We start from the raw sequence: 72,089 nt of genomic DNA on the forward strand, positions 1-72,089 counted from the left end.
TTCTGAATGGTCAAGACCAGGCTTAACAGGACTGATGAAATTCGTGTTTGATTATACAATTCCTGGCCATCGAATTAAAACCATTCGATATTTTTCATTTTTCTAATAAAATTTCAAGATACAAGCGAATATATACATATATCAGTAGTATATACCTTATTACCTTACCTTTGCCTTGTTTATTGCTCGTATTTTTGTATGTAATATATTTTTAATGAAATTTAAAATAAATTGTATGACCATGAAACTGTCTTTGAGATCTAATAATATGAGATACTATTATTATATATTATTTATGACATAGTATTATTTCTATGTTATTATTACTATATATTAGATTAACTGCTATGTAAGTATACATGGTTATCTATTTACATATCTAATAACGTGACTAGCTATGAATAACTTGTCATTTGTGGCATATAGTGAGCACAAAGTGTATTTGCACATCATCGTAGTTATTACAGTATACTACAGTATCATGCAGTATAGTATAGTACATTTCGTATGCTGTAGCAGTAGTTTCATATGACTGCAAAAATCTAATATTATAGAAATGAAATATAGGATCCGATCAAAAAGCGCTTCATTGGAAAATAAGGATGTGTGCCGGGTGCCAGCACTTTTTTTAGCCACTGTAGCGTTATAGATAGAAAAGCGAAATATTTACATGAGAGTACAGAAATTTTCTTCGATGAGAAGAACAAAGAATAAAAATAACAAATTAATTCGGTTAATTCAACAACGAAATTCGATATAATTCTAGATCAACGAATCTTACAGATACGCAGTATTTGATTCGTAAATAACCATCTTGAAATTATATCTAGATCTTTATGAAATTATAGCTATCAGGGCTACGTAGAAATCTAAGATAAGCTGCTAACACATTTAGAATATTATACCAAGAAACAGTGAACTCTCTCTAATAACGTTAAAGTCTTCCGTATAACAATGTATTTTCACTTGCACGGAATATAATCTTGTTCGGATAATCTGATTTGGCTCTACATTTTCATACATAAATGTGCATATATCTGCCCACGCAAACACGTGTTTATATATATACCTATGCATACATACTTACGCACGTGATCTTGGGATATATGGTCACACAATCGGATCGTGAACAACAGGAATAGTTCCAAAATGATTTTACCCCCTTAACGTCGGTTTCACCACATAGCGCAAATCGCATGCTACTCCATATATTGCTATTATCGAACCTATGTATTTAGTATAGATCCCTAGAGATGCAACCGTGCCACTCTCCATTATGTACCGGGGCTTATCGCAGTTCCCACCAAATTCTTATTAATACTGGTAAAATATACGTAACCTTAATATATTGTCAGAAAATACGAAAAATATTTCACGTAATACTTCTGCGTTTTCAATGTCCTAGAAAGGATACAGTAGCTGACGAAAATGTGAATATAATAGGTTCATTCCTATTTTGTTAAACGTATATGATCAAATTTATCTAACTAAAGAGTAACTTATTTCGTTTTTTCATAAATACATCTATGAAAAGATTCAGAGAGACGTATTTTTATATTTTTCAAATAATTTCTATAATATTTTTCAAAATCCGTGGCCTAGTAAAAGACGAGCAAATTTATTATTCGTCCTGATATTATGTGTTATGCAGAATTCTTTGTATAACATAGGATATGATACAACTATTATAACCACATTGGTAAAATTTGAAATGAATCAATGAAAACGTGCCTATATATAATACAAGTCGCAATCTGTTTATTACAAACATTTAATAATTCAGAAAAATCACAAAATTATTTAAGCAGTTCAATTATCCATTATATCAATAGGCTTCAATATATAATGGGACTATCTTTAATATTAATTATTTGTTTATATAAAGCAATTTGTATTTTATACTATTTTTCGTTAAGAGTATGTTTGCAATAAACATTCACTCACTGGTATATATGATACATTTTCAGATTGGTTTCAGATTTCACGACTATAATCCTGATGATCGTGTCTCATTAGACTTCTAATGAAATTTCAAAAAGCATAAAGCACGTAATGTGTCCATAAAAGTTTCTACAACACATGTAATATATTCATACAAATTTCCTATGGCAGATGCTCAAATATTTTCGTGAGTCATAGCATATCGGAAACAACAATGTCCAATTTGCGTTCGATACAGATTAAATGAGAGTTTATGTAATTTGGGCGTTGCATATCGACGTACACAAGAACGATGGAATCCTATCATTAAATGAAAATTCACGCACGTACGGCAACAAAATGAAAGCAGTGATACCAATTATTCATTGAAATTGTGTTTTCGAAGGATTATGACTAAAAATTTGTAGATTGACGACGATCTCGGTAGCAGCCAGCTAATTTTCAGTTTGATATCCCAGCATTTTCAAATATCGAGTTCTTTCTTACTCTGATGAATATATCGTACAATACTAATTGTTTGAATGAATTTTTCTCGGCGAACTTTGTATCATAAGTTGATTGTGCTTTATGCGACACACAGATTTGCATAACAGTTAACAGTTGTCAGCAGGGGATGATTTTTGGAATTAGAATTTATCGCTGATGAAAATATCAGGAATGTTCGCCTTATTTTTTGGGAAGAAACGGATGTGATTAGTTTGATGAAACAGAGTCCATAGAATATAAATAAAAATAATTTTAAAACAAGTGATATAGTACTTTTTATCGGCAGCTTGAAGATACTTATACCTCCGCTACTATATTAAGACAATTGTAACTGTGAATATAAACAATTGGTTGGTCAAACCTTTTACACTTTTATTAAAAATAAAATCGTAGGAAATAATGGCTGTCGAGCTGTCAATATATCATCGCTAACAACCAGTCAAATAATTTATTTTCAAATACTGGTTGTTTGAAAATTGTTTGTAAGCAAATTTGGCTAGTTACAAGTCAAATTGCTTTATACGTAATTTGACTCAATTAAATCTATCTTACCCTAGTCTGTTACAGTTAATTTAGAATTTGTTAGTACACTAAGTTACATATTATATTTTTCAACACTCATCTATAGATCATATAATATATTATACTGAATTTTATATGTTTATATATATGTTATACGGAATGTTAATTACAAATTCAACTTCGACATTGACTTATATAATATTTCATTTTTTTAAACCCTCGAGAAGATGATACTGACATATTGTGAATGACGAACTTGAAGTAAAGAGGTTTCTCGTTAGGAATGACTGTGATGTTTAGAGAGTCAGGGTCCAAGGAACACGTGCACGTGTCAGAATGATTGACAACGAGCGTGTATACTTAGGTATCTAGAGAATATGAGAGAATAGTCTTAAGGATCCGATGCGTAGATTTAGTCGAGGTTTAAAGAGAATAACAGATATAAAATACTCTAGAGCTTTAAAGAGAATGACAAATAGATCGAGCTACTAAAGAACTTAAGAGCAGAATTTAAATTTGACGAGCCAATATCGCTTAAATTAAATTTCGATACACGTGTATCGACTGCAAACAAGTTTTTATTAAAGGAATAGGAATCACTCGTGTAATATTTTCATATGAATTTTAACTTGAAAAAAGTATTGCAAGAATCGTTGGAAAAATAAATCTGCCACTTGAAGAAGATTGTATAAATATTCTCGTTCAAAGTTAGTTCGTGGAACTCGAGGCTGATTAATTTTCGTTAAAAATGAACGAAAAAAAAGCTACTAAATGCCACGATGACAGAAAGAATTCTGAAAGATGCCATTGGAAATAATTTGATAATCCGTAAGAATGTAGCGTTCGAGTAATTTTCTTTATTTCAGAAATAACTACTTCTTTGAATCCGAAATCATGATATTGATCAATCGTTGAATCGTTGATCTGAAGAAATGCATAGTATCATACTGAAATTATTTTGATTAGATATTCGATATCTTTAAATAACGTGCACGAATACTATTTTAAAGATCAACGTTACATGTAAATCGGCCCAATATAAGAAATACTATCAACAGAAGAAGGATTATTTTGTTACTCTCACAAACGCATTCCATAATATTGGAACAATTATAAATAATTTTATCGGAGGGTGAAACATATTGTTCGTGTAATGGAATACTTCACCCAAGTGACGGGGAGTATTGTGCGAACTGATTTCGACACGTTATTGTTTCCACCACAATACGGATTCATGAATTAAATCAAAATAACGTGCGTCCACTTAATTGTCAGTAATTGCTACTTGTTCCAGACATTTCACACGGTATGTTTAACTAATGACGTGCCGACTTGAACCTGTAATACCCGCAATCGTCCGTTTTCAATTTTACCTTAACAATTTCGATGCGGATTGTAAAATGTCAGGTTGGCATACAATGCATTTCAGAATACCAAACCTCGATGATGAAACAATAAAAATAAAGGTGTGTGAAAGATACGTTTACCAGGTTCGCAGAGTTTATTTAATGTAAACGCGTGATTGTTACAATGCAGACAGGTCTGCTGGTTATTTTCAATCCACCGTCGTGCGACTGACTGTTCTGCGCATCGATCAATAATTTAGCAAAATCGACGTAATTGCGACGTGTGGACGTGCTAAAATTAGAACAAAAATGATAGGGTCGATGTGACGCTCTCTGGCAACGAATGACCAAAGCGTCTTCCTACCCTTCTTATAGACGGCAAGCTAAAACTTGAAGCGTAACTCGATTTACAAAACGCCTGAAACTATCATCTTTCACTCTGGCGAGCGTCCATCGATTGAACTTTCGAAACTCGCCTCCCCCTGTGCTTCTATCCCACGTTTTACGTAAAACGTATACATATATACCTATATACATATATCATTTTCCGTTCTTCATACGAAGCACGCCCCATCTTTACCATTCTTGACCCTATAGGAATGTAATAACAATAAACGTCGTAGAAGAACGCATTCCTCGCGGCAAGAATACGGCATCCTTATCTTAGGGCGAGTCGAATTCGCGTCGACTTTCGCGTTTCAATGAACCGCGAACATCGATACGCCGGTATGCCACAAAAGGGATTGAAAACTCGTAGCACGCACCGGTGCCAGCAAAACGAGGCTGTCCCGATAACGGCTAGTCGGTCACTGCAAACGTGGTCGTACACCACACACTGGGCAAACGGGCTTAATCTTTCACGATGTTTAAGTGCGGTCTATTCGGCCATCGGTTTCGTCGAGTTTTAACGACAAGCTAGCCAAGCCACGGCCTGTCTCCGGGACACGCCACGCTGTTCCGTCTGCATGCTCGAGAGCACGTGGCTATAACGAGAGGTTCGCGTGCCACGGTATAATTAAGCACCCACGTTGAATCCGCGCGTTCAACCCTGCCACGGGAACAACCGGAACGACAAACGAATCCGAAAAGTCGGAAAGCTCGGCGATCATCCCTGCCGACCGGCGCCCGTTACGCCGCGAAATGCCGCGATTAATCAACCGTGCCCGGCCTGACAGCACTGCGAAATTTATCACGACCCCGCGAGAAAGTTCGCCTCTTCAAATTTATCCCCTGCTCGTCTTTCACCCTTGTCTGACTCTCGTCAAACAGCCTGCATACACTGCCGGTGGAACGCGGGATCGTGTAAGTACCTTTGTAACGCGCCAGGGGGTTGAAGCAGAGACAGGAACGGAAAACGCGACAGAGATGATGGAAGATGAACGCGAATTCAGATAAATAGGAAAATAGTGTTTTATCCAAATGGGCCTCCTCTATGACGCGATCTGACAGTGAAAAAGCGACGATCTGATTGCCAGGCAGGGAATTTAAACGAACATGTACGACTTCATTGGAGTATCGTGCCGAGGAGGGATTTGCACGAGAGGAAGTTTTTGATGCTTGTGCCGGATAAAAGAATCCGTCTTGTACTGCCGTTATACGATGTACAACGCTGCGAGCTATTGTTCTCTTAACATTTTCTCTCTTTCTTCTTTTTCTTACTTCCATTTTCTTTCTTGTGTTTTATTCTCTGAGGCAGTATCGCGAGCAGTAAAGTTGGTCGCCGCAGTTGAAATATTTTTAGGCAAGATTGTTTTCTAGCATCTTCGGTAACGCGATAATTTCAGTTGCATTGTTCGAGTCGTTAAGCTGTATGTAATTAATATCTCTACCTATTTCTCTAAGCGACAGGTTATTACGTTTCATTCTAGAAACTGTTTTACTTTTCATTGTAGATAGGACCGGATTAAAGTTTTCAAGACCTGGCTATTGACCCAGGAGAGCTTCCGTTCATAGAAAAATGGAGGAGAAGGTTAAAATGAAACAAATTTATATAAATATGAAATAAGGCTTATTTTATAATAATAATTATATTCTATTTAATTTTTCTTTGGAAAATTCACTCTTATAGATACTTTTAAGATGATATGTATTTCTCTTCAATAGTTGTAATCCTAACTGGCGCCTAGGCATATATTTTATAAAATTTCTCTCTTTTCCTCCAACCACGAATTACCAAATAAAGGTCGTACGACAACTATGTCAGAGCTGTCTACAAAGTAGCAGTCTTGAAAAAGTCGACGCGTTTGCGTCGCCAAGGTTGCCATGGTTCTTGGTAAAAAAAAACCTGGATAAGTTCATCGTGTGAACGATTGTCTTTGAAGTCCTCGATGCATGTCGTTCGTCGCTTAGAGGGTTACGCGATAAAGAAAGTATGACAACATAGCAATCGTTCGATGTGGCTCGTGCATCGGACTAGGAAGACACTCATTAACGCGAACACGTGGAACACAGGGGGGAACTGGTTCAAGGATAAATTGTGTAAAGTCGCTCGGGGCGGTAATCGATATCGAGGAAAGTACACTGCAATCGCTTTCAATTACCGGCACTTGGCACTCGTGAAAAATAAAATCGCGACCGTTACCCCAAGGGATCGAGACAGGAGAGAGAATGGTTGCGGAGAAGCGATGGGGTGGGGTGAAACACGCAGAGGTCTCTAGAAAGAGGGGCGGATAGGGGGGAAACGTTGGGAAACGAGGAAAACGGGCGAAAAGACGGAAAACGGGAAAGAGGACAAACGGAATCGTAGGGCAAGCGTCGAGCTCTCGTTAATTACAGCGCGTATAATGTCGCGACTGTCTCTAAACGTGGTGTACACGCATACGCGGTTCCGCGTGTACACGCGCAAGCAAGCGTTAATGACGATGGCGTTGAGCCCTGTGAAAAAGAAACGCAAGCTCACCGGGCGTCTCGTTAAATCGCCAGGTATCACGACAGCGGCGCGCGTATACTGAAATTGTATTTTCTACGTAGGTCGAGAAGTTTCATCCATCAAAGGAGGCACAGCGAAGGTGGATAACGGAGGTAGAGAAAAAGAGAAAAGTGGGAGAGGAAGTGGTTGGTAGGGGTTGAGGGGGTGTGGAGATGGTGTCTTTCATTAATCATCCCCCTCGACGCAGCGTCGCGAGGCTTGCGACGTTGTTAGCGATATTTCTAATCGAATCGTATTATCCCGATGACAGATGGGCGCAACGACGAGACGGCGTCGACAACGACGTTAGCTCCGCTCGTCCGAGTTGCTTTCAGAGATCGGATGACACTTGTTGAAGTGCACCGTTTGTACGTCATCCAATTACCGGTGACTTTATCGGTCTATCACACGCACGGCTACCACGGATATTAACCAAACCGAGAGGAAGTTGTAAATTAATTTACGGTAATGCGGGACGGCCGCGAGGACAAATGCCGCTGCACGGTTTACGGCCTTGGATTCCGGTAATGCAGGTGTACGGAGGCCCCGAAGGGAATGCACGGTAATTTCGTTTCCGCTTACGGAAGATGATACACGATAGCCCCTAATACCGGTGCGGTTTGATGAATAGGTCTCCGGCACAAAAGATCGTCGATGGTGCGCATCCTCCTTCGACACCCCTCCCTGTCCGTCCCTAGACGAAAGAGAACGATCAGCACGAAAGTTCAATCGAATTTAAATTGCCCGGACCTCTCTTAATTTCGCCGGGGAATTAAAAAAAATTAGGATGGCGCGTGCCCCGGTGAATTCATTTCCTTCTCGAACGATCTATTCGTTTACCCCCGCAAATTCATTCGCGGATCAGGGAGGACGACGGGGAGGAGGAAATAAAAGAAGACGAAGAAGGAAGAGGAACTCGCATCGAAGGGAACAATAAAGACGATAACGCGAACGATGAAGAAGACAATGGTTAAGGGAGGACAGACGGCAGTGGCAGATAATGGGAAGATCATTATTTTCACGAACAAAGTCCCGTCCACATCGTCGCCGTCTCGTCGTCTTCGCCTAAGCGCGCCTTAATTAACATCTGCCCCAATTAGAATGGTTCTACCGTAGTAAGGCCGTGCTGCTTTGAATCTTTGCTCCTCTCGCTCTCTCGTTCTTCCTTTCCACCACCATGATTTCTCTTCTGTGTTCTCTTCTCTTTCGTTATTTCCCTTCCCGCGACCTTCTCTTTGCTCGCTTCCTGTGCATCGTTCTTTTTTTTCTTCCTTCCTCTCTTTTCTTTCCTTCTCGTCCCTTTCTTTTCCTTCTGTCTTTCCTTTTTTTTTTTTTTCGTTCCTACCACTTGTTCCTCGTCAACAAACGCGTCGTAACAGTGACCCGATTGTTTGCTTTACCGGCTATAATAGTGACATTTTCAGCGTTGAAAAAATAAGTACAATAGGGATAGGAATGTCTGCCGCTGGAATGTCGAGGAAAGAGTGAGCATAGAAAGTCGGATATCGAGGCCACGAACTGCTTTCTAACGACTGTGTTAATTGTCGTGCGGCGGCTACGAGGAGCCAGAGGCAAAGGGAATTCTGATGGAGTGCTTTTTGATTGAGCACCGAATGGGAAAATAGAGGAGAACCTGCTGTCCAATCCAGTCGAATTTGGATATTTACGCGTGACCTCTTGAATCCGTCCTGTCGAAAGTACGAAAGAGCGCAACTACCGAGAGAAATTCACTTGTTCAGGCTTAACGCCTTCTGACGCCATTCCCGAGACCTGCTAAAAGGCTCGCCTAAAAAATTGTTCGAACGTGAACTGCGATACACTTTAAACACGATGTATTCGAGTTTCAAAATTTACACAGCCTTTCAGAATGTTCAGCTGAAATAATCTTGATATAAATTTGTTAATCTTCTTAAAGCGAAACCGATGTATCCAATGTTTAATTCCAAACTGCACCAGAATATAATTTTGTTAAATTTAGTTTATTAATCAAACAAAATTTATACATACAGTTATAAACGTTATCTTTTGAAAAAAGCTTACTGAAAATCCCCAATTGCGAATTGCAATCGTTTCTATCAATATCTATAAATTACCGTTATTCTGGTAATTTATTAAACTCGCAAATATAGCTTTTAACAGAGGACTAGATTAATCAATGATACAGACTGTCGATACTAAACAATTATCTATCATATTAACGATGATCAAATTGAAGCAGAAACCTACATAAAAACCTAGCTCGTTAGAAAAACAAGCGGGCAAAAAACAAACATCCGATAGAACCATAGATTACCATTATCCGACTCGTGTAACAAGGAAACCTTGATGCTGATAATTACAAAATCAATAAACGAAGTACCATTCGAAACCCCGTGGATAATTCTTGGACGAAAGGAAATTTAATTCGCGTCATCAGCGAATATTTCGTTCGGGAATAATCGAACACGTCGAAAACGGAACAACAATCCGCACACTCGAATCCTCCTTCTCCCGATGGCCGTGTTCTTTTTTGCCTGCCGCCTCAATTTGTCGAGGGATATTAATCGCGAGCGCGATAACGTCGTTGCTGTTGCTTCGTGCATGACAAACGAGACTGATATAGCATGCCTGCACGAGCGGCACGTTAAACAGAGAGGCGTATTTATTCTATGTGTTTCACTGGCGTGTTTCTACAAATTAACTTTCCACGGAAATGGATAGGTAACCGGGGCGGGACGTTGCCAGTGATGGCGTGAAGACAAAGACAGAGACAAAGATAAAGAGAAAGAGACAGAAAGAAAGAGAGAAAAGAAACGAAGTGGAGAAAAGGATAGAGAACAACGAGGTTGTAACAGAAGAGTGTAAGGGGTTGAAAATGGGTAGCAAACGACTGCATCAAAACACTGTACCTGTCACACAGCATCCAATTATCTTCGAATCACGTACGTTACCGTAACGTTCTTAATTATCCATCGCAGAGACGGGAAAAGTTTCTCTCAGCGACGATCCATGGAAAAGTTAAAGCCGACCGTCGCGTCGACGTCTCGTGCAAACGAAAATTGCTCGTCGCGTCAAATTATCGAGTTTAACTCCCGGTAACCGGCGGCGGTTCCCAACGGTTCACTTTTACCGTAATGGTTTCACGTTTTTGCCAGATCACGGTCGCACGCCGCCGACGCTCTGCCGTATCGCCATCGTTTCTGTCCGTTCTTCCAACGATTCGGCCGTTGTAGTTTCCGCCCCGGTCCGATCCCCGATGGTGCGAGACCGGAAAACGTGGCTTCGGTGTTTCGACGTTGTTGCGATGCGGTGAAAATGGAACATTTTTTTTTTTTTTTTCTAAAAGCTTCGATGTCATATACGACTGATAGTTTCTTTCTCAACGCTGGCGTGAAAATGTTTTAAAGGGTGGCTATTTTTTTTTTACTCGCTCCCACTTCTTTTTTATATAAAGCAGAACGATAGTGTGGTTTTAGCTCGTTAGGCATTCAGAGTATTTGGTTCGACCAGCTGTAAATAAAATAACGTTGCGAAATCTTCCGTAGTGAGCAAAGCGATGTTACGAGAAAACGAAGCTATAAAATAATCGTGTTTCGATGATTTGTTCGAGGAATTTAAATCTAGTGATGCAACTACCAGAACGATATATTTATCATTTTTCATAGTGACTTTAAGGTATTAATATGATATATGTACATGAGCTCGCGTGTGTATTCGAACACTTGCAGACACCTTTCACGAATATATTCTTATTACAAATGTTATAGAGAACATTGTAACGGGACGCTGTACTTGCACTACATACAATAGATATCTCGTAGTAGACAAAATTTCAAGATGACATAAAAGTACTATTTCAAGTGCATTCGTAAGTTAGTTTATATTTCTATATTAACTGTTTAAATTTTACAGACCTGTGTCAGTGGATTTTGAAGAATTTGAGTAAAGTATACGAAGAGAGGTCTGTTTCTTCTCTTGCATTATGCAATTTTACATACGACCCTCGTTGTAATTTCTTGTTACTCCTGCTATTTCTTGTACCTCAGAGGTACAAGTTTTATACTTTGGAAGTTCTAGCATGGAATCCAGATGTATGAAGTTACATAAACTCGAGCGTTATTAAGTTAAACGTATTGCGGGGCTTATTTATATAAGTCTGATGAATCTATAGCGATGTTTTCTGCCGGGCTGCGATACCAGATAAAATGATTACCTAGGAATAATCTTTGAATTTCTCGTTCTCGGCAGCGACTCTACGCGAGGTAAAATATCTCTGTGGAAAAGCTTTTCACGATCACCTTATCGACTTCTCGTGGAACCAACAGATTTTCTATGAAAATTTTGATAAACGCTTAGTCATGCTGCTGATGGCGGCAATCTATCATCTCGTCTTTCATTTGATATCTTCTTCGATATTTGAATAATCACTCTGTTTATGAAATTGAATTTGTTTCTCGCGACTTTAAAAATACAGCTGAGCCAGGTTGAACGAAATCTTGAATAGATAGGTTGAAAAAATAAAACGCATATTATACAGCGTGTTCTAGATTTTTGTGATAGTTGAAATTAACGCGAAAATAGTATATGAACACCACTAGATCTATAAATATTCCATTAAAAATTGTAATAAGACAATGATACATGAAATTGGAATTTGAAAGAAATATGCACTTTGTACGCACGTGTAAGGACGAAGTAATTTTGTTATACTTTATATGTAAACAATTCTATGTACGTTTCGATCAAACACACAAATATTAAGGTGTCTCCATTCCACAGTAGCGTTTATTGACACCCAAATTTGCGACAGTACGCTCTTAACGTGACATTAACTCGAGCGCAGAGAATCCATTCGGCCCGACTAACACATTCGGCCCGTACAACTAAATGGCGTTATGTTATCTTGAAACGTCAGTCTTGTCGGATCGTAACGAGAAACATCGCGTGACAATGGTAAACTATATTTCTGTCCGTGTTCTCGTGCCATGATGAATCGCGAATCCATCGTTCCTATAATATGCATCGAAACAATTTATCTGTTTCCATCTACAGATGTAGTCTTTCGATATAGTCCGTTCTGGAAACCGTCCAACCGGTAATCACGTGGCAATAAAAGAACTCGTGCTCGCTATTTAGCGAATGTATCAAACCGCGTGATAGAAGCACTATTTTACGCGAAAATAAACAACGTCGGTGATAACTGCGTTGTCCACAACGATGAAACGACGAGTCATATCGATGTTCATCCTAGAATTAACATGGTCGGTAAAAGGAAAAAAGGACAGAAAGCAAAGAGAGAGAGAAAAAAAAAGGGGTACGATATACAGTTCGCTTATTCAGCAGCGAATTATCATAGAAGAGATACGGGTCGCAGAAGGTTAGCTAGGACGAGAAAGGAAAAAAGAAAGAAAAGGGGAACGAGAAAGTACAAGATCAGCTTTTTCCATCGTCCGAGCAATTTTACGATCTCGTAGGAAAATAGAAAAATTCTTACCATTCAAAATGCCTTATTTATGATGCAAATTCGGTACGCAGTCTGCAACTCTTCCGACAAGAGTATAACAGTAAAAACAAACGGACGGTTTTTACGGCGCGTATATTCCGTCTGGCATAGAATTAAGGAACGAACGCAGAGGAAAGGGCGAAGATAGTGCGGCGAGAAAGAGCAACGGTGGAATAAAACAGGGGGGTGAGAGGGTGCAGCGACATTGAAATTTTACATATGCATGAGCCATAAACGTACAAGAATATTTCCGTCGAGGGCGACGGTGTTATCAATCGACGAGACGTAGCAAGGAACGAAAGAAATTCAGCGAGACGAAGTGAAGGAGGCAGACGCGTGGAAAGCAACGGCGGAGCAACTCTCTCTCTTTCTCTCTTTCGGTCTCTTTCTTCGCTTCGAAGAGTGCGCGATGAGAAAGATGCAGAGAAGTCTGATGCAGCTGTAGCTGCGTGCGACGTTTATACTCGTATCGCGTGTATCCATTTTTCCCCTCTTCCTCTTTCACTCTTTCTTCTTCTTCCTCTGCTTTCTTCGTCTGGCTCGTTCTGGCTTCGCGTCCCCCTTTCCCGTCTCTCGCCTCGTTCAGGGGTAGTTTTCATCCGCACTTAAGAACTCTTAGGCTGAACGACGCGTTACGAGTATTCAAACAGAAGTTTCACTCTGTCGAAATAGTATATCCAAGTCATTGAGTGGCGACGGTGTTTTTTTCTCCTTCCCATCTGCATTGCGAGAGACGCGGAGTATAAACGCGTGGTCAAGAATTATTTAAATCCAGCTAGCTACTACCCTGCTGTGTAACGGTGTAAAACACGCGCGGAACAGTGTCGCCGGATATTGGCTTCCATCCACGGGGTCTGCTGTTTTCGAATCGAGTGACGCGCTCGTTGTTTCAACGGATGGAGTTTCAAGGTGGCTGTTTCGGTGCCGCTGATAGAAACACACAAAGTGGCAGGAATTTGTACACGAACATCGGTAGTTGAAAGGAAACGCGGAACATGTCATACTGTGATCTTCCTTTTGATCCACAATCGCTTTGTTGCACTTTACAGTTCTACCGAATATCTGTTTCTTTGTCTTTCTATCTCTGCTCTTCCTTTTTCTTCTTCCTTCCATTTCTTCTTTTCTCCCCCCCCCCCTTTTTTTTGTTTCCTCTTCCTTCTAGTCGGTGAAGCACCAAAGCGTAAACGTATCAAAGTAGCAGTTTGTTGCGTCGCCTGATGATAAATCTCAACGGAGGAGAGTAACAAACCACGGGTTCGTTACGGTTGCACCTGTTATATCATATTTCGTCGTGCGCTTATTATAACCCTTGAGAACCAAGTTGCAATTCAATTTGCGAATTTTCTTTAAGTAGATGAGTTTTTGGTCGTTTATAGTTGTTCGCGTAATTGGCTAATCTGTTTGCAGAATTTTAGTTAGCTGTTATATTAAACCTTCTTTGAATGCTCTTGACAATTAATTAGCTGCTTTGTAATCTTTCGATGTTTACGTAATATTCCTATTAACCGTTAATTGGCACAATATCATATAAAATTTAACATAGTAGAGTATCATACTTCAGATATTTTAGTAATATGCTATCTGATTATTCAATTTTGTAACTAAAGTTAGAATTCAAACTAGCGCTCGAATTCGTGGTAATCCATGTTAGAAGATAAGGGTACAAATCGAGAAATTGGTTAACAAACTTCTGTATGAATATGCAAGTTACATCCTATCATAATGATAACACACAATGTAATTCAAATTTCGATTATTTTCACGTGGTATTTCATCGTGATGGTATCGCATGAATTTGGAATATAGACGTGTAGCCGAGATTAACAATTAGTGCCGTAAAATAACCAATTCTACCAATTCCATTTGCCCAATATTACTAGATTAATGCACGCGAAATATTATTCCTACAAATAAACGCCTAATCACGAGTGAGTAGCTTCTCGAAAATGCCAAACATTTCATGAAAGTGATTACAAACTAGCTACATAGTTTCATTATCTTAGATTCACTAGATCAGTAAGTTGTAAAATTCAAAAATTCTTAAGACGTAGATGTAACAAAATTTCGTCTCTTGCAGCTGTTTTGGCCTCGTATAAATCACACGAATATTCTGATTATTCATGACAATCAATAACGACATTTTAATATCTTTGTTATAAATCTTCTTATCTTTGAATATATGTACGTGATTTACAGAAAATTTCTTCTTCCATGATAAACGCTTGATAATTCAAACTTCATGCATATGTAATAAATTTTTTAATTTATTGAAAGATACGATATTTCACATGCGCCAACTTGATATCTGTTTGATGATTTCACTCCATTTATAATCTTATTAGGCTTTTAACAATATGAACGAAGAAAGACTTTGACAAGTCATTAAATATCAACCAAGCTATAAATTTCACGTGTTAAATGTCATTATGCATAACGTGATTATTAATATTTATTCCGTAGAAAAGGATTGAAAGCGTATATTGTCAATATCGCTGTCAAAAATGAAGAAAATCTTGAAGATAAAGAGATAATCGGGAAGCTTTTTAAAAAAGCGGTCTGTAAGACAAAATGATGGATCGAGTTATTAATAACATGAGAAATTTCAGTTTTCTAATATTAGCTTTAATTGGTAGCTTTACTCTGAAAAATGCTTCGTTCTTTTCATATTTACGAAATAATTAAAAATTTCATAACGATTTAACTATAATATACGCTATGAAATATACTATACTATTTGATCACGATAAATAGTACACTCGAGCTTACATATTTATCACGAACTTACAGATCCGTTTACTTTTTAAATCGTTCATTCTCGCTTCTTTATCATTTCTTTATCATATTATTAAATTCTCCAAAAATTAGATTTTTCCCAAGAAAAATGACACATTACTTTTCCCTTCAAAATTATCAACAATTCGAATTATCCTCGGCGCTGACAATAACCAAAGCAGCATTTCCCCAAACCATACACGTCGAAATATACTCGACAGACACTCCACTAATTTCCACGGCGAGCTCGCAACCCCTTTTCTCATTCAAACGCCAGAGAACAGAAGAATCAACCGCGTCGATAACCCCGGTGTATTCCACGGCGCGGAGTGCGACGATATTAATATTTTTCAACGGCGCACCAGCGGCGAACGGGGGAGTGCAGCTCGCAACCCCAGCGCGTTAAAAAGCGCGCGACAACCCTCCAGGAAAATGAATAGCCAGCTACGGGGCGAGAGGGGTGTTTTTGCCGCGGACGGAACTTTATCGTCTGGCAAACTTTATCTTTATCGATGCGTCGCACGAATCTCGTCGCGAGACGGAATCCGAAGAGTCGTGTTCCCTCGACCGAGGATGTCGCTGAAAAGCGGCAGATTTTCCAGCGGACTGGCCACGCAACCGTGGAACGTCTGGAGGTGAAGAGGCGAGTCGATTTGAGCTCTGGTGAGCCAGTTTTTTTCTACACATCGCATCGTCTTGAAGAGAGAGCCTCTCGAAAGAGGAATCCGTGAACGACGTGCGCGATGTTTCCATAAAGTTAGCGATGTCGCGTTTCGGGGAATAAATCCCTGGCTGAGCGTAAGGTAAATTGTTCGAGCCACGAAGATTGGTAGAATGAGCGAGCGCGTGCGATGGCTGAAAAAAGCATGGAATAAAAATGAGAAATGGAAGTGGCGGATTGATAGACGCGGAGGGATAGAAAGTGGCGCTAAAAGGAGAAGACATCGAGGATGAAAGAACGAAGAGGAAAGAGATAAGAAACGCGAGGCACGTTGAGAGGTCTAACTTCGAAGATACGTACTGCTTCGCGGGTTTAAAAATTGAATTGAAACTCCTTCAGCGCGGGATGTTACGTAGTTGCTGTTTGAGTTTTATTTTCGACACGAATGATTCTGTTGGATTCGCGGTACAAGGCAGATCGAATGAATTTATAAAAGAAGTTGGTGAATGGAGAAACACGAGCGTAACAACGTCGATGTAAAAGAAGTTGTGCGGGGTTGTGAAAGTATCGGCAGCTTTTTTGTGTAGCGTACATGTGTATATTTACGAAGATCGTTGAAAGTATGGCAAGTGGGAGAAAAACTGCATACATCACCACGTCTAGAAGAACATCGTTCTAGACACACACTAATCAAACGTTCTTTCCTTCTCTTAGCCCGCATTACTGTTCTACCCGTGAATGTCTCAACGTTTCCTTTTTAACGCACTCTACCAAGGGAATGGACGAGGGAAGAATGAAAAACACAAGAGAAATGGATAAAAAAGGAGTGCGCGGCTAGAAAAAAAGTGAAAGAAACGGCTGGAAAATTAAAAGAACGACGTCGGATAAGTCTCCGTGGATGGGAGGGTGACGACGGGGAGCAAGACAGAAAGGGAAATAGATCGATAAAAAGGAAAGAACAAGGGAAAAGGTGGTGCGAGACAAAGATAACTATAGATCGTCTACAGAGAAAAGTTCCGTAATTTACTAAATGCCAGTCTACCGCACCATGCAAATTCCTTGACGTCGGAAACTTAACCGAGATTCGAAAACTTACTTCCGACGATGAAGGTTAATCTCGACGGGCCGCGTCGGAGGAAACGGGACGAAAGAGCTTACATATTCGGGACACCCGCTCTAAATTTCCCCGGCGAGCAGAGCAGGCCGTCCCTTCTGTCGTCGATTATTCGAAATTACGAATTCTGATCGAACGGTCTCCGCCGTATCTGGAAAGTTAATGTCTTCACGGTTACATTTTGTCGCGTGGCAGCCAAAAAGGTCGAAGGAGTCAAGTTGACCTGCCACCGAGAAACGGTACGAGAGTAAACGTTGGCTTCCAATTCATTTTTGCCGAAAACAGTCGCGGTCCTGATGTCAGACAAGGTCCCCTTATGTTCGGTCGCTCGTTCGATTCTCGCGTGTTTCACCGTGATCCAAGCGAATTCGCATATTATCGTGTAATCATCCGACGCGGTGAAAAATTACGCGGAGCGCGCTCCGAGACGCACGCTCAAACGAACAATTTCGCAAATAACCGATAATTTAAAGCAAACGATCACTGACTCTATCGCGTTGTTCGCGCGTAATATTTCTTCTCATTTAGTCAACAGCCAGCGTCCTTTTTCTTGCCTTTTTTCTTTTGCGTAGTTCGTACACGCTGAAAAGAACGCGTCGTATCGCTGCACGAAATGTTATATCAAACGAGAAAGTTTTACATAGTCGGCAGCGTACACCGGGATCCTGTATTCGTTTGAACGTGAATCATTGCATAGGCACAAAAAACGTGGAGTTAATCAACTATGCGGACGATAAGAATAAACCGTATAAAAGGCCGAGTGTCTTTTCTCGCCGAATAATTATAGCACACGGGCGTGGTGGATGAAAGAAGCGTAAAAATTTCAGCGGGCTACAAAAGATTGTGGAAAAGCGCAAGACGAACGGGATGAGAGTAGGGAAAAACGAAGGAAAAAAAGAACCAAGGAAAAAGATAAAAGAACGAAGGGGTGTTCGGGCAACGACAATGAAAGTGAGAAAGGAACGGGGTTGGTCGGCTCTTTTTTCGCAGGCCCTAATGGGACCCACGTTCCTGTCAGCCGGATTAACATCAACCGTGGGCACCTGTAACGTTTGCCACGCTAGCCCGCGGTAGATGTTTATCTCCGAGTAAACGAAGTTTGTCGAAGGGCCGGAGATTCGGAGGAGTTAAACAAACCTGGGTATATAGAATTAACTCGGTGGCAAAGAATAATTTCCAAGGGGGAGAAAATTTCCGGAAGAAACAGGCAGAAGCGAGTGTACGAAGTAAAAGTTGGGTGATTAAATTTTCATTGTATTCGTTTAAGCTGTCGCGATGAAGGCATCTAAAATGAAGTTGATGACGAACAATTAAAGCACTTCTGCGTTTCACGATGCAACGCGGTGGAATGTAATACACCGTTGCATATTTCATTCTCGCGGGAATACGCGACGGCGTTTCTTTAGGAAAGACATTTTTAAAATATGTTTCGTCGAGCAAAGGGCAGGAAGATGGAGGTGCTGGTGCTAGGGGCAGGAGAAAAAAAAGGAAGAGGAAGAAACGAAAGTACTTCTTTTACGAGAAAATATGTAGCATTTCGGTCTACCGGGAATAAGGTTAACGTCGTAAAGGACACACAATTTGTCCGCGACAAAAAAGAAAGTCGGGGCTTACAGGAGAAAAACCGGCAACGGAGAAACGCTCAAAATGCTGAACTCGAAGTAATGTTTGTCATAATTAAGCCGGGGACTAAATAAACCACCCGACCGAGCGGCGGAATGATCAGTCTACGCTGGCGAGGTCTCTCCGCGTTTGTTTTTGAGAAAAAACAGTCGGTGCAATCCAACTTGCACGGATAATGCACAATGAAGAGAGTCGACGCGAGAGCAGTAGCGGAGAAAGAATCGAAAGAAAAAGAAAAGAAGAAATATTGGAGAGAAGAGAGCGGCGAATAGGAGGAAAGAAAAGAAGAATCGAATAAGAGACTGAGCGTAATTGAAGATAGAAAGAATAGAGAATAGAGTCTGACTTTTATTAGAACGAAATTAATTCGAAATCCTCTCGTTGGGCCGAAAGACCGGTCATTAATCACGATCGACCTTAAACGTATGTACCCTCGAATTCTAGCCGATGAAGATCAATTAATTTCGCCGGCGAGGTATCTCTAATACCGTGGGCCGATCCGGTTTTCCCAATTGAATAAGATTAACGCGGCAAGAAGCTGGAGATCGGTATGGGCGGAGGAGCGAGAACTCGGAACAACGCGAGCCGAGCTACCGGAGAAAAATGCAATAATCCTAAGCGACCCGAAAACGACGGAGAGAGATAACAACGGCGAAACTAATGGTAATCACAGGGAGTCGAAGAGAAACGGAAGAAAAGAAGAAACGACAGCTCGACCGTGGGCGAAAAATAGGTCGAAAGAATTCTAAGGAGGATTCATTGTGCTTTTCATGGACGCCGTCTACCAGTTAATCTTCACCGGCGACAAAAAAAGAAATAGACGCGGCAAGCCGCGCGATATTTTCGATGAGATAAAATTCCATTGAATAAGAGGCAGGCTGACCGGCCGCAATTCCGCGGATCGTTTTCTCCAGTTGCTCCCTACTAAAGATGATACAAAGCGTGGAGAACTCATTGAGGATAAAACGACGCTAAGAAACTATGAACTTCCGCGGGAGGCTGATGCCACGTTAAAAAGGAACGAGAGGAAGCTACATGGAAACGGAGGTGGTATTAAAAGCGTCAGGGAACAGTAATCAGCCGGCTAAATTAAGAATCGTAAACACCGAAAGAGACCAGGCAAGCCAAAGCGAAAGCTGATTAAAAGACTGTCGTAGAGGACGAAGCAGGCCGAGTCGCTTCCAATCGGTCAGAATTTGTTTAAACTCGAAGCCGCTGACTAACGAAACCGCTCCTGGTCAATCGACGAACCGCAAATTTACAAATCTCCCCGAGACTTCGTAAAAGAAAGCCAACAAAAACTTTTCGGAGCCTGTTATTTTCAAGCTGGGTAATCCTGATCGGTCGAGCCGAGACGAGAATACGAAGGTTAACATTGTAAGAAGCGTAAAATTTGTTCAAAGGATGCACGAAAGACGTCGTAAAGGTTGGAAAGAGGAAGAAGCGTGGAAGATGACGAAGCAACGGGACAGCAACAGAAGTAGCAGAAGCAGCAAAAGCAGCAGTAGCAGGAGCCACGTTGATCAGTGGTAGTAGTACGGTGAGCAGCAGTAGCACTGTCGGTGGCAGTAGTGACGACGACACAACGGGAACAGCGAGGAGGAGGACGACGTCGACGACGACGACGACGACGACGACGACGACGAGGACGACGACGACGACAACGACGACGGCAACGACGGTAGTGGTAGTAGTAGCGGTAGTAGTAGTAATCAGAGAAGAAGATCGAGAAGGAGAATGGAGTAAGAAGAGACGAGGATGGGACGAGAGTAGGAGGCCTGGAGGAAGGAGGAGGCTGACTGATCGGCAGAGTAGAGGAGAAAGAGCACGCCTGCGCGGAATCCCCGGGCGGGCGCGGGCAGTGCCACTGGAGGCCCGGCGGTTTCAGAGCTTCGCCCGGGACGACGAACCGCAGACGACCCGTACGCAAAACTCGGTCGTAGTTAGCCGTGTTTGAAGGATCGGTCGGAAAAGGGGCCATATCACGCGACGACGTATAAGCCCCCGTAGTGACAGCCTCGCGTATACGACGTCGCGTTTCGGTTGTCCGCCATCGAGAGGAAACGTGTTACAACCTTTAAACACACACGTTGAGGAAAACGTACCACGTCGTCTCGAGCAAACACGACACGGTGTATAAGAGGTACATCGTTCAGGATTGGCGTGCCTAATCGACGACTAATTGGGAGATAATATGTGATCAGTGCGACACCGATACCACGGTGGTGTATCCGTATAAGAGGCATTGTGCGTGACAAACGAAAGAGAAAAAAAAACGTCGAGGGTGATAAAGAATCGTACTATGCACGAGGTCTGGTAGCATCGAGTCAAGGAGGATGAACAGAGTGATGACGGAGGGTTAGGAGTGAGAGGGTGCACCGATCTTTGGTGTGCTGGTTGTTTTGAGATGTCAGTGGACCCGTCGAAGGCAACTGCGTCGTCGTTCTCGTCGTCGTCGTCGTCGTCGTCACTGTCTTCGTCATCATGAGGAGATCCTCTTACGTGAATTACTACGTCCTGTGCCTCGTGTGCTGGATTCTCCTAGGCATCACCGGTAAGATCAATTTCACCCGCGTGACATATGTTCGTTCGCTCTCGAAAGAGGGTTCGAGCTCTCGCAGATCGTGCATCGATCTTTCGAGATTCCCGCGGGAAAGTGCACACGCGTTGACGTCTGGTAGTCGCGTCATAGGATGGCTGGCAAATCACCTAACCAGGTGGTTTCTGGTAATCGTGAATCTCGCGTATCCTAGGTTCGGATCACTGATGGACTAGCAACACGCGCGTCTTTTCAGGGTGATAAGGGGGGGCAGCGTGACGTGAGAACGACGAGGGGGGAGGAAAGGGGCCAGGCGGGGCTGTACTGAAGACTTGTACTGCGGATGGATCGATCAGATTTTGGGGTGTAACTGTGCGTACGTGAATTAGCACGCGTGCATACAAACCTGTGTCGCGTAGGTCCGACTCAAATGTGAAGAATTCGGCAGCTGATCGTGTGTATTCGCGATCGATGGACGCGAGAGGATCGAGATACGCGAGTGGAGGGAAAAAGGAGGACTCATAGGCAGGAGGAGGGAGGGGGCTGCTTCCGGACCCGGTCCAGGGCTGTATCTAGCGCCACCCTTGTTTGTCGCGGCGACAGTATTGTATTTTCCCTATTCTTCCCTTTGTCTCTCGGATCGCTAGATTTTTTTTATTCTTCGCCATCCTTGTCGGGTCACCGTGTCGACTCGATGATTCCGTCATCGTGAACTAGGGGGCGAGGTGATGACAGAAGGGTAGCGTGTTCCCTCATCTTCGCTCTGACGTCGTTCAGGGACGTGTCTATCGATTTCATCTCTCGCGCGGCTGCATCGCGATGATACGGTTAGCTCCTTTTTATATACACTTTTCACTGAAGATTTGCGCAGTTTGTCGATTAAACCGACTCTAACATCACAGACAAGTAATGCGAACGAAGATCGTGGCAGTCGATCGTGTAATACCGCTCGTATCTATGTTGCTCAGTTTGCACCTGATAGCTTTCCTGACGACAAAATAATAACTTCAAACTTAATTATATCAGTTAAAACGCTATTCGCGTTTACTGCTTCCCGTTTATGGTGTTACGCCGGTATCAAAAGAATATAGTCGATGGTCCGTCTCTTAAACAGGTCACGCCGCGATAACCGTGCAATTACCCACATCTTCGTAGCAGCGAAGCGTCGATCTCGAGGCTTATGTAACTCTTATGAAAATCCCTGTTAGTCGCGCCATAAGCGTGTTAATTACTTCCTCCCTCCTCGCGTTAGTTCTTTTCTTCTCTTTCTTTTTTTTTTTTTTTTTTTGCTGATTCAATGGATAGTCCATTAATTCACGGATCGCTACCCTCGACATGTTTTATCTTAATGATCTTCCAGGATACCGTTTCCCCTTGATACAGAGACTACCAGCACCCTCGTCGATCTTGCAATAATTTCTCCTTTGTATTGGAGAACTCTTCTCAGGACTCTTGTATCTTGCAGGAGAAAAAAAGAGAAGAGGTCCGATAAAAAGGATTTATCAAGCACGGCCGTATCAGACGGTGCTTTTTTCTTATCGATCGACGTAGATGCATGTAACGTGGAAACATTTCAGTATGCAAAGTGGGCATCAAATTGTTGTCGATCGGGTCGTTCATTATCCGCGTCGGTCGCTTTATAAATACGTTCCATTCGTCGCTTTCGACGCGGCTGTTATCGAACGAACCGCGACGGAGTAAGAGAGAAAGCGGGAACCGTTGAAACACACACGAAAGGCTGCCAAACCGCGAACTAAACGACACTCGTAGAACTTGCGAACGGAGCACAAATCGATGCCATTAACGCAACTGACGTACAGTCGGTAATTTTGTTAAACAATTTACCGTATTCTGGCCCACGTCGTTTTCTATCCCCATCTCATACTCTTAATTGGATTCGTCTACACGCCCAACCGTACTCGAATCCGCAACACGAAAACAATTTCTATTGTACGTATCGACGGGATACATTATGCACTTTCCACTCGTAACATAATCGTAGCACAGCCACTGATTATACCCCAGGATGATTAACCGACCAACATTGTTACCTCCGAATGAGAATTTCGGTGTTTCAACCATCGCCACAGGAAATCGCTTTCTCGGATGTCTGCTCGTCTAAACTGTATCGGGGTTAGATCTTACACGATGTTTCGGTTCCATTATTCATGAACTCTGTGTTGCGTTAATACGTTACATTGCTCTTGTTCAAACAGATTTTTATCAAACAACGTGAAATTAAATGCAATTATTAACGCGTTTTGTACCGCGTATCGGTGATTGATCGTTCGTAGTAGTCACTAGAAAGTGAGGAAAATGTTCTTCGAGATATTGCAAGCAAATATGTTCGATCGAAAATGAAAAGAGATGAAAACGTCGAGCATTCCTTGTTATTTCTCTTCTTATACAATTAAAGATCGTAACTTTGAATTTTGTTTGAACCAAATCGGACGATATCGCTGGGAACGTAAATAATTATTCGCTTAATATCGGCTGTTTTAAGCGACAATCGAACGATAACCATTAACTCGGCGTGCAGCGTGGAAAATGTACGATGGAAGTAGTGGAACGTAAATGTTTGATGAACTAGTAAGACAGAAAATCGAGTTAGCCTCACTGGGAGGGCTAGGAAGAACGATCTTCGAGGGAACCGAGAATCCAGATTTATGTCTGAGATTAGTGTCCGATGACGTCGTAAAATTACATCGAACACTTGTACGTGTAGTTCTAATAAAGCGGCGAAAACGCAACCCCGTCGATGCTCGATTTTCCGCATCGACCGTGCTCTATCGTCTCCTGGGAAATATCTGTCAGAAATCCTCTTTCTGTTTCCAAGAAATTTATTTCCACTTTCACCCATCTTTCGACGTAGGTTCAGGTATTTTTCTTTTTTCCCCCTTCCTTTTTTATCTTTTATTATTTTTACGGACCATTTCATTTGATTGCGCAACATCCAACAGAAACCTATCCGCATTTATAATGGTTCACAGTTAATAATAATCTATCGGTGCATCATTTTCTTTGCGCTCAAACGCACGATAAGCGCATTAACATTAATCAGTACGTTGACACGCAGATAAACCATAAACATGTTTTAATTACATATCGGTTTAATTCGTAATTTCACTCAATCGTAATTACAACGCAACAAGATACACGTATGTATAACTTTGCCGAGAGTTTCGTTTTGACACGCGCGTTTAAATTTCTCACGGATAACCATCGTTCATGTCAAAACAATCTAGATTCGACATTACTCAAGGAAATTTATGGAATATGCAAACCTCTCTATGTTGGCGTAGTAGCGATGAATTCTCAGATCTACCAGGTTATTTGAAATGTAGCAGTATCGTTGGGCCATTTATTTTCTAAAACAACATAATTTATGGATCAAAAACATTTAACAGTTTTGATCGTGGATTCCTGTGTTGTTACAGATTCGATTCTCTCTGCGCGATTATTTCTCTTTGTATGAAAAACAAATAGTTATTAATCTTCAGTTTGCAATTCATCTTTCCTTCCTGAACCTATACCTTTCAAGAATCTCTCTTGTAATCACATACTCTTTTTCGTAATGGGTAAGAGGATGGTTACATAGTTCCGCAAATACACGCTTAGTACTGTTGATCATAGATTGCTATGTTATTGTAACTTCAAAGTTTCTCTCATAACATTATATTCGTTTTATTTTAAAACAAATAATTTTTATCAGTCTCTATGTTGTAAATATTTACTTCAAAAATCTTTCTCTTTTGAGCTGCACTCTTTCTTCTAAACCGTAACAAAAATAGGAATGTAGTTTCATTACCCGATGAATATACAATTCATGTAAGTACATTTCCGTGGTAACTATATCTCTTTTGTTTAAAGAACAAACGCTTATTAATTTCATTTTGTACTTAACCTTTCTTTTCGGTACGCTTCCTTCAAAAATCTCTCTCATAATTATACTCATCTTCTTTCAAAGAAATACTCACGTACTCTTAGTTACATATTCCTTATAAATGCAGCAGAGATAGAAATATAATTACACCTGCAGACGTGCAATTCGTGTTACGATTCAGTGTAGTGCACAGCTCTATCGCTAACAACTTCAACCCCCTTCTGTTTGCCTTCGTGAATGATTCATTCCCTCTGAAATTTACGAACGGTCATAAGCGACGCGTTGCACCAACCACACAATCAGCCGCTTTGTTCCTCTTTCTCTCCTGCTTTTCTCTCTACCTCCCATCCCACCTTTGTTCTTTCTCTGTAATCTTGGCGTGAAACATGATTTCCAGGAATGTCGAGAACGATAATCACCGAGCACGTCGAAATAATTCAACTCGCAGCTTAGAACGACTCTGAGAAAAAGAACAGAGACACACGGTAACGCTACGTTCACGTCTACTTATATTCATTTTACGACGAGTCTCAGCTTTGCGGGATTCCAGTTCGAACCGTAACCCTTGCGCCTAATATTTTGCATTCCTGAAGGATTCTTTAATCCGGAGGACCGAGTGTTCTAGGAGGATGAGCCTCGATTGGTCGTGCGCGTCTCCAGTATTCGCGATACCGGGTCGGTGCGCACTGATTGCCAATCCAATTCGCGCCGTCTGAACGGAAACGCGTTGGCAAATCGATTCATCGAGCGTGTAGCGATTGCCCGAGATGCAGTTAAAAGGATATCAGTTCGAAACCGTGAATTAGCGGGATACGATCCGATAGACTCGTTCACGGATCGATCATCGAGTTCGCACGACTTGGACGCTTGTCTGTTACCAAGTTCTCTCTTACTGGTTTTCTATTGATTAGAAAAGCCATCGTTCACGATGTCAGCGATGGTATTTTTGTCCTCGGGATTCTAGCGACGTTCCTTTAAGCTTCTCATTCTTTCGAGTGGTCAATGGAACTTCATCCTCCGAGTGCCCAGGCGGCTTGACTCGCTCGAAGTTAGTTCGAATCGTTTTCAAACAACGATGAGCAAGATGAACGCCGTTTAATGCCCTGTATTCTCGTTGCGGTTGTGTACGAGCCATTGTGACAGAAACGATAACTTCCGTGTGTTTAAAATCACGTTCGAAAATAGGAGCTATTTCGTCGACGACGTAATGCGTCACGTCGGTGCATTTCGCCTCGCTCTTAAAAACCGGATGCGCTCTAGACGACGAAACGCTTCCGTAACGGGACGTAAGTAGCGAGCAGCTAAGCATTCGTTGAAACGTAGTAGTATAATATCAGACCAGAATTGCATCGGCCAATTGCGGATATCACGGACCTTCGATATATGCAACTGGCGAAAACTCGGGCGCCGCGCGCCGACGTGAGCCCGGTTTGACACACTCGACCCGACCGCTCGAACGTTTACCCCGATCAAGCGATGCCAATAATGCAATAATCCGTGCACTCTAAATGTTATGAATACCGGCATTATTGAAAGGGTGTGGATTTATCTGGCCGGATGTTATTTGCCAATGCGGACGTTCGATTTTTGCAGACACTGCTCTGCGCGATGCCGCGTTTTCGATCGATTGAACGTCGCAGGAGTTCCTATAATTCACCGTGTCTCGTTGATCCTGTTTTGTCTCTGATCTCACTAAATCCTTTTCTATATAATTCTATCATATAGGTAACATCGATCTGTACGATAATGTAAAATTAGTATTTGTATGATATATGAGTCGTTCGAAAGCCACGCATGTTATAGTTATAGATTCAAAAATAGAGGAAAGTAGACGATTAGCTTAGACACTAAATAAATAGCTTAATGTCTGAAACAAGTTTCTATGTAAATTCTATTTCATTAATTGTATTTTTATCTGCAATATCTAGTGACATTAGTCTTTCAAATTTATCTTGGAATTCATTTATTTATTTACATTATTTATTAATCTCATCTATCAGCGATGAATTTTATAAAACTAATTTTAATGGCAATCAATTTTCTTATTTTTAACAGCAAATGGGCTTTATTATTATACAATTTCTAAAATATCGAAAACATTATTCAGGTATTCTATATGATTTGTAGAAATCAGTAGATATATAACAGATACTTATGTAGCGTGTCATGATACATTCACATTTTACTTCGTTCGTGGTTAAATATAGAAATGCTATCTTTATATTTTCAACAACGAAAACGTTCTGTCATTACAAGATATCCAAAATGACGAGGGAATGTTATTCAGTCATTAGGCGTAATATACAGAAATTAGTGTAACTGAAATATATCGTCAACTTCCTTATCTACTCCGTCGGCTGTCATAATACATTCTCATTATACTTCGTTCGGAGCAGCGCCAACGTAAAGAGAAAGTACGAACACGATATCAGTTTCTTTTACCATTCTTTCATTCGGCCGCTTAAAATATGTTGAATAATACAGCAATACGGTTAATGCGTTCTTCTTATACTCCCTTAACACGTTCCCTGCAATGACGTCATTTGCGGCCGACCCGGAACTTTTTGTTTGTAATGCGGCAATGACTGGCACTACTTGCTAGAAGCAAAACTACGTCTAAAGGAAAAATCACTACGCCACAACTAAATCGTCATATTACATTATTAATTAATCTCGATAAACTTACAAGGTCTTTACTCTTCTACTGAAATAGAATAAATAGGAAAAATAAAAAGCAAATAAAAAGAAATATGACACCCAAGGAAAGAACAATAATACCAGTTAGAGCAGCGAAATGTAGGTTCCACGATTTGTCACCGGGGCATCAAAAATACAGCAAGGAAACGTGAAAAGTAATACGTCGATAGCAGCTATTTTCGAGCAGCAGACCGGGAAGAAAAAGTTGTTGATGACCTGAATAACTCAATCAATAGAGCGGTCGTCCAATAAATGAAGGAACCGTATCCGAGTCCCCGCGTCGGCCAATTGTTTTTCTCGTTACGGATGCCATATAAATAACTATGAATTCGTGAATTACAGCAAGAATGGATACCTCGGTCTCAGACAATTCCTTATTACCATAAACTCTTTATCACGATGTGTCGACATTCATCGAATATTTCCTCTATTCCTGCATAACATCCTGCAGAGTCGTTTTGGCATCGGCGTTAAAAACGAATAAACCTCTGTTAAGCGTGCGACGAGTTGCCAACGGTATCTTACGAAGCGAGTGCAAGAAAGTTCCATCGAATAGCTGTTTTATCGAGTTCTTCCACTTCGACGTTTCTCGCATGTTCTCGTGCGGACTTTCGAGACTTTCAGTCGACGATAAATCGAAAGGCTCCTTTCAATTCCCGCAAACACACGGGACGCACGGATTTTCTACGCGCCGTGATATCGTTCTAAGCTTTCCATGAACGTTCTCGACGAAGCACCCGTATGTCGAACCTAGTAATTTCCGGATATGCGTTGATTTTCTGAATACATTTCCAGAAGATACGTTCGAAAAAATAAACGTAGCCAAACGCAGAATACATACGATACCATATCGCAGTGCAACGCATGAACGAGTACGGGTTTCCTTTTATCCCTCGAACGCTAGTCCGGAAGTGGGTCCTCAAGGTCGTTGGAACGAAGCCCACGGTTGCTTTCCCGGGGCGAATGCTGATCCGACTTTGGATACCCAGGATCGGAATCCCCTGGATTAGTATCCATTTCCTCGATGCACGATGGCCTGGTAGAAGCTCTCTGATAGGATTTATTCCGGAAGGTAAAGGGAAAAGGAGCATAGATGCGGCCACAGAGAGAAAACGAGACAGTCACGAATGCGAAATACAGTATAGTACCGCGATCCTTTTATTATTCCATCATGGAAACGCTACCCGTACAATGTAAATTCGTCAAGAATAACCAGCTCTCGCGGTATAGCCGCCGTGTTAATGTATTCTTCTTAAACGTAACAAACGTTCGGATTAGAAGCGAACTTTGACGGAGATTCGTGCAAATGTTTCGTGCCTGTAAAAAGATTATGTGGAAAGAGAAGGTGTTGAGTGTTGCAGTGGCATTCTGTGAATTTAACAATTTTTGGTAAAAATACGACGAGTATGACACGAAAGATGTTTTTAAGTTTGAAACGGATATTTTAAATTAGCGACCAGAGAGATGGCTTTTCTACATACCTTACGTCAAATAAATGAAGAGCAGAATATAAATACTGGAACTTATATTAAGATACAGTCACAGAAATACGTTCTTCGACTGTTTAATTTTTCAAATCCTACAGATGAAAAATATTATGTTTGATTCTACATTCGTGCAAGATTAAACATTCCGTCTAATAGAACATGGATACAATTTTAACATATCTAAAATACCTGAATTAAATAAATTGATTTACTAAAATGGAACTTCTTTACTACTTTATATTTAAGTTTTTGATTAAACCTGTGAAGAATATACATTTAGCCTGTGTACATACGTCTCCGTCTGAAAATCGATGAAATCTTGCAGGGGTGAGCACAAGATCCCATTCGTTAGTGAAGAGGTTCGACGGGATTTACACGGGGCCGTACTTCGATTCAAACACCCCCACGAACATCACGGCTCAACTGGGAAGTCATGCTTACTTGCCGTGCAAAGTGCGACAGCTTGGTAATAAATCGGTAAGTCCTTTGCCCCTAATTATTCTCATTTTCCCCTTTGTGTCCTCCATACAACAAAACACTACCAATTAAAACTTGGAACATTCGCGTAACTCTCGTTATATACGAATCTTAAGATCAGACAAAATTTACTGGAAGTTCTACGAACGTTTGCAAACGTTCAAAACAAGTACAAAAAGAAGTAGTTGCGGCAGACAGGACAGGTGAACGATTGCGGATGGTGCGCGGTCAAAATTACGAATCCCTAAATTACAGATTCCTTAATTTCGATTCAACTCCGGCGAGAAACTTTGGGAAAGCCGTTATCTCATCCCAGTTCCTTGCAAAAAGCACGACCGGATACCGACGCCGCCTGCTTGCAGATAAAGCGAATTTATTTGCACGCGAATACCCAGTTTTCTGTGAGGTGACGGTGGTGTACCGATAGTATCGTGCCGTTGGTTTCCATGAAGCCGCTGATTCGCCATCGAAAAGTTGCACTATCGGTCCTCCGTTTCCGTCGATATTCCGCGTCGCTAAACCGTCCGGTTCGCGCTATTACAATAATCGAAATGGCCGCGATAAACCGCCGATCCCGATACACATCCTGACTCTATCTGCGTGGGAATTTATGCGAAACTATAAAAGTCTAATCTGTCTGCGTTCACGACCGTTAGGGCGGATTATACGAGCCGCGTGAATTTTACGATTCACGAAAGAGAGAGAGAGGCGAGGAAGAGAAAGAGAGGAAGAGAGAGAGATTGAAAGGGAATAAAGAAGAAAAGAAGAGAGAGAAATGGCCTCCACATGGAAGTAACCCAGATAACGGTGACAGGGGGCTGGTTCTTTTGGGAGACTGACAAGAGGACAGAGCGGTAAATGTTTTTGTGCGCGGCCTGTATCACTCGTTAGTGAGATTTTACCTTCACTGGTGTGTGCAATAACGAAACTTGTATGTCGAAACAGGCAGGACTAAGTGTCTGGCGACACGCGACCCTTGTATAATCGTCCGATTGCGTACTTAAGGGCCGCGAACCCATAGAGTCGCGACCCCTTTACACCCCCTTACCTTTTTATTCTTTTGATATTTATCGCGCGTAAAATTAAACGTACCTTTACCACTGACTTTCTGTCGGCGACCATTGTACCACGCTACCAAGAAACACGATTGAAAGCGATTACTCTCCACGGACGATTTGCGGAACACGGTCGTGCCGGTGACTTTGCATTTGTTTCCACGTCTTTCGTTCGGTGGAATGTGAGTGGAAATATACGAGACGTACCTGAGCTATAAATCAATCAGGCGGAAGGCGGAATATTTTTGTCCAATATCACATGTTCGATCTTCCTTTACATTTTAACTAATTTAAAAATCCAATTCTTGGACATTGGTCGTTTAGATAAAACATTTTGTATTGTGTTATATACTTATTCGAAGATTATGTTGTTTCATTTTCACAGTTAACTCGCTAACTTCTACAGTGTATACGTGTATACTTGGTAGAATTAAACATTATTAATAATATTAAAATTGAAATTTAAATAGATTGATTTTAGTCTTCGTAAGTATAAATGTGATGTAATTTATTTTGACCAAAAATGAGAAGATATATAAAAAAATAGGAGATCTATTTTTACATGAAATTTTATTAGCCTCTGCTAAGACAATCGAAATATGAACAGTTGCTTATCCATAGATTCCTAAAACCTAACTTTTTGAAGTTTTGTCACAACACTAAAGTATAGAACAAAAACGGACGTATGTATACTAAACAAATTACGCATACTAAACATTCGTTCATCCATTCGTCCTTTAATCGATCTGTAATTATAAGACACCTCATATATTGCATTCGAATAGAAAATAAAATAGGATAATCAGTCCGTGTTCGTGGAATTGGGTGCGCAACCGAATGGTCGGCGAAATTCGAAGAAAGGATTTCGAGATTCATGTCGATGCAATTAAATCCCTTTCGTATCTGGGGATCGGCGAAGTTAAAAGTCCCGTAAAAGTTTCGAGAGAAATTCCAGAAAAGCCGGAAGGCGATCGATGGAACGTAACGCAAAGCTAGAAACGGGATTTACTAATTTATTGCTTTCTTCCTGGAAATTAATGGCACGACAATCGTAATTGAGCCAGAGAAAAAGGTAGAGAGAAATAGGAAAAGATGGGAAGGTCGGTTCTCCTCGGGTTCAACGCACGCCGTTCGCCGAGATAAACGAATTCCGTTCGGTTTGGAATTTCCCAGATAACGATTGCGCTTCAGAAACCGACCAGGAGATTACATTTCGCCGATTACTATCGATGCAGCCGAGTATGTACTGCTTGCAAATATTTCGCGCGTGGCTTGAATTGTAAACTCTATCCTTGATCTTTTGATCGCCAGACACGAACAAAGAAGCAATTACTCTACTTTGTGGATTACAACCTTTCCTCGATTGTAAGTCGACGTCACATCAAGGGAAAACATCGCGTAACGTGCGGCGAATCGACCTGTTTCTGGCTATACTTATCGCGCGGATAGATTGAATGTACTTCTAATACGGTTTTCTTTCGTGTAACTGCCTGGAATCGACGGTAAAAGAAAGGAAGAAACGTCCGCGAAACCGTTCGACGCACGATAAATTAACCCTAGACAAGGGAAAGAAGATTGATCGAGCGAGATCGAAAAGTCGTGCCAGGGGTTCTTTTTCCATCTCGGCCGGCTCGCGTATTTCGCGCTTTTTCCGCAGCCTGGTTTCTCTGTCCTGTATTCAGTCCAGGGAGGAGCTTGCGAATTTTCAGCCAGACACGGTTGAATTTCACTTCGTCACTGGAAACGTGTCTGTTGCTTTATTTCGCTTTTTGTTCGCCACGACGTGGAAGAAACGGCCGCGCTCTGGACCAAAAATCTAACAATAGAGCCACGCTACGTATTGGAGAAGGGATTAATAATTCTCGCAATGCGTCCATGCCGAGCAAAAAGCATCGAATTGGAGCGGATTTTTCCTCTGCTCGGATTGATGAGGGGGATCATATACGACTGCTATTTCCTGCTTTTCGATTTTCCTTCAATCGCTAATGAATATTAATTGCTTCGTTTCGCTAAAATATTGTTAGTTTGATAAATAAAAGTGGGACGAAATGTTTACGTTGTTTGTTAATTTCCGAGCTTACTGTAAATTCATCTTTATGATGCAGAGTACGGCGGATCTAATATGCAAAGACAATAAAAGAAGTTAGAGTATTTTATGTAAGTTCGTTTTTCGATTACAGTTACTTTCTTGTTTTATAGAGTGTCTACTTTTAAACGAAAGAAATCGTAAAAAGTGTAATAAAAAGTTTTAAAGTGTAATACTGTGTAACATGAAGGATTGTCAAGTTTCGAAACATATAAATTGCGAAGGTATAAAACCTCCGTAAGAACTTTATTCGTGTTAAAGTAGTCAAACAAACGTATACTCGATATCAATGAATATCGAATAACTTGTAGAAAGTTAAATTTTTGAATATTTATGTTAGCTGTAATTTATATAGAAAGAACTAAAAGTTAAAGAGAAAGATCGATATTATGTAAAGACAAAGTTAAATAAGATATGCAGATAGAATTTCTTATATTCTTTTGGCATGTTAAAACACAATAGAAGCGTTGCTGTATACTTTACACGTTTAGATTAAACAAAAAAATAGAAGTATACACTATCTCAGTTCAAATATAAGAATATAGAATATTCTGAAGTAGGTGACCAAACTTTCAAACCATGTTCTAGTCACTTTAAAGATGAAAAAAGACCATAGAAACATGACTCGGAAAACTCTTCCTGTCCGAGTTCTAAACAAGTTTTAAACACTCTTCGTCTGTGTCAAAGTTTCGTAAGAACACTTCGCAAGTTTATCACCTTGTGTGTTGATATGTTACAGCGCTGAAAAATAATCAGTATGTTGTCACACGAAATAATTCAGATCATATTATCTTCCTCTGGACCGTAAATATCTTCCAAGAAAAATGTATTTCTTCTAAAGAATGCTTCATATTTATACAAACTTATTGTTAGCTTTAAAATAAGTAGGACACGCTTCTAAAGTTCGGTCACGTATTTCGGACGGAAAATTTTGAATTTATAGCACATTCCTATATCTACATGGTACATCAAATCTTTAATATTAAATCCTTAATATTATTTATGTAACATTAACATTGCAGAGTCTAGCAGGACACAGTTGAATTAGAGTTAATTAAAGTTGGTCAGAAATAGAGTTAATAATAATTATATTGAAATATTAATACTGTGAGCTTCAGAATTTATAGCAAACCATTGTATCACAATAATAATGAGACGATAACAGACGAATATAATATATTGACGATATTATTAAAATTAATCTGTTTGTTCCTCAAATATGAAAGGTGTCGTGGATCAGAAGAAGGGACTCGCATATCCTCTCGGTAGATAGAACAATGTTTATCCCGGACGAAAGGTTCCAGGCGCTTTTCGTAGACGCGTCGGACACCTGGACCCTGCAGGTTAAGTACGTGCAGGCACGTGACGAAGGCGAGTACGAGTGCCAAATCTCGACCGATCCGAAGAAGAGTCACATCATCAAGCTCAACATCGTCGGTGAGATCGCGTGAACATTCTTTGATAACAATAACAATATTTTTCAATATTAAGATGAATAATTAGTAAGATACGATCGAAAGTGTAAATAATATCCTTTTTTTTTTTCAATGACATATCGATATTTCCGGTACATTTAGAAATTAACCATTGACCATCGTCGTTCAATTCTACGCCAGTGTTATTTTTATGTTGTCAGAGAAGAGCTCTGTCATCGATCGACGGAACACTTCGCGAACCATGTTCCATCGACGTGATAAAAAATTATATGAGCGTAAAATACAGACATTCTCTCTTTCACGTAACTCGTACGTGCGAGGCGCTAAAATGTTCGCTCGAATAATCGCTCGGTGTATTTAGTAATTAATTTTCTTTGTCGTTCGATCACCTTCTTGCGTTACATTTAACACGTTCGATGCCACATGGGCCACGGATGACCCACGGCAATTACCACTTCTCAACTTGTATTAACCCCGTAGAGAAATATTCTTTGATATATTGTTTAAGTAGAAAAAATTTAAATAAAAGATTAAAGTATCGTGAGTACAATACACTTACTATTTTTCTTTGATTAACATGTTCCGTGTCTCACGATATGTAGTTGGTTATCGTTAATAATACGATAATCAGCAGAAATAAAGCTTTCCATCACAAAAACAAACATATTCTTTATTATTATGTTGAAATTATCAAAGAAAAGATCATTCATAACAATGTTTTAGCAAAACTGTTATGCTCTCTCTATATATACGATATCATATTAAATATTTATTATAACTTATAATATTTTCTTATAATTTCATTTAAATATTTGCTAAGATACAGAACAAGTTTTAGTACAACAGTCTTGAATTAGTTTCGTTTTTTGTTTAGACATTCCATAATTTAGCACAAGAGAATGTTGTCAAATAGAGTAATCCAAATGTCGTATCTAAAGTGGCATCATATAAGGGAATCATTAATATTTATTCCCTATAGCAATTTTTATATCTGATAGCAGGAATACAAAGGATCTGAAGGATGAAAAATAATTATTTCGAATTCTTTGTTATTTCATTACACTGTCATTCATTAAATCGTAAAGAAAAGATAAATATTGGCTACCGATTTTTCAGTGCCAAAGATCGAAATCATAGGCGATCGTGACATGTACGTGAAGACCGGAAGCACAGTTGCCATACGGTGCGTGATCAAGCAGTCCCTTGAGGGTCCTTTCTATGTTTTCTGGTACCACGAGGGTGATCGCGTTCTGGATTACCAATTAAACAAAATCGACATCCAAACGAAGAGAATCGATCACGACACGGTCAGCAGTCTCGTGATCCATAAAGCGAGGCGGGAAGACTCGGGCAATTACACCTGCAGTCCGAGTAGTTTGGACAGCGCGAGCGTGCAGCTTCACGTGTTAAATGGTAAGCATTTTCGCGTTTCAGTAACTTAAATTACTTTCGTGATCGCTCTACGTTGCAGTGACACGAAACGAAAAAGCATCCTTTCCTTTTTAATGGATCATTCCTGGTAAACGTGGAACTTTACTAGGGAAGGTTTGTAGGGAAATCTTTTACGTTCTAACGATATTACTTTGCTAAAATCAATCTGATTTAAAGATTTACTTTGAAACTTAATACTCTCTGTTTGAAAAAGTTCTATAACGAAATATAATGGTAAATACAAATTGCATTTGTTAAAGAGACTAACTCGGCAAAATTAGTTCGCTAATAATTTAACACAGTTTCTATTTAATCCTTCGTCAACTTCTTAAATCTAATCGCGAGTACAAACGGAACGGACATAAAATACAATCTTTGGACAACGGAAAATTAGAAACGGTTCATTAATCTTTATCTGGCCTTTACTACGAATGTCTTTAAAATTAATTAATTTTTGTAAGTATATAGAAATATAAAAGTATTTCGTACGACCATAAGTAAAAATGGGAACGTCAAAAAGACAAATTCTACTAAACTTACTATGCTATTTCAAACTCTCAACTTTATTAAAAGTTTCAAACACTCTTCAAAGTCCCATATTTTTCAAATTTCAAGAAAGAAGGTCAACTTTCTAACTGCAAACGAACATATCGATCTGCCTATCTAGGAAGTTTTCCAAATTCTTTATGATTGCACGTCCGCTAAAAAAGACGATCGCGTTAAAGGAAAGAAAATTGCTAAATACGTCATATTTCCGTCGTGATAAAAGTAACTATATAAAAATCGATTCTCTGATATAGGCGAGCATCCTGCCGCGATTCAAAGAGGGATCAGCTCGGCACCGGGTGGCTGTCCGACGCTATGGTGGCTGGCGGGCGTCGTGACGCTGTATTCGAGTCACGGCAGTCGCCTATTCGTCCTCGCCCTTTTGATCCTCATGGTCCTTTATTCGAAGAATCCATCTTACTTCGCGCCGGAACGATAATCAGAAACGATATGAGAGGACTATGTCGAAAAATGATCGATTATCTCCTGCTACGAGACCTGGAAGACGCCTCGAGGAACGTTCCAGCGACAAGAGACGAGAGAAAGTGTACGTGCGAGGCTTCTTCGGAAAGACTTCGTGACCCGATGAACGATGGAAGGAGAGAAGTTGATCGAAGGACGCGAGCAACCGCGAGAAGAGAACCACGACAAGAAAATAACACGAACGATTCGACGTAATAATCTACGTCATTTTGGCAAACTGCTATATCGTTTTACTTTCGAAGAGACGTGGAAGCCAAAGGAGATCTTAAAATTCTCAGTCAGCTAGTAAAATAGTCGATTTTTATTGTCGGTCACACATAACTGACGGGTTTCCTTTCTCTAAGCGATTAACCAACAAATGATCGTACAGCGAAAACTACTGTGTTTCGAGGGAGAAATCTTCACAACGAAGGATCGAGTCCGCTTTCCGAACGACTCGATCGTGATCACGGTCGTGCGCGATCGAGACATCCGTGAACGTGACAATCGTCGATCGCGGGTGTCCCAACGACGATTTTACTCTGTGTACGAGGGAAGCTCGAAGGTGTAAGGGCGAGCAGGAACGCGTTTAGCATGTCGAGATAGTATGATCCGGCCGTTAGCAATTAGAGGTTAATTAATCTCGGGGGAGTACCCGTGAATTCGGCGCGAGTTCTTCACGCGGTCGAAAAGTGGTTACTTGGTCGCGGTAGGAAAACGAACGACACGAAGCTTGCGAATTACCCTTCCTCTCCTTCAAAAGCGGGACGAGAAGACGAATTTTTTATAGGAATTATATATAAATACACGATCTTCCAAGTATTTCAAACACGCGCGATATAGAAACCTTTTATACCCTCAAGTTTTACGCAACTCTATCGTTCTAAACAATCATTCTAACTAATCGCTAAACATCATATGTGATCATTGTACATATTTGCCTAAACGAAATGCCATCGTGAGAATGGATCGTGTAAAACCCCCCTGTAGCTGAAAACAAACGACGACTAAGACGTAAGTTTGAGAGACGAGTTTCACCCTTCTTATTCATTATCCGTCATTGTCAGAGGTGTTTCGCGATCTTCGTGTCATTCTCGCGGGAAGCCAAACAGTAACGAAGTCTTCGTGATCGATCGCGAGATTCTGTCGGGAGGGTTTCGTAGTTTCTTTCACATCGAGATTAACTCGACGACGAACGAGTGTGACTTTGCCAGAAAGAAAAGGGAAATGAGGTTGGATATAGATCGACGAGATGGGGTTGGGAGGGTTGAAAGAAGGGGAGCGGTAACAAAAAAGTAAAATACGCGCAAGGTATTCGTAGAATCCCGACAGAGAACTTCGTCCGCGCCGCTCGATAGAATTGAAACTTGTTCGATGAAATTTTTAAAAGCGATGTGATTAATTATATTCGACTAGAGAGACGATTAGCGAAATGTGTCTATACTCGACCGTGTACCGCATGCACTCGGGATCGTCTCGAGAGAAAGAGATGCATCTCGACGATCGTCTCCGATAGACGGTCCGTCGAAATCGTCCGACAGCATGAGGTACGAATAATTTCCTCGTTTTTCCTAATCCTTTTTCTAGGCTACGAGGATGTTTTACGGCCATTCTATACATCGAACAAGAAGCGTAATTAATAAGAATATGGAAGCTTCTCTATATAACTCGAAACGCAATAGAGTAACGTTACGATTGCCAATTATCAGTCGAAATTAAATGAGATTTGCAGAAGCTGAAAAATGATAAAGAATTGCAGTATTAGAATTATTGAAATTACGCTTGTTTCTTTATCTCTCAAGTCGATGTACTGAAAAGTTTCTCCGAAAGATCAAACGAATAGGAATTGTTTAGTTTTAAAAATCGCTTGTGATTCTATATCGTAACTTTATATGTAATTTACTTAAAGATGTAGAGTTAAGATCATTTTCACTAATTGGGAAGAAGCCATTAATCGCATTAAGAATCCATTTATATCATACAACGAGATCGACTCCTCTTTCTCATAGTTCCTGAATATTTTTACACGAACCTAAAATCGTTTGATGTTTGATGACTGAAAAGGTAACTCTTGTCCTTGTCATATTTATCGATTCCACGACGAAAAATATCACTGCCTGCATTATTCAAAAGTGTTCTATTCCAAAATACGTTCAACGAGATTCGTTCTATAAATAATATCGCTGGCCGTTTTTCTCAAAGAAAACCGAATAAAAAGAGAGGACGTAAATGGAACGTACCGATTGCTTCGAGACGATCCACGGTGACAAATTTTGGTACTTGAAGCGCATTGAGTATAAACACAAGCCAATAAAAAAGTGTTATATATCCGTGCATGCGTGTCAAGTTTCGTAACGGAATGGGTCGCACGAGAAAAATAAGATTACCAATAATTACTACCGAATAAACGCTATCACGTAAAACGTACATACGCTACATGTTCACTATACAAGCTCCAACGCGACATTCAAATATTAAAAATAGTATAAACGATTTCTTTCGCCTTTTTTATTAATTCTTACAATTCTTTATAAATATTTGAATCGAAGGGTTGCTATTGTCGATCGATAAAGGTACCCACAAATATGAGAAAACTCGTAATTTGTATATTCTAATCTGCTTCGAAATATATCTGATACGAAATAACGAGGATGATCGCTATAACTAACAAAGACCCAGACCGTTTTCTCATTCTGCATGTTCGGCTGTATAAACATACGGACGGACAGCTTTTTGGGTCGCTTGAGGCGTCCTATAAATTTGCTTTCTTCTCGCAAGCATTAGGAAGTACTGTTTTTTATATTATATATAAATATATATATAAATATATATATACAAACGAACAGATAGATATATATATGTATATGTGTGTACGCGCGAGAATACGTTGCACAACGGTGTTAAAATATTGAACAAGTTTCAGCTCGAACTAGAAAAGAGTGGCGCAATAAATAACACGGGAGAAATAGCGAGAAGATACAACGTGGGATTAAAGTTAGGAGAAAAAAATAAAAACGTTTTGTGGGGAATATAATCGGGAATAACTGTGAATAATAACCGTGAAGAAAATGAAAGAAATCCAGGGTTTTGGGGGAAGAGAGTGAGTCGAAGAGTAGATGGCACTGGAAAGCAGGATAGGAGATTAGTCGAACGAGACGAACGATACGTTAGAATATCTACGATTCATGTGATTGTAAATACATAGTATATAAATAACATTACGTTAATTAACGATATGCCGTACGTGTTACATTAAAGAAACAAACAAGAAAAAAAAATAAATAACGTTACTGTGTAATTTTTCGGATCGTAAACGCATTCGAATGGGTCTGGCCGCCCGTGCTAACCGGCTCGTTCAGATCGTCTTTGAAGGCAACAGCTGATTGTGAGAGCTACATAGAATTCACGATCGAGAATTCTCGTACCGTTCGATTCTCTTAAATTACGCGGATTTTGTAATAGATCGATTGTCGCACCATCATCGACTTCTGTTTATTACCTCGATCGATAACCCTTGAACATTTATGTACAATTTCCACGAACTCATTAGAATTTATTGCATAACATGCTCAAGAGATCCTCGATTAAGCGAAGACGCTTGCAAAAATAAATATAGCAAAACAGGATGAAAACGAAGTGAGAAAGAAGAAAGAAATTAACGGACGACAGTGCAGAGACAGGAAAGATAGAAGGAGAGGAATAGAGGGTAGCACCGTCGCGCATGCTTTTTCTGGCACATCGGTGCATCGAGCAACAAAAAAGAAGCGCAACTGTGTACAGTAGCGTTTCTGGATAGCACGGGCCGGCCACACGCGACTAGATGTAACACTAATTAACGCCTAGCGTAAGAACTAACGGATATAAATGAAGGATTATATTATCTGACATAATATAACCAGGTGTGGACGTACACGTGTATAATTGAATTTTTCGCGGTAATTGGTGACAGTACGTGCATGAAAAATTACACGCGTGTCATATATGAGTGCAAAGAAACGAATGAAAAATTGGAGGCAAGAGAGAGCGTGTATGTGTGCGTGTGCGTGCGTGCGCACGTGAGTGTATGGGTGGGTGTGTACATGCGAACAAAGAAGGAACGAAAGGAAATGAAAGTGAAGGAGAGAATGAGAGAAAGAGAGAAAAAAGAGCGTGAATGGGTAAGTAAAAGAAAAAGAAATGCATACACACGCAAGAAGTAAAAAAAGGGTTGTTCGTTGGACTGACGCGCTAAGGCGTTGGTCGAATGACGCACTTTAAGATAAAAAGGGACGACCGGGAACAATCCTTCTTGTAACGTTTCTTCCCTTTCTTCTTCCCGCGCCTCGCGAGGCTGCTCGTGACGAAAGATAAAAAGAAAGGGCTAAAGATAGGGCTCACCTCGAGGCCACAATTAAAGCTTGCCAGCTTCCTGCACCCTTTTTCTTCTTACAACAGCCGAGGCCTCCCCTCGCCAGGTGGAAGAAGGAAGTTGTAATTTCCACGCTCGTCCTCGTCGCCCCTTTATTATAATGTTGCTAACAAAGAGGAGACGAGAGAGATAAAAATGATGATGATGACGCTGGTGGTGATTATATTAATGATGATTTAAATAAAAACGTTGTCTAAGGTATACTAACGTCGTAGGCAGCATTGAATTTTTGTACCATTGTCTATAGTAGCTCTTAAGTGTCGCGAATTTTTCTGTTCTTAAAATGCTCGCCTTTGTAGGCTTGAGTACGTATACATACTTATGTATTCTCGGTTTTGTCGATGGCTCGCTGGGCGGATATTGATCTTCATTCCTAGTGACGTCAATCGAGATTTTAAGTCGATTACTTGTGTCAAATATTTATTCTGAAATCAAATTTATATCAGTGGTTCTTTGATTAAAATATAACCTAAAATTGATTTATAACATTCTGATATATTAAATTGAAATACGAATGTGGGCTTTTGATTTTCCTATTTTATTTCAAATATATACTTCTTTACAATCAAGAAGATAGAAATCTAGACGAAAGTATTAATAGAGAACCACTGATAGATGTATAAGCAAGATTTATTACTGCCAATCTATAGTTCATTAATTTAATGTTTGCTTCACAATTCTTTCTGAATTATATAATGTTGAAGAAAGTTAGTTTTTCTTTGGATAAAAAATAATTATACTATCTTTATAATAAAAAATCAACTATATGTATCAAATCCGCCTCAGCGACAAATACGTACCCGTTCCCGAGAGTCGCGGTACGCGAATATCGAGAGATCCTTTTTCGTGTGATGTTTGACCGTCCTGACAGTTCGTCGATGTGCTCTTACGCGTAGATATTCAAAGTTAGTTTTTTCGATAGTAAGTAATACGAGTAACAGATGGCGATGCGATTCTACCGAAAATAAATCGGAACCAACGAGCCGGAAGTCAGTTTCGCATGTGAAATAATTGCCGATTCGATTATTAAAAGAAGAAAAGGATAAACATTAAAAATAATGCTGTTAGTGCGTTATACGATAAAAGTCGTGATCAATGGTGGAAACTGGATTACCGGTAAGACAATTTCATAAAAAAATAAATTTTGTCAAAAGAACATTGTATACTGATGCGGCGTGAACTAATTCCCTGCAAAATAGTGAATAGGTTATTGATTTCGTGAAGTGAAGAGTGTGCATGAATGATTATTGTGATTTTAACCCTCTACCGCTTATTATTAGTAAAATATGCTATACTTATTTGCGACGATATCTTGACGTCTTGTAAATAATTTTTAAAATGAAACGTATTGTAGGAAAATTCTATATAATCATATATCTATTTGATATCTAACAATGTGATTATATTTTTCTTGATTTCATCCGTATTAATTTTAATTTTCTTTCTATCTTAACAAACCTACGTCTGTCACAAATCTATCATTTCACTTATATGTACATAATTGTTTTACTTTCCACACTATTCCATTGTGTTTATATCTTTCGTATGTAGTAATTGATTCTGTATATAGATGAACTGTAAATGAGGCAAAAAATAATGTTAGCTGTAGAGGGTTAGAAATAAATAAAAGGTATACAGTCGTCGATCGAAACCCTCGGGACGGAGAAGATTTTATCAATCCCTCATTATCGGCGATATATTAATATACGACTCGTCGCGCTTTCCTTGTTACACGACTAATAAATAGGTAGCCATTGAGGCTCCTGACTACTCATTGATATCCGCGGTTCTTCGTTCGTCAATATTACACAACGAAGTTTCAACAAACTTGCAAGATAAAAGAATGACTTCTGTTCGATGGAAAAAGTGAAAGATTTAATTTATCAGGAGTCTCGATCGCGGCAGGAGAAGATCAATCTATCATGAACGTGTTCAGTTTTCAGAGAAACCTCCCATAACGATAGTTACGTTTACAATGCGCGACAGATCACACGTAGCAATGGGTCTAATTAATCATTAACGCGTGCCGTTTGCCGGTTCGAACGTTCGACGAAGCTGATGACAATTTAAACCACACGCAACGTACAATCGATTTAAGATGTAAACGATCGAAAGAAAAAGAAGGGTATATCGAGGAGATAAAATGATAATCGACGGAGAGGAAAATGAATGATGAAAGCGTTTGTCGAGCGCCCGAATAAGCGAACATCGATTTAAAATAAACGTAAATAAATTAAATGAAAACAGAACTCGAAAATAAAGAAAATAATAAAATGTCCCTCAAATTAAGCCTCGTCTCGCAGATTCCCTAATGTACACCTTGAGCGCTTTAGGATAAATCGGAATAGACTTTAACGAATCCGCGAGATGATGCCGAGGAAAAAACTGCGTGGATGTACGAAGGATGACGAGCGGGAAGTACGAACGCGTAGCTGCTATGTGTGCGTGAAGAAAATGATCGGGTTGAGAGAAAGAGAATGAGAGAACCGGAGAGAAAGGTAATAAAATCAATGTTAAACCGATCATTACCAATTTACAATTCTGAGAGACACATCTTCGTTATTTGCCATTTCTCTGCATAAGTTCAACCTCGGTTTCAAACGTTGGACGCTGCCCTCCCGCCAGCATAGATCACAACTGAATCGACCGATGCTTGTGTGGACTTTTTTCTTTTCTGAAGACTTAAGAGCTAATAAATTATTAGAGATATTCAAACATCGGTGCGCAGGACATTTTGAATGCATCGGAAAGTGACCAGATGCAAGCGTTATCATCAATGGGGCATCGTCCACACTGAAATATACATTACACACGAAGTCTCAGCGTTTCCGTTTTTTCAAAATATCGTGACGGTAGGGACGAGGAGAACAGTCCCGTTCTATGTGTGTAAGAACCATAAAGCTTAATGAAGAACATTATACTATGAACTTACGGGATACTAAATAAAAGTAAGCCAAACCGTTAACGATTGCAATGTGTCTTTTTACTTCCGTGTAATCAATCGATATGTTTCCCGTCTTATTTACATTTTCATTCTATCTTTAAACATTTACAATAGACGGTTTACTTATTAATATAACAGCTTCATAATTCTTGATATAACAAAATAGTAAATGAACTGATCACATTGATAAGAGAATACAAAAACAACATTTTCCATAGTCACTTGTTTATTATGCATATACCGTAAAAGTTACAAATGCAGTGTATTATTTCTATTATATAAGTTCTTTTACACGTAGATTGATTTCACACGACGATACATGTATCGCCGAGTCGTGTGAAACGAGTCGCGATACGCGTATGAGATATGAAATATGATTTCATTTGTCTCTTTGTGTCGATCATTTGTTTCGTTTATTCTTTGATTGAAATTGAGAGTAGCTCGTCTCAAGCATATATTTTAAACGAAGATATTTTCTTTTAGAAATGCAAAAGTTTGAGGTCCCATCTATATGATGTTATATAAAAGAGATAAAAGAAAAAAAGGAGTGAAAAGGAAATACTAATTTAGTATATAAATAAATAAGTGGATACAAACGCATAAAAAATTGTTATAAGAAAAAGGAAGGTAATTTAGAAGTGTTACAGATTTAAAAAGCTATATTGTGAGGAAGTAGGCACAAGTTTCTTCAAAATACATTAATAAACAAAATATATCCCTCTCAAAGAAGGAAGTATAAAATATAACAAAATTTTCATGCATATTTATCATAATTTTTCAATCTATTTATCGCACCGATTTTCAAGTACTTTTGTATTAAAATAATAAAATTCCATTACTCAACTTTTTATAGTTAATAGATTGTTACTCACTAAAAATTATTAAACAACGAAATTGAATGCATTTAGTTTATAAAAAAACAGAAACATAAAAATTAGGTGTTCTATTTTGTAGGACCAAAACGATCCCGAATCTACCGTGTGAATGACACAATTTGTTTCGATGTTCTGTTGTTTTTTCTACCGACTTTATAAAGTGTCACCAGCAGCCGAGGTTTTTAGGATATATGAAATTAGTATCGCGATTCCATTGTGATACATGTACAACAATATACATATATTCAGTATATATCATATGCATATCGCAATATACATATCAGCGTGTGAAACCGACCAAGAGGCCGATGTTGTTAAGATACACGAAATGAGTATCGCGATACTGTATCTCACGAGAATCGCCATACATATTCGGTATCTATCATACGCGTATATATACGCATAGGCTTGTGAAAAATCATTATTCAGATTTTTTGTTTCTATCGCGTGTCTTCATACAATTCTGAATGATCGTTCGAAAATGTACAAGATAGCAGGCACTTACAATTCGAAAAATACCCATTAGCATCGATTGCAGAAATAATTCTCGAATCGAATTAAGCGGTGACATTCCGGAGCATAAAACAGTTAACATAAATCCTTCCATACCGACAGTAGAGAAAAATTTCCCGGCCTAAAATATATTATTATTTTATTAATTATCCATTCCTAATGTAATTAATATACAGTCCTGCTTTTACTTACTAATGCATCTTTAAAAAGTTTATTTGCTACTACTTCTGGACTGACAAGAGCACTAGTTTCAGATATAAGCTTTGTTTCGAGTGGTTTAGATAATTCTTCTATAGCAAAACCTGGTGTATCAGTATCTGGAGGTAGACTAAGAGTTACAGAAATATTATATGGTGCTAATTCCATAGATATACTTTCTGCCAAACCGCGAAGTGCAAATTTTGTACTACAATATGCAGAATAGCCAAATATACCTAAAAAGTAGAAATGCCATATATAAGAATATGTTATATAATGTAAATCTATTTAATTGAGAAATTCGAAAAATACCTAATAATGCAGCTTGAGAAGAAGTTAATACTATAATTCCTTCCTGAGAAGCTTTCATTCTTTGGACAACAGCTTTGATACAATAATATGTTCCTAAGAAATTAATATTAATCATTTTCTGTAGATCTGCTATAGAGGTATCTTCTATTTTGCCACAAATTGCAGTTCCAGCACAATTCACCAACATATATATTGGACCCATAGTTCTTTCTAAATCACTCAGAGCTTTTTCAACAGCATTATAATCTTCACCAATATCTAAAGATAGATATTCAACTTTTTGAACATCCTTGTTTTTGCATGCATGAATGATTTCATTTCTTGCAACTTCTAATTTGTGAACATCTCTTGCAATTATTGTTACATGTGCTCCACACTTTGCAGCAAGAATTGCAACACATTTTCCTATACCACTTGATCCACCAGTCACCTGTCATAAAATATTAACAAATATTTTTGTAAGTAAACATTTAAAACTTATAAAATCATGCAGTTATAATTAGTTTGAATACAATTGTGTAATTTATTACTAAAATAAAATTTGAAGTAATTTTATTTACATTTTAAAAATATTTTAAAAATAAAAAATCTTAATAAGGGTTAGGTATACATTAGCTTTTAATTACTTACAACAACATGCTTTTTATTAACATCTCTTGGTCGTCTTCGCCAAAAGAAATATCTCACAAACGAAACAGCAATTAGTAACACTATAATTATTAATATTACATTAAATATCACTACCATTATTTTTGTTCTATGAACCTTTTAACAATATTAACTCCTGAAGAAAAACAAATCCAATTCATAGATTCAAGTATTACTATTATTAAAAAACGGCTTATATAAATATCTTCATTTATATTAAATATTACGTTCTATATTAAAATTAATCTTTGGAGCGGTCATATCTCTTGATATGCCGGTAAAAAATGAATAAAAAACTGATAACATTCATTTATCATCATAACTGAACTTTATTAAGTTTGTATGTAGAATTGTATGCGGACGGATTATAATTTCATGTAATTTGTAATCTTTATACCCCGGATATATAATTTTACGATATCAATATTTCTCATAATTGTATCACCTGGTATCACATAGACAGACGATACGTAAAAGTATAGACAAAATATATACAGGATATACCCACAGATATGTATGTATACTGTGGATACGAGGTTGCATGAAACCGCAAGAAACAAATTAATCGCAGTTATATTCTGGTTTTAGTACGTAGCGCGACTATCGTTTAACCGGTGTACTTTACTCTCTAGTATTCCTCTTCGCGCACGCAACGTCGCGAAGTCCCACGTCGTGTCCATTAGTGACAAAGTGTTGAGTGCTACGACTGCGAAAGGGAATACAGAAGAGTGAAGTACTACCAGTCAAACGGTAGTGGCGCCACACACTAAAGCCATAATATGACCAAAAGTCAAGTTGCTTCCACATCATATCACATCCATGTTCGCGGAATTTAATATCCATAGCAAATTCCATAGTATGTATACCATTGACGAAGTATTCAGTCAATGGTTTCATGTACATAGTTCGTATAAAACGTGCCTCGAATCGTCTTCTTTAATTTCAGATTTGATTACAAGAAAAACTAATGGTTATTTCTAATTTGAGAATAGCTCGTAGATACTTTTACAAGATTTTGCTTCATTTTGGTATTTTTCTTTATTCATACATTAATCTCATAAAATATTTATTGTACTTTTAAAACATGTATATGATATAAAATTTGATATGATACTAACATTTATTATGTAAAACTGTGCAATAAAAAATAGTTACGGAGGTACGTTATTTTTTGTGATATTTTAATCTGTCATTTTGTTGTATTACTAGACATTTGTAGCTTCTAACATATTTTAAAAATATGTATATATTTATATTGTATATATATATATATATTCTATATATATATATATATATATATATAGAAATGTAAGAATAATTCTCTTAATCTATAAATACAGGTGCTTATAAAAAATGGACGGAATTAAATACTATCGCTGAAAACTCAATTATAAAACAATGTCATATAAAACAGAAGAGTTTGAAAACAGATCTACAAATATTTGCTTAAAATTAACATTACCAAAAATATTTTGAAACTTATTCTGTAAATAAATCTTGTTTGGATACTATCGATATAACGAGCGATTATATATATCCTCCCCTTGATAATCCTTGATGACTTTGTAGATTGGGCTGCATTTGCATTACTAAATTTCGAGATTCCTTACGCAATCTATAACCGGCTTTCGCATCTAGATACAACAAACTCGAAGCTAACCAGTGGAACATGAACGAAACAACTGCCAAACCATATGACCATGATAAATGGTTAAAGTTTGGGTACATCAACCAGTCTCTGCGCCAACATTGCCCTCCAAATATTGATACTGCTAAAAATAATAGGGTTCCTAAAATTTGAAGATTAGTTGAAACTTTTTTGCTATAGTGATGTTACATTATTGAAAATTTCCATTTACCTGCTGTGATACAACACACAAAAGCAAAAGCTGAAAGCAACCATTCATAATTCAACACAAATTTTAAAGGCCAACGGACTAAGGTCAATGCAATCACAACTTGCGCAAAGAACGAGAGTAAAAGAGAAAGAGTAACAAATGTCTGCACAACCATTAACCACCCTGGCAATAACCATTCTCTGATCACATAATATTCTTCTGAGAAAATATGGTGACATCCATCAAATTGTTTGTCAAACTGATAATATGGATATCTAAACTGTTCGAAACAATATTCCCATAGTCCCATATGTTTAAAATTACTGAAAGTCTCTTGGTAAGATTCAATCCAATAGGGGCTGAAATTAAATTAATTCAACAATCAAGATATATTTACAAAATTAACGAAAGTTTATTATGTATTGAATAGTATTTAAAGACATGTATTTTCTTATAAAAAGAACTAATAATATGTATCAAATTTTAATGTTTGAAAATTATTACCTAGTAAATGCCATAACCAACAATAAACCTGCAATATATGTAATTACTCCACCAAGTACCACCGCGTCTAAAAAAAGAGATTATGAATGTTTTTAATGCAATGCAGGTCTAAAAAATGATATTGCTTACTTGAGGCACGATGATAATCTTGTTTATCAACAGACATGCCGATTGTTTGATGTTATCAGTATATAGACGTCACAAATCGTTTATTTATAAATCTCAAAAATATTCTCTTTATCGTAAACTTGCCACACCTTGCATTGTTTCAGTACTGCCAACAATGGTAATAATATAACTTATTGCTTGATGCTGACATACTATAGCCAGATCCACAGCCATATAAGTACATTCGTATACACTGCAGTCATAAATTTTATCTTACGCTGAATGGATAACGTCGCACGTAACGCAAAAATGATCTGAGGGTTTGGTGATTCCCGAAATCTTGTGACAAACAGTAGTATCGCGTATCAGATCTATTATATATCTCGTTTATGATTGAATATAATTCTTAAACTCGCCGCTCTAAAATGTACAGCGCATAAGAAAACTTCTTATTTTCAACACGGTCGGTATTTCAGAACATGGGATTCCATAAAATTATAAATCTATATATCACTTGCACCTCTACTTTGTTGCACTACTTTGTGTAAAGGTATATATATATCATATTGTTCAATAAGTTTATTTCTTACCATCTTTGCGTTGAAAATGAAGAAAAATTGTAACATTGTATGAGAGAATCTGGATGGTGTAACGAAACAATATATTGTTCTACTTTACAACATCCTGAAATTTATTTTATACCATTCTTATCACTGTTTACGTGTGTACATCATTAATTATTATATTATATAAATTACAGTCGTGTATGCTTATCTTAGATACCTATTGACAGGTGGCTCCATGCGTTCGTTTTAGAAACTTCTTCGATATTCCCTCTTTGTTCTCAGGATAACCATAATCCACTGATAAGAATATCTTTCACAGCAAAATTAGTAACTTCTCTTTCAAAGAAAGATCTTTAATCAGTAAATTAATGATCATTCTTTGTTTTATTCATCTCCAAACGTAACTGTTATATACAAGACATGTCACATAAAACGAAATATATTTTTTATTAACGTTCGTTATTTTCGTTTCTTAGCAAATATTCGTTGAATGAAGAGGAAAATCTGAAGCATAAATCATAATAAAATATATGTCCGAATATATGTGTCATTATTCAAACGGGTAGCTTAAATGCATTGCACGAGAACCGTAGTCGAGATGAAAAAGCTTCCGAAATGCGGATCGATCCTGCGCTCGGTGCACGGCTCCAGGGCGGGTTGCATATAAATAGGTTCCGACGGAACACGATCAACTTAAGGAAGTTGTTGAAATAAAATTAGCCTGTTGTCTGTACATGATCTGACTTTTTCTTCTTAACTCGTGTATTATCGACCGATGGCGAATTGACCGGAAAGATTATTAATTAGCCAACCCCGGGAACTTGAATAGTTCGGTGCTCGTAGAAAGGGGTGGGGGTAGATGGGTCGTACGTGCATTCACCCCCGTTACCGAGGGGCAAAGTCCCCGCTTCACCCTTGCCGTTATCCTTCGAGCAAAAGGTCACGTACCACCACCCTGTCGATCGTTCACCTCGTCCTGGGAGTCACTCCTGGTAGTCAGGTTAAAGCGGAAGGTATGAAGAACCTCTTTGCACTTGGGATATGAACGACGCGAACGTGAAAAGGGATGAGTCGCATTATCTCCTAGCAATTTCTACCTGATTAAATGTAAACCACTGTCGTTTCAAACTGGAAAATAACAAACTTTAGAGGACAGATTTGCAAGGATGTTTAGGTTAATTATACTAATGAAGGAGCATGGATTACGGTTTTATACGACTTTTCTTTTTAAAGTAATCGCATTATAATTTTATTTATAATATAACCACATGAATTATATTTAAAGGACAATAATGATGGAAATTATTATTAATTTATTATGTATATGTATGCATAATTTATATTTATATATATACATATACATATATATATACATATACGTATGTCTGCACATATGTTAATTAAATGTATTATAAATGATAATAAATAAGTGATATTTGAGGTGAACGAAAGTGTAAGGTAATGTGTTGTATAAATGATTACGTATTGTACTAATACGGGATAGAAATTTATTGTCACTGATGCTTATTTCACAGAAGGTAAACGTACGCTTCGCGATATAAATTATCCATTATATGTTTGAACGTATTGCGCAAAAGCATAATATATTAGTTCTTTAACACATTGTACGCCATTCACAGATCGCCATGTCATGAATTATTGTTTCGCACGGTAACATACATATGATACTCCTTGAGAATAATAAAACAATACTAAACAAACAAAAACGTTTCAAAAATCGTAAAAAGAAATGTATTTCAAAATATCGTTTATAATATCCTAAGAGGGAAACGGATTAAGTTGTCCCTGCACTTTACTCGTTACTTTCTTACTCAATAACGTGTCATTCGCATTTTTATCATCGCGTAAACGCGATCCTGCTATCTCATGGCCAACAAGGAGCAGTTCGATGGACTTCGATATCGTGTTTCGTGCCTTCCGAACGGACGATCGAGCACGAAACTCTCGACGTCGGACAAAGACAAGGAATAATACGACGTGGCAAACAATGAACCCCTTTCGGTATTATGTTCCCCGTTCTGACGAAAGAAATATCCAGTGTCGTTCGTCGGCCGCCGTGGCGCAGGCGGCGCGACGCGGCGCGGCGGCGCGCTATTTCAAGACCGCGACAAATTATCGTTCGCTCGATACTCTAGAATTTTATATTTGTCACGAGTATATTTCGGACGTAATGGCCGTTTATTACGCAACGACTCCTGGTCTCACGTCAAACGTGGGTGGCCATGTGAAAATTACGTAACGGTAACAGCGTTACGATGTAACTCTCTGTGTCCCTTGGATGTCCGTAAACGGACAGGGGACCGCAAACACCGGGAAACACGAACCTACGTCCACCGGGAGTCGCTAATCCTCGAGGTGAGGCAACTTAGTTTCCGACTCTCGACGCCCTCGTAAAATCCGGAATGGATCTTAAGCGGTCACCAGCAGCGATTCTCCGTCGTCGAAACGTTTCGATCGTGCGGAAAATTCGACACAGGAGAACATCCTGCGGTGAATTCGCGACGCGAACCTTGTCCCTTTCGTGGTGAGCTGCTTGTGTGCATCGGTTCCGGCTTACGGAACGGGTAAAACCGATACAGAGCCGGGCCACGAGGAGAGGATCGTAGAGCAGCGTTGGTACGATTTCGGACAGAGAAGCGTACGTTGCACTCGCCAGAAGGGAGTGTCCCGTGCGACCCACCCCTCCCCTCCGTCCTTCGCCACCGCCTCCGCGTCAGTACCCCTCCTGTGATACCCTAGCTACGACCCTGGGTTCCGTGTCTCCCGGGCTGCACCGGGGGGTGAACGCCCTCGCCTGACCCAGACTCAGAATCGATCTCCATTCGTTGCACTGTTGGCAACCCTCACTCCCGCCCCACCACCTCTCCGAGGCACCCTCTGTCCCAGGGAGGCTCGTCACACTCGTGGATTCTCCACGGAACCAGCTCCCTGGAACGTTAAAAAAAAAGAAAAGAAACCCAGCTACGGTGGCTGGGCCTGCTGTCTTCGAGCTACCGAAGAAAACCACCCTTGCCATTTGCGGTTCTGTTCTTTTCGTTTTTACGCCACGGCCAGTACTTACAGTTGTAGGTGGTAATATTTTTTCAAGAATTCGAAAAGATGTTCGATTAGAGTCTTCTACGAGGTAGAATTATAGCGATGTTTCAGGGAGGGGAGAATATTATATGTTTCTCTTAAATGAGATTGTACTTATTCAACGTTCGTTCACCCCTGTCAATAATATATTGATCGAATGATATTCCGAGAATTTATGCAAATTCGTCTAACAGTAGAAACCAAGAATGAGAGATAGAAAATCGCGAGTTTCTTCGAAAATCATTGGCCTTCAGATATCGAAACCGATTTCATGGGATCGTATAACGTGAAAGAATTTTAATGGATGGATATATGCTATTTGCATCCCTCTGCAGCTCGTGAATTGTTAACACTGTGCTATTTCAGTGAACGTTCTCTCTCTTATAGGTTTAAACGCAGCTTTGAACATCCTGGCAGGATCTATAGAATGCCGGGTAAAAGCGACCGCCGATCTATTTTCCCCTGGTAAGCAGTTCCACGTGTTCGTATCGCGTTCGCGTAATTTCAAGCCGAGTAACAAGTGCAAGCCAAGTAACTGTGTAAAGCTGCTTGCAAATATAGTCACATAGTGGTTGGACAGCGTGTCATTTCGTATCGCCATGAAAATTCTTAAGGATGCTACGTAATTTTATCTTCCCGATATCTGAGTGACGTAAGGATGTCATTTTTGTAAAACAATCTATACACAAAGGAAAAAAAGCGCTGGTAAATGATAGTGAATCAAGCAAAATTACGCGGTTATGGATGAATTATTTTTTTATTGAACGACCGTGAACGTCAAGGGATGAAACAGTTGCTTTACGAGGAAAAGTAACATCGAAGTGGTTTCACGTCATTGTAGCTGAGACATTATCTGCAATATCACCGCGGTCATTTTACTCGAAGCACCGTAACTTCGTATAAAATTATTAGCGTGAGCTTTATATAAGAGCTGGCTAATGAAAATAAATCAAAGATAATGACAGGCTTCCTAAAGTGTCCTCAGGGTGTGAAACGGTGGGAAGTTTTCATCGCATGATATACGACGGTGAATTAAAAAGGCAGCTCAAAACCCGGGATCGGTTTATCTTTTATCACTCTTACGAGTGTTTAAAATTGAAAGAAAGCGAGCCACTATTTAAATTAATTTTCTTGTCACGAATAAAATTATGGATCGAGTTATACGAAGTATTACCAGAGCTTGAAGTTCCAAGCATAACGATACATTTCTTTTTCTTTTTTTTCCACATAATATACCTGAAAGAAATCATATTTTTCTCTTAAAGTTTTGCGCAGAGAGAAGTTTTAAACCATTATCCATCACATTATCCGTAATCAAAATATTTCTTCATTCAAAATTATTATACACATACAATTGTTATAATATCGATTCCGCAGCTCATCGCCGCATTTTCTATATCAAAATTAAAACCTGAAGAATCAAACAAAGTGACACTAATTTCAAATCCATCTTGCGAATTATCATTCGCTATTAGTGAAACAGTAAAGCAAAAGTGAAACAAAATTAGTGCAATAATAAAAAGACACAGTCCTGAAGTCCATCGAAAACGTTTCTCATTCGCATCCATCTAAAGAACATTTACATCCCTGCGAAGTCCCTTCGACTCGTACATCATCTTAAGTACTGTCCGTACATCCCGTAAACGAAGCACCAACCCACCGAAAAGGCGAAAGAGAGACGAGATAGAAGGCGAAAGCAGAAGCCGTGGCTGGTCTTTGTTCCCATTAATATCCAGGAAATAATATCCCACGTAAAACGCTTCCGATGGCGAGCGAAAGAAAGTCATTTACCGGCCCCGTCGCGACTGAATTATAGGAGTGGCGCGAGTCAAAGGGACGCGCATCGAAGCGTCCTGTGCGTGTATTACCCCGGCTAACGATTTCATCCGCCATCCGCAGGGGGTGAGAAGCCGCCGGGGAGAGAAGCGATGCGGTGGCAGCACCAGAAGAAAAAGTCACTCGAACGAGAGATAGAGAAGGAGAGCGAAGGGTGCAACGCCGCGTAAGTAAGTAAGTGCAGCTCGGCTCGATGCATTCTTCTCGGTTTTCTCTTGGTTCCCGTGGCCGTTACGAGAGGTCCAACGGACTTTTTAACGAGCCGAGCCGTTCCTACGCCTTCTAGCTGCTGCTGGTGCTCGCCACCTCGAAGGGGTGGATCGCTATCGTGGCCGGGAACATTATGCCAGCGCCGTCTGCGAGACATTGTGCGCGCCAGCTTCCACGGAATATTACGACCGAGGAAAGAAAGATATGCAGAAACAGCAGGGGGATGAAAGGGGGGAGTGGAAAGGGGGTGGCGGTGACGCGGGGTTGGATTCGATGGGTCTCGCTCTTTCTCTCCCTTCCTCTTGTCCTGATATTTCCGTGGCTCTCGCAGTCTTTCAGCCAGCTTCGTGGGAGTGGTTCGAAGGAAACGCGACACGACGTTGCTTGTTTATTTATTTATAACGGCGCGTTTTGATGGATGCGACATAATGAATGGAGGGTTAAGAAGCGGACCGGTGTAACGCCAGTGACTGATTTCTGCTGGATGTCTGGAGCGGATTAAGGCAACAGAAATAGAAAAAATCGAATGGGATTGTATCGCAGCAAACTGCGAAACCGTGGATGCTAATCGCCTAGTTTTATCGAAGCTTGGTGTTATTATCTGAAATTAATTTTTTTTTTTTTTTTTTTTGGTACTGCAAAGATCTTGGTTTTGATTCGAAGAATATAACACATTTCGATACTTAATAGTTTGTTGCTAATGGCGTAGATATGTTTGAAAACATTACACAATATTCTTTATGTAGATATTATGTATAATATTAGTTACATATAACGAAGGATGAGTATCATAAATTCCGTGTTCAATCATAAATTTCTATAAATCAAAAACTTATTTTTGAGTACGAGAGGCATGATGTAATCGAATATTGGGAACATCTTAAAACTACGTATATCATGTAGAAGTATTCATAAAAAAAATAGCTTCGGACAACGACTATTTGTAAACAAATTCCGCGAAATTTTCACTAACGAATCAACTGCGAGACGAATGATAAACAGCAAACGACAAGCACAAAACATGAATTACTATTATCAACCAAGATGAATGAAAATTCCGGTAATATCGTTGGCAACATTCCGCATAAGGAATGAATGCAACGAAATACTCTTGCTTCTTGCTTCGAACAGAGCCATTGTAGCAGCTCTCTGCGCAATTACAGCTAAGTCGCGAATGTAACTAGAATTTCCTAATCTCTGAGCTATCTTTGCGAACAAATATTCGTCTCGTCGGTATATCTAAATTTCTAAGTGGAAATCTGCGTAGATGGATTTGTCTCTCGAATAATTACCGTATATATCTATACGTTCGAACGAACGATATCATCTGTTCAACATTGGATGACTTACTTGTCCATGCTAGACATTTTCGCGTTTTACGATCGCTCATGAAATCGTTTTCAGAACCAGCGTGCGTGAAACGCGTGCTATTGCCCAACGCAAATCCCTCGTCGCAGCACTTTTACAATTGCAACTATCGTTGCGTTTTTGGAAAAATAAAAAAAATCACAGTCTTTAATCTGTAGCTATTCGGTGCATTGCTTTTTACGATTATAGATTATTTATAACTGGCTTATTAATACACCACCGCGTCTCCGACACACCATCAGCGTGTATTGATTTTCGTTGCGACACGTTGCTCGTTATTTTTAAGCTGTACGTTCCGGCCGTAATTAATCCAATTGAATCGATGCACTCTCACGACGTGATCATGCTGAAAACATGTTAAACGCCATCGGTTCTGAGTATTTTTTAGGAACGAAGGAATTCTTGGAAGAGTAGAACGCATTTATCTAGAGTGATTTTCTCAGAAAATCAACGGATTTAAAAAACATCTGCAATTTTTCTACGTGAAACACAATTCAAGAATACATCAGTTCTCTAATTTGTACCAGTTATTTTAGTCGAACGGAAAAATAGTTAGAATCTTACTATTTTGGGTATTTAGATTGCTAATATTTTTTGACCAACATTTCCACATACTTTTATTTGTCATTGGTAACCTCATATATATATCAGGTCGTTCGAAAAGTTTCTTTCGTTTTATAAGGAAATAATGAATGGACAACATTTTTTGTTTTATATTATTTATAAAATAAAGATCATAATATTCGACAGATTAGGTTTCATGTTTGTATAAAGATGCGTCGTTGTAAAAGACGTGTCTGTAAAAGAAAGACACTTTTCGGACAACCTAATATATAGGATATATTATTAAAATATATAAATTATTAGATAATGTATATATAAAGGTGTATCATTGTTAGATTAGTATCTTTTAGTTGGTACCATGAAGGTTACCGAATTTAGTAGTATGATATTACTTGGTAAGATATTAGTAAATTTTTGATCTAGTAGATTTCGTTAGTACTTCGAGGTTGTTGAACTCTTTTATTTCTTTGGATCTCGAGATCATTGGAATCATGATAGGATCCTCAGATCCTTGGAATACATACAGTAGGGTTTTTAAATTGTTGAAACCTTAAGTATTTGAAGTTTATGAATCCTACTGTATAGGTTCCAACGCAATCTCAAAATACTATTATACATATGTGCTTTATCGACATCAGCATTCTGTTTTATATATCCCAATAAAATTGAGATATTAAATAGTGTGCGTTCCAAAGCACAGATGCAGTGATATTTTATGGAAAATCTTATTTTTCTTCTCTTTTATCTAAAATTTCTTTTACACAGAATAATGAGAGGGCTCGATCAATGTGAAGAAAAAAGCTTTGCTTCTGTGAATGCGTGGTTCCAGGAATTTAATTCATGTTCTTCTATAACATCTTTTTCTGACTGCACTGAAAAGAGATCTACGGTGACCTATCTTGTACGTAGGACGATGTTAAAAGGGAATACGTAGATTAAAAATCGTGATGAGAAGAAGTTATAGGAAAATCATATCGAGCAATATCAAATAATTAATACCTCTATCTCAGCTTCTTAATTTCCGATATTTTGTTCGGTAATTTGCTTACTAACCCAAACGATCAGAAGTAAGTAAATGATTATTAATGAAGCTTGCGATAAAGCTCGTCAATTATCGTTTAAACGGCTAAAAATAAATTTCCATGGCCAATATTCACGTAGAGAATATGTGGTTGAAATAAAAAGCAATACGTTTCATTATTGGCCAAAGACTACGACTCTAGTTTTACGATATCGTATTTTCAGTTTTCAAACCAAATCTGATTTTCAATAACGATACTGATAAGTGTCGATTGCGAATCTGCCGATTTTCTAATTTTATATATAGGTACGTCAATGAGACAACGAAGAGTTTCGTAATTTTAGTGAAATACGTGATATCGATCTGAAAGTAGAAACTCAATTCTCCTGTCGCGCATAACCATCAAACTGAAACTCTAACTTTATTTTCCTCTTAATTCCTCTGTTTTTCTAGTCAACCAATACAGAATCTCCCCCTGCAAAACGAAGATGCCGTATAACAACCCTGCAACTGCCGCCATTTGCCAGATCGAACGAATAATGAAAACTTCTCATAAACGCGTCAGAATCCGCAGTCCAGTCACAGTCGACCGGCGAGCTCTCTGCGACATCATCGGTCCGCATTCTGACGAGCGCGTTTTACAACGAGGCAAACGTTGCGCGGTAGCAGTGCGCGGATTCAGAGTTCCGCGAGGAAGGAGCGACGCACGTCGTTCTAGCTGCGAAATGAGGCCATTTCTCTCCCCTGTGTCGTCGCCGCGCACCGTCACGCCACCGATGCGCCCCCTTTTTCCACTTCGAGATACGTCAACGCTTTGCAGAGAACAATCAGGGGGAGAGAGTTCAGTGCACCAGGCCGGAGTTCCACGAACTCCTTTTCCCGGCGGATGCGCATTCGTCGCGGGAATATCAATTGACTATAACGAAGTTTCACGCTTTTGGAACAAACTTGCCGCTGAAATTTCAGCGATACCATGCGCGACACCGGGTTTGTTTCTACCAAGATCGTGACACCGGCGACCTGTTGGCGGAAACGAGGCTTATCACCAGTGTAACGGACACTGCTTCTCGATCGATCGCTAGGCTGATTGGACGATGTACGACACGGTGATCTGACGTAGAATCGTGCTACTTTTAATGGAAAATTATTGCGAGGATGTTATTAGTGGTTAATGGTAGTCGATAGTAGAAAAGGAAGAAGTCAAATGTTGATATATTTCGTAGGTATGAGTTTTAAAGGTATCGAAGAGCAGAAGTAATCTTATGACGAAGCAATGCATTATAACAAGCCACCTTAGAACAAAGTAATAAATTATCTAATAGGAAAGTCGAGAAGTATAACGATCAAAATGGAGAACTTTTCAAATCTGAAACAATTAACACTAGAACTACCGATAGTTGATACGAAACTATTTCTACCAAAATCAGTCAAAATGATTGGTCTTTAAAAAATACGTAATAATAGAATATATGTATATTTATTGATTTATTACTTTCTTACAGAAGAAATTCCATGTCATGTGGTACATTTTTGGTATTATTAATCCATCTGGGACCATGATCCCTAAACGAGGGTTGACACATTTACAAAATTGTAGAATCAGTCATTTTCACTGGTGTGGTATTTCTAGTGTTAGCATCTAGCGATCTATTCGGAATTTTCCTAATAACTGATATCATCATGTCGAATGATACACAGTAAAAATTGTAAAAGCATATGGGAAGTTGTACAAAACGAGGAAACTGGTTAATTGGGATTCGATAAACAGATTGCTGGACCCTTTTACGCTTTGACAAGTACCAGTCGTTTTGACTGGTATTGGTATAAGCAGCCTTGATACAAAATTATTTTCGATTTGAATACATAAAAAATAAAACAAAATTCATTATATTATTCTTTTGGTTCTCGTTGCGAAAGTCATTACATCATTGCGGAAAAAATATAACATGAAGTAGGAATTTTAAAATAAAATTGTGAAACCAGACAATTTGACTGGTGTAGTAGTTCTAGTGTTAAACGCATCCAACGTTGTGATCTTTATTTTGATAGGACAAAATGGATCATACGTAATTCGATAAAATGATATAAAACGGAAAATGTTGTGCATCCATTATTTCCTTATAAAACGAAAGAAACTTTTCGGACGACCTAATAGCTGTATATAATAATACGTGTGACAATATTATATAAAAACACGATTATCTAGGAAAAATCAATATCGAAAACGCACGTTTAAAACAAACCAGCCCACGCTTAAAATAATGAAATACGGAATACAGTGGTAATATCAGAACACAAGTTAAAAGTCTGTATCGATAAATAAATATCATAGTATGACTATTTATAGTAACATTGCTTATATTGTAAACGCTTCGATCAAACAGTAAATATCACCAATTGCGTATAAGGACATACTTCCCACGGTCGTAGAAAAATCGACATTGACACATCGATATCCGTATCGTTTAATCTGTGTCGCGTACTTACTTTGCACATGATAATCGTGAAATCTCGGTTTATCTGAAACCTAGTTATAGTAGATAGTACGAAACGTAAAAAGATACACAAGCTGATATCTTGAGATTTAAAGCTTCCGATCTTGATATTTGTGATCCGAAGTCTGAAATTTGTTTCAGGTCTTCAGGACTAACGTTTGATATTTGGAATGTGGAATCTAGGATCTGGTGTCTAAAGTTTGGGATAGTTCATGATTCCATGGTATTGAGACTTGGAAAATGATTTCTTAGTGATCTATGACTGATTTACAATCCTAAGATCTAAGTCGCGACTTTAGTCTTCGCTATCAATGTCTTATTGTTCTCTTTTCAGCGGAATGATATTGTATCATTCTTTAAACACAGTTATGAGGTTCTGAGAAAAGCTATATTCATACTTAGGGACTCGATGCTAAAATAATTGTAATTTCAGCATAGTATAATTCAACTCGGATCACGATCACCACATCAGATTGTTTTAATTTATATTCTAAAACACAATTAAACTATATAGTTTTCCAAAAATTATCTTTCAAAACGGATGATTAATCTTCGCATACATAAAGTTCACAACAAATCCCAAACTCAGCACCACCTTGCAATCTTCCATTATGACATAATCTACATAAGCAAAATGCTTACATAACGTGTGTCATATAAGTTTCAATCTCGCCTCGCACTTGTACGAAAATAAATTACCAAATTCGTTGCGAACAATTTATCGACGAGAGAACCTTCGGACATAAAGCTTGCAGAAATTATTCAGAAATTTCGAATGCAGCCCACAAACGACACGGACGTGAAAACGCTGTATTCGGAAATCTTTGGTAACTTCCGTTTGCGTGGTCATAAGCGGCCTCTAAGACGATCGTTCGATCGATAGGCGAGCAAGCAGCAGCAAAATAAAAATACAAACAGCCGATATGCCAGCCATGTATATGTCCTAATCCGCGTCAGCCACAATTTCGAAAGCTCGTTGCTCCATACGGTCACCCTCCACGCCCCAACGTTTTACCCTCCAAATTGGAGCTCGTGTATCATTAGCTATTCAAATTCATTTCTACGCTGTATTACGCGACTGAAATATACGCAGCGTTATAACGGTAGCGTGATTGCCTCCACTTTAGTCACATCGTTGAAAACGAACCCCAACGTTGGCCGTGCCTCTGCTTAAGGGCGCGTCTGTAGCGGAGTAGCTCGGAGTTCATTGCACTGGAAAAGTTTCGCCGGTTTTCGCTCGATCGACGAGCGAACGGGCAGATCCCGGACGTTTCGACCAAGACAAAACGTAAACGGAACGTGAAGGTTGCTCGAAAGTTATTAGGTTAGACTTAACGCTGGGTAAACTAATAAGGGAAGGTCATGATCCGGACGAGTATCTCTTCCACAGGAGTGTAGATGGTTAAACGTGCTTGTTAAAGTGGACTTTAAGGGTGTTCGAAGTATTCAATTTGTTAACTTGCTCGGAAAGAAGATCGTTCGGAATTGTTGACGACTTTTTCGAACTTTTTCCTCGATCGATGGTGGTGAAAAGTCTTAAAACTGATATTTACGAATATATTGTACAAATGTGTTAATTTCATTAAAAAACAAAAAAAGAAAAAAGAAGCTATTGAAAATTTGTAACTAGTAAAGATACGAATGGAAATATAAAATTGATATTTTGATGCAAAAGTTGAAACTTTGAATAATCTTGTAAATTTTGACTTTTCCAAAAATTGATCGCTTTCGTGTCAGTTGAGATTTATACTTGTTTCCATTTTATATCGATTTTGTACTGCATTTGTTAATTAAGCGATGGATCGTTGAATAGATATTATGGTAGTAGAGCATGCGATCAGTTTACAGCGGAATTTAAATATCACAGATTTCGTTTCGCATGGAATAGATCACGGTGTTTTAATGGATTTGCGTTTCGAATTAAATCGAACTGATCGGTCGTGGCACCGCTGCAGCGGTCGTCCTACATTGGGGCGTTACCCTTTACCGATAAGAGTTTCCCTCCTTTTTGTATTATTTCCCTCCTGTTTGATATCGTCCGCGTATCTACTTAATATCGTCAGTAATCATTGACTATAACATCCCATTGAATATTTAAAAGAAGTAATTTTCTAAGACGAAAATTATTTCATACATTTCTTATTTCCATTACATGTATACGGAATTTATGTTATACGAGCCAAAGCAATCAACACTAATTTCCAGAGATCTTTTGGTTTTCAAATTTTGCTTTTAAATCCACCTAAATACCTCGAGTCGATCAATTTGTTTTCTCTCGTGGTACATACGACAGATAAATATTTCATACCAAATTATAGACTAATAAACAACAAAATAGATTTCATTCCGAGACCTTACGAAACTCCTAAGCAATAAAACCTATAAAATTCGTTGTAATGTAAAAAAAAAAAAAATAAGTGACTCCTCGATTATCAAACAATTTTTGCTCTGCACACGCATTTTACAAACTGATCCTATTGCTGATCGCCCAAAACAAACATCTACAAACTTCGTGTTTGGAGCCTGAAATAAATTGATTACAGAAACCTGTCTTCCGTAAGATCATCTGCAAAAGCGCACGGTAATACGTTTGATCGAAATTATTGCCACGCTATCCGACGATTCGAATCTTTTCTTTCCTCGTTTTTCTGGACAAGGAGAGAGACGAAAAGAGAATTGGCAATTAATTGTTAAAAATGCCTGAGGACAAGGTATTACGTTAGGGGACGACGCGCTGGACACTCAACCGTATAGGGCTTGTAATCACGCGCCGGTGTAACATTACCAAAACTTATGTCCCTTTAGCGGAGAGGAAAAATTACGAGAAACGTTAATGGCCGCGAATTATTTACATGTTCTCCGCCAGCCGCGGACGGGCCGAACCATACGCGAAAACCGGCTGCGCGATGATTTACATGAATCGTAATTCAACCCCGCTAGTTTCAGTCAGCGTAACTCGTGGTCGGCCTCGCAGCCCCGCCTATAATTCGCATGCGCTCATTTCCCAGACATCGCGGCCTCAGCAACCACGTTGAATCAATAATTAAGATAGCATCCGATCGCCGTGCGGATCCACGAAACCGGAACCGTTTCGATCACGCCAACGTCGATTTCTCACCGGGTACTTCATTGGCGGGAAATTTGATTATTGTGGATAAATTGAAGACGAACGTTTTTGTTGGTAAATAGAGCGTAATTTTGAATAACGCTTGGTTTCATGTTAAAAAGTTGCTTTCGTTTAGTTATCGCTTGGGAAGTCTTGTTTCTTCTCTATCTTTCTTTGCAATTCGACAGCAAAAGCAGGGTTTAAGTGTTGGAAGAGATGAAAATGGCGGTCAAAATTGCAAAAGACAAGAGAAATTTGATAAACTTTGAGGATTCATAGATTTAGAATTCAAAACTTTGATCTTCCTAGCAGGTATTAATAGACGAATTTCGCAAGCGAGAGTTGGATGAACTTGCAAACAATTCGCAAACAAGTATCTCTGGAGATGATATCCGGCTACCTTGTAAACTATCCTACATAACTCACGTAGCGTGATAACTGGCAGACCCTTGAACTTGCATTTCGAAAATTACAAACGATCAGCCAACAACGTACTAAATGGATTTCTTTATCCCTTCGATCTCCCAGAGCACGTTAAAATAAGAATATCAATATCCTTAGATTTAGTCATCAAAAAATAAGACACTCGACTGACCCTAGAATCAAAGAGAACTGCAAATCCCAACGCACTTCCTTCTCCCATAAAAATCAACTCAAGCTATCTCTGTAAAACAGTAGAGCCATAAAACCGTGAAACCAATAAAATCTCCACGACACCATTGCTTCCAACATCTAAATTTCTCAGGACGGTATATCCACGTTCTTTGTCCCTCCTTCTCTCACCGTCCACCATTCGATACGTCGAAACATCGTGTCGTAATGTCTTAGATGTGCCTTAGACATCGCCGGCACCTGGCAAAATATCGTTGTTTACAAAGTCCCACGTGTCGCGTTCAGCTCACATTCTCCCCGATAATATCGATTGCCCGGCACAGTGGAGAGCAGGAATTTTTAATGCTTTCGTCGTGTCGTAACTCGGCCCAGCGGCGGCCCGATCCGGCACACGTTCCTCCTCTCCCTGGACGAGGAGAGCGCGCCGCCTTGTTTATCAGCCCCGGGGATTTCTATCGGGTCCGAGCAAACTCTCCGCCGGCCGGTACACCTGTCTATGCGCAACAACGGGCACAGGTGTCCGCGCGCGCGGCGACAGTCACGCGGCAAGGTGCAACGGCCGAGCGTGACTTCTGCTGGTCGAATCTGCGCAATGGGATCAGCCCACTTCGGAACACCCTGTACGAAATTCGACACGAAGTTCGATCGCCAAAAAGAGGGATCTTCCTCCGTTTCGATTATATGCTACAAAACAAAACGGAAGAGACGTATGTAAATGCGAGGACGTAGAGAAGCAGCGGTGCTCGTTGCGCCGTACTAGTACACCCACGTACAAGCACGAGATGGGGTGAAACACAGGAGGCGAGACGAAGAGGTACGCGGGAACCTTGGCGAAGAAGCAAGAACGATGGATAAACAGAAACGGGATCGAGCAAAAGACCGTGGGGGCGGACGAAACGAAAGGTGAGACGCAGAGAAAGATAGAAAAAGACGTTAAGTAAACGAAGTAAAGTCGAAAAGAGACGGCAAGGAAGAGGGTGTCCGGGACGGTGGAAGAAATTAAAACGCCGAGACGTGCCGGCCCGTACGCTGGTATAATGGATGTGTACGTAATATGTACGTGTATATGCGTTCGCGATAAATCGGGACGAGGGATGAGAAGGGGCGGGGAGGACCGGAGGGTAGGAAGTTGGCTGGGTGGCGCACGTTGCGATGTCAGAGGGGCGTTCTGGGGACGCATGCGTACCTGCCTCGGCCCTGACTGCACCGCAGGGTGGTTCAATGTTACGGGAGGGCACTGACCCGAGCCGGAGAATCCACCCATCGGTGCACCGAGGTGGCTACACCCCTGGTATACGTAGGAGCCCGCCGGTCCCTGCAACCAGCCCTCCGACGATTCACTCTCCTCCAGCTTCTCTCCCTCGTCCCCGAACACCTTCTCTCTCTTCCACCCTCGTTTGGTGTTGCTCTATACCCAGCACCGTCGACATCGACTGATTCTGTGCTACCACCACTACCATCGCCGCGTCGCCACCACCACGTCAGCCCGGTATCGGCACCGATATCGGCGTAGCTACCGTCGACGAGGGTACGGAGCAGCATCGTGGCCCGGGATAACCATTATCCACCTCTCACAAATCACCTGGACCCACCGTTTACCACGGCGTGGCTCGTCTTTGCCGTGCTATGATTTGATGCATGGCGCGTGGGCCTTCGGCAACCGATAAAGCCTCTGGCTTGGACCTGGCCCGAGTGGCAACTGCAAAGGTGGCTGGTAAATGGAACGGGTCCCCGTGCTCCGGCTAGTCGTCTGGAAAGTCGATTATTATTCATTGGTAATTAAACGTTAATGGCGGGACGGTGGCCGTTTTAATAACGGACGCGCACGCCGCACAACGATCACGATATCGTTAATCGCGCGTGCTGCGTTTGTTTACAGAGTTACGGCCCTGTGCACGAGGGTCGCCACTTTGTAGAATAGCAATCGTACGGACGGATGACGCTCACCGAAATGTTCGAACCGCTCCGCGCTCCAACGTCTGGCAATAATGAATCTACTCTGCTTGTTGAAATTTTTCCTACGATTTAGCGTTTATACGAGAATCGAACATTCTTTCGAAATTCGGTATTTATCGCCAGATATTTCATTATCTCTGCAATATGTTCTCGATCGTATAACGGAAATGTACAGGCGAGAACATTCTTTTTGGCATTTAGGTTAATTAAATTCTTGTGTTGAAATGAGAACGAATTAACCGGGCGATTAATTCGTCAATATCTTCGATATAATAATTTCACTATTGAGATACATATCCCTTATTTCTTTATATATTTTTTTATTTCAATCGAGAATAAATTTGATATCTATATTTCTAAAGAAAATACCTATTAATCCGAGATTGATTCATCATTACGAATTTTCAATTAGTCATTTGCATTTTATATATTTATAGGAAATTTAAATATGCAAAGTAGATGATATATATAAATAAGGTGCTCATAATATTTACAAGATGGAAAGACTCTTTTCTTAGTTTAGCTGTATATGTAAGAACCTGAATTTGCATAAACATTCACAATCATCAGACATAACAATCGTGAAAGTCTCTTAAGATACAATCCAGTTTATATGTTGGATATCGGTTATTTAAAAAAAAAGAAGAAAGAAAACGAACGATAATATCGAAACTAAATTATAAATCTTCTTACGCTTGATTTAAGCCTATCGAGTGCTTTCAACTTTATTGATGGACGCGTTCATTCAATTTTCAGCGATGCTTTCACAACGCATCCACCTAATCGGCAGATTAGGATCTCAGAGTGGCGCAGTATCGGTCGCAACGCGGTGGTCCACGCGGGTTCTTCAACCCCTCGGGTCGCTACCCTCTCGGAATCGTTCGTGGTCGACCCTGAAAACGGCTGTCGCTTTTTGTCGGTCTAACTCGAAAGAAAGGCATGCGCGAAAATAAAACTGCGTGACGTAGAATCGTTCTTGGGAAAAGTAGGTCTCGTTTTGTGGAGTTGCTTTTTTCCACCAAAGGGGAATAGTAGAAAGAGTCGTTGGTTTTCCGATTAAATGTCATCCTTTTCGCGCCGCGATCAAAACTTCGCGTCAAAATAGCATAAAGGTCTAGGAAACCTAAGCGTAAAAATTTTTCATTCACGATTCAGACTATTTTATTTTGTAGAATTCTATAGTAGAATTAATTGTAGAATTCTACCTTTATCAGAAGCTTCGAAAGTTATGTTTACAAATTAGATTTTCAAATTTTTTTGCAATATTAATTATCTAGAATAATAATAAATTGGTAAAATTTGAAACGAACCTGAAAATATATACAGAAATTACAAGGTATTTAATACAAGTATATTAACACTTTGATTGCCACGTCGAAATTACATGTTTCGCTCAGAACGCCACGGGAGTATTTTTATTATTCAAAGCATATAATGGCAAAATAATAATAAATTGATGATGTAAGACAACATTCTTCCCCAATGGACCGTTTATCTTATTGATAGTCACGGGTGACCATCGTGGCGCTTTGGTAACTATTGATAACGACATATTATAACAAGGCTTCGTTTATTTCAACAAACCATTCGCATTCGTTATTTGGTCGTAATATATTGTTGAAATGTGTAGAAGATATTAGTAAACAGTATTTGCTCATTCTATATATAATAGTAAAGTATGCGCACACTTCTAACTTCAATTATATATATGATTATAAAACAGCATTTACGATTATTTTTTAAGCTGTGTTTGTAATAATATTCGTACATTACCCCTCAAAGATTTGGATGCAAACACAGTGCATCGTTAGATGCAAGATTTGTTCTCATTTTTTTTTTTTTTATTGATGTTCTAATAAAAATGTTTAATTGTTCAATGAGGCACTTTTTGTTTCAAAGTATCTTCTATTTATCGGTTATATTTAAAATGTAAATTTTGAACTAACTGTCAATTTTCATATACAATTTTTACAATTGTAAGAAGTTCAAGCGCTCCGGTCATCAATGACCACCGTGGTGTCACAGGAAAAACCATGACCGGTCATATATGACCAACGGGGCAGTCAAAGTGTTAATAAACCTCGATATTCCGTAGGGTTATATCAAACGCTTGTTAAGTATATACGAACTTTTTACTAAATATATATTTGCAATAAATATCTCGCAATTTCTACATACATCTTCAGATTGCCTTCAAATGTTACCAATAAAATCTCATTCCGGTACTAATGAAATTTCAAAATGTTTCGTACAACATATACAATACAGACATTAAACTTTTCCATGGTAAGTGTTCAAATACTTAAACGTCCAACCTTTCGCTGAACAAGCCATTATAATAATTTCCTCGACATTTAGACATGGTAATAAATGACATATTATCCGCAGGCAAAGCACGAAGCTTCATTATTCCATTACCTAATCCTAGAAACTCTATCCGCTTTCCCTAACTAAACATCTTTACAAGCAGAAATCGCAGAACTGTCGATTCTCAGAGCTTGCATAACGGTCTGTGATCTCTGTAGTCTCGGAGGTAGATCCTGTAATCTAGATCCGCAAACCAACCAGTATCGACAGGCGATAAGCGTCAAAGATCAAAATGCCGGCCTAAAATAATTCAATTCGCCAAGTCTGGCGACAGTCACGAACGAAGTCGGTTGGTGCAAACGGGAACCTTTGTCGCGGTTTCGAACGTTAAATGTCGGATGTTGGCTTCCACCGATGCCTATATAACTAGCACTTGAGACGACCTGGCAGGGGGTTTCCAGTGGGGGTTGACTCCGCCGGTTGGGTCGATTCCCTGTTATGCTAATTTGTCAACGGTCGGGCTCGGGGTAGTCGACCGAGGCTCAAAAATTATTCCACGCTCGGCTGGCTCTCTTCTCTTTCTTCCTTCGTTTTATTTCTCTCGGTGTTCCGCTATTTCCACGTTTCTTTTTCCATTTCTCTGCCAGTCCAACAACGGCCTAACCGCATCGTGGCTGGCCCACGAAATCACGAAACTGTCGTTTGCTCGACCGCGAGAATTCGTTCCGGAAAATCGTTCTCCTCCCCTTCTGCTTTTTCAACCCTTGTTTCGAAGATCCGTGTGCGCGACGTCGGTCGACATTCGTCTTCTTCAGGATAAATGGGTGAGCAGAAGGAATACGCGCTCCTATACACACGTGTTGGTGAAAAGGTCGTCTTATTGGGCGGGCAGGACAGGCCGCAGGGAGGATAGAAGAAATTACCGACGATTATCGTCATCCACGCGAGGCGAACGAGAAATATTGCCGGGAATTCAACGGCGACCGGGCGATCAGACTAGGATAATGAGCTCGCGGACGTGACTGGTAGACGTGAGACGCGGCATTCCTCGCCTTTCGATCGCGTTCCCTCGCGCCGAACTATTTACAAAGTAAACGCTCCGAGCGGTGAAAAGGATACGCGTCCGGCTGATTTATACCTCGGCCGGTAGTCATCGACAAAGAGATGCATGTTCCGCTCGTCGCTTCGAGGGTGTGATTCGAGGTACGCGGAAGCCTGTGTGGGAAAGGAGCTTTAAATAATTCGAGAACGAGCGCTTGTTGTTTGACGAGTAGAGTTTTCCGGTATCCTTGGCATTGGAAATGGAATGCAATCTCCTGTTCGCTTAATTTCACTTCGATGCCGTGGTTATAAAGTTCTTCGCGGAAATTTATGGCTTCTGAAGAAATTATGGGAAATGAAATTGGCCCAGAAAACTAATTTATAAATTGCTTCCTGCAATGGGAGTGATTGTAAGAGAATTATTTTAAAAGTTATTGTATTTTATTACTTATATTACGCTATGGTAGATTAGGCTATATACAGAGTGTCACGGTCAATTTATATTTTTACGGCAGAATTTTACCTGTCTGCACTCATCAGAGAGCAAACAGTTCTATATTTTTATATAATTGAAGTTCATTGATTCTCCTCATTATCTGTGATTTTCCGTTTACATACCAGGAATTCATGTTTAGATATGTAGATTTAATCGGTAAAAATGCATTTAGTCAGACACAATTAAAATTCCATTTCATTAAGTGCAGTTCTACTCTATAAATATCGCGCATGAATCGTTCATGAACCGCGCAAATATCATAGAATATTTTATCGATATATGATAAATATCGAGGAGAATAGAAGCATATGTGTCTAGCATTTGCAAGTCAAATACAGATTCTTATTCGTATCCATTCTTAAGCGACGCTTCGTCATTAATTCCTTTCCTTTCTGCTAATAGAACTTTTATGAATATACAAAGATATATACTATATTGTAGTGAAAATGAATTCAAATTGATTTTTTCCCATTTTGAACCTTTTAAGGTCTAGTAAAATTCGAGAACAGTGCCAGTAACACTGGTTAAACATTCGAGTGCCTAGTTTCAAGATAGTGTACACTTTCAAAAGTATTCGGATAAAAGCGTTAATACCTCTCAGAGATTCACTTACCGGTAGAGACAGAGGATGACTTAAAGTGTCATTCAATCAAAATTACCTGATTGTAAGGTACTACAGGTACCGCTTCGTCCACAAAGACTTAACCTCATTATGAGATTAAAGTCCAGCAATCAGTGATCTTGTCTTTGTCACTAATTGTTACAGTTCTTCGTATCATCTCATGACTATGATATTTACATTACGAACTATTATTATGAACATTTTGTTTAAGATATCTTATTTTAATATCCAATACAATGATTCGAATAGACGTTCAAGGAGAAATTCGCGTTATATTGGTTCACTTAAAAATGAAGTAAACAATTTTCCTGTAATCAAACATACTGTGTAACTAAATATTGAAACATGTTCCACGTCACATGGGACGCCGCTAATCTGTAGTATTTGTCAGAAGCGTAATTTTCATTAAATGTGCGAGAGAGAAAATAAAGCGAAGTTGTGAAGAACTCATTGCAATTACACTTTTTGCACCATCGTTATGACGCTTTTAAATTTATTAATGCCCTCTATTTCTACCCTGAATTTCAAAATCTAAAACTATTACATAATTTAAAAAAAGACTAAATATTAGTTGCTATAAATGTACAAAGCAGACCATAAATTCAAATTTTTACAAGAAGCACAGAAATGGAATTTAAATAACGATTCACATTTTCTCTAAATATTCTAACAAATATTTTCCTCTCGATATTTTGCATAGTTTAGCATATTACATAAATTCTGTGTATTCTTATACCATTGAATTCCCATCAAATGCATAAACATTCGCTCTTATTACCAACCAATTTATTTTTCCAAGCGAATATCGATTCTCTATAAAGCACCGAGGAGCATCGATTCCTCCATCCTTCGACGTCAGTCTCGTTTCAGCAGATTTCGCTGGCGAAACCAACCGTCTGATCTAGGAAATTGCGAGCCGGAATCAGTAGCGGACAGTTTCCGGAGAAGCATGGTTATGGAGCGTGGATCCCCGGGGAACACCGGCGGTCGTGTCGACGACCGGGAATACCCAGGCAGCGCGCGTACGTCCCGAACTTTCCTCGTTTTCGCAGACGACTCGAAACCGTGTCGAGTTCAACGTGTTCCCGTCCGGCCGGCAAACTCCCTCCCTATATGTTCGAAGCTTCGGGAAAGAGAACCGCGCGAGGGAAGACAGCGCGGCGTCGCGTCGGTGGTAGCCACCACGCGACGATACGTTGCTCGTTACTCGTTCCTCATCTGATTCTCGATGAGATTGGCCGGTGAACGGGCGCAAAGAGAAAGAAGAAAGCCGAAGATGAAGAGAAAAGAGAAGAGAAGCATACAGGGGCGTACGTCGTTATTTCGCGGTGGATGCTGCGGGATCAATAGCGTGGAGAGCCGAAGAGCTGGCAGAGAGGGAGACGACCGGAGAGGAACAGAGAGGAACGCAGATTGGCAAGAGTCCGTGTATTGGTGTGCGTACATGTGACAGGGAGGAAGCGAGAAAGGGAAACATAGAGAACGGAGAGG

At 39.5% G+C, this 72,089-nt stretch overlaps 3 protein-coding genes and 1 long non-coding RNA gene across 4 annotated transcripts; 2 read left to right on the plus strand and 2 right to left on the minus strand.

Moving 5' to 3' along the window:
- The first annotated feature begins 20,706 nt into the window (after positions 1-20,706).
- Positions 20,707-44,327, plus strand: LOC126878374 (neurotrimin-like). Its single transcript, XM_050641149.1, has 5 exons — positions 20,707-21,409; positions 29,787-29,938; positions 34,306-34,516; positions 35,632-35,928; positions 36,747-44,327. The coding sequence occupies exons 1-5, from the start codon at positions 21,340-21,342 to the stop codon at positions 36,929-36,931; spliced, it is 915 nt and encodes a 304-aa protein (XP_050497106.1). The 5' UTR covers positions 20,707-21,339; the 3' UTR covers positions 36,932-44,327.
- Positions 44,328-44,947: 620 nt separating this feature from the next.
- LOC126878369 (3-ketodihydrosphingosine reductase) lies at positions 44,948-47,561 on the minus strand. The gene is made up of 4 exons (XM_050641143.1): positions 46,835-47,561; positions 46,205-46,634; positions 45,887-46,128; positions 44,948-45,815 (listed from the first exon to the last, which is right to left on the minus strand). The coding sequence occupies exons 1-4, from the start codon at positions 46,949-46,951 to the stop codon at positions 45,603-45,605; spliced, it is 1,002 nt and encodes a 333-aa protein (XP_050497100.1). The 5' UTR covers positions 46,952-47,561; the 3' UTR covers positions 44,948-45,602.
- A 9-nt stretch (positions 47,562-47,570) lies between these two features.
- Positions 47,571-48,014, plus strand: LOC126878387 (uncharacterized). The gene is made up of 2 exons (XR_007695646.1): positions 47,571-47,708; positions 47,799-48,014. It is a non-coding gene; the product is annotated as an uncharacterized LOC126878387 (long non-coding RNA).
- A 201-nt stretch (positions 48,015-48,215) lies between these two features.
- LOC126878376 (uncharacterized) lies at positions 48,216-49,538 on the minus strand. Its single transcript, XM_050641153.1, has 4 exons — positions 49,324-49,538; positions 49,195-49,261; positions 48,712-49,049; positions 48,216-48,642 (listed from the first exon to the last, which is right to left on the minus strand). The coding sequence occupies exons 1-4, from the start codon at positions 49,358-49,360 to the stop codon at positions 48,380-48,382; spliced, it is 705 nt and encodes a 234-aa protein (XP_050497110.1). The 5' UTR covers positions 49,361-49,538; the 3' UTR covers positions 48,216-48,379.
- Positions 49,539-72,089: the final 22,551 nt, after the last annotated feature.

This window comes from Bombus huntii, chromosome 2 (genome assembly GCF_024542735.1).
Source record: "Bombus huntii isolate Logan2020A chromosome 2, iyBomHunt1.1, whole genome shotgun sequence".
NCBI lineage: Eukaryota > Metazoa > Arthropoda > Insecta > Hymenoptera > Apidae > Bombus > Bombus huntii.

Excerpts from the sequence above, each read along its gene's own strand:
- LOC126878376 (XM_050641153.1), bottom strand. The coding sequence starts at position 49,360 with ATGTCTGTTGATAAACAAGATTATCATCGTGCCTCAA. Across the intron at positions 49,050-49,194 it reads TTGGTTATGGCATTTACTAG|CCCCTATTGGATTGAATCTT; the intron begins GTAATAATTTTC and ends ATTTAATTTCAG. Across the intron at positions 48,643-48,711 it reads TGTGTGTTGTATCACAGCAG|GAACCCTATTATTTTTAGCA; the intron begins GTAAATGGAAAT and ends TTCAAATTTTAG.
- LOC126878374 (XM_050641149.1), top strand. The coding sequence starts at position 21,340 with ATGAGGAGATCCTCTTACGTGAATTACTACGTCCTGTGCCTCGTGTGC. Across the intron at positions 29,939-34,305 it reads GACAGCTTGGTAATAAATCG|GTGTCGTGGATCAGAAGAAG; the intron begins GTAAGTCCTTTG and ends CAAATATGAAAG. Across the intron at positions 35,929-36,746 it reads GCAGCTTCACGTGTTAAATG|GCGAGCATCCTGCCGCGATT; the intron begins GTAAGCATTTTC and ends TCTCTGATATAG.
- LOC126878369 (XM_050641143.1), bottom strand. The coding sequence starts at position 46,951 with ATGGTAGTGATATTTAATGTAATATTAATAATTATAGTGTTACTAATT. Across the intron at positions 46,129-46,204 it reads TTCTCAAGCTGCATTATTAG|GTATATTTGGCTATTCTGCA; the intron begins GTATTTTTCGAA and ends TCTACTTTTTAG. Across the intron at positions 45,816-45,886 it reads AACTTTTTAAAGATGCATTA|GCCGGGAAATTTTTCTCTAC; the intron begins GTAAGTAAAAGC and ends AATATATTTTAG.